At 33.9% G+C, this 72,089-nt stretch overlaps 4 protein-coding genes across 8 annotated transcripts in view; 1 reads left to right on the forward strand and 3 right to left on the reverse strand.

Annotated features, from left to right (window-relative positions):
• Positions 1–3,500: 3,500 nt before the first annotated feature.
• On the reverse strand, positions 3,501–5,178 carry LOC120122651 (NDR1/HIN1-like protein 13). The gene is made up of 2 exons (XM_039141770.1): positions 4,151–5,178; positions 3,501–3,541 (listed from the first exon to the last, which is right to left on the reverse strand). The coding sequence occupies exon 1, from the start codon at positions 4,949–4,951 to the stop codon at positions 4,166–4,168; it is 786 nt and encodes a 261-aa protein (XP_038997701.1). The 5' UTR covers positions 4,952–5,178; the 3' UTR covers positions 3,501–3,541; positions 4,151–4,165.
• An 18,950-nt stretch (positions 5,179–24,128) lies between these two features.
• LOC120122719 (protein SCO1 homolog 2, mitochondrial-like) lies at positions 24,129–55,159 on the reverse strand. The gene is made up of 6 exons (XM_039141833.1): positions 55,050–55,159; positions 27,384–27,517; positions 24,878–25,081; positions 24,703–24,792; positions 24,466–24,598; positions 24,129–24,387 (listed from the first exon to the last, which is right to left on the reverse strand). Exons 1-6 carry the CDS (start codon positions 55,157–55,159, stop codon positions 24,270–24,272), a joined length of 789 nt encoding a protein of 262 aa, XP_038997764.1. The 3' UTR covers positions 24,129–24,269.
• Positions 55,160–64,269: 9,110 nt separating this feature from the next.
• The window catches only part of LOC120122424, a 14,136-nt gene continuing 6,316 nt past the window's right edge, over positions 64,270–72,089 (forward strand). For both annotated transcript variants that reach the window (XM_039141553.1, XM_039141554.1), the window contains exon 1: positions 64,270–65,718. In XM_039141553.1, coding sequence (XP_038997484.1) covers positions 64,332–65,684 — 1,353 coding nt within the window. In that variant the 5' untranslated portion in view covers positions 64,270–64,331 and the 3' untranslated portion in view covers positions 65,685–65,718. The remainder of the gene's footprint in view (positions 65,719–72,089) is intronic.
• On the reverse strand, positions 68,244–71,390 carry LOC120122423 (pentatricopeptide repeat-containing protein At4g32450, mitochondrial-like). Of its 4 annotated transcripts, none has more exons than XR_005516078.1 (3): positions 69,517–71,390; positions 69,097–69,191; positions 68,244–68,616 (listed from the first exon to the last, which is right to left on the reverse strand). XR_005516078.1 is itself a non-coding variant. In XM_039141551.1 (2 exons), exon 1 carries the CDS (start codon positions 71,178–71,180, stop codon positions 69,534–69,536), a length of 1,647 nt encoding a protein of 548 aa, XP_038997482.1. In that variant the 5' UTR covers positions 71,181–71,389; the 3' UTR covers positions 68,244–68,616; positions 69,517–69,533. The 4 variants fall into 4 exon arrangements, 2 of the variants coding, with proteins under 2 accessions (XP_038997482.1, XP_038997483.1); XR_005516077.1 differs by having other exon boundaries at positions 69,074–69,191; XM_039141551.1 differs by lacking the exon at positions 69,097–69,191 and having other exon boundaries at positions 69,517–71,389.

Raw genomic sequence — 72,089 nt, forward strand, 5'->3', positions numbered from 1 at the left:
TTGTGCATAAAAATTGTTTGCCCTATACATATGCCGTGATTAAGCTTAAAACAACGGCTGTAGTGCATTAGGTTTACTTTTCAAAAACAATTCAATACTTTGTACTTCGGAACCGCTACAAAATGAAAGAAAAGTCCAACCATACCTAGGAGAATTGTAGTCTGCAAAACTGTCTGCACAACACCATGAATTTGGGAAAGAATATGACCAGCAGTGAGATGGGAAAAAATGAAACTAATTGCATGAGGAACCTGCAAATGTGGCATATAAATAACTAGATATGAAATCTGCAAGAGTCAGAGAGTTTGGTTCATGAAATCTGAGTACCTAAAACGAAGTAAAAGAGAATCTAATCAAAAGTTGAGATAAAACGTTGCATGGGAAAGCAGGTCACATGGTTTTAACAGGAGATATAAAGAAATTAAGCTTTATCAAATATTCAGCAGATAAGTATTGTAAATCGTGTCAAAGCTGTGGGGGAAAAAGTGCATGGAGATCACATGGTGGGAGTTGGTAAGGGAACATATGATTATTCTATTCACTAAATCAAAATAGTAAAGAGCTAAGCATCAAGTAACCAGCTCAGCCTGTAAAGATCCACAACATGACCCATATATACAGATAAGAGCTCGAACTTTATAGTTAAAAGAAGAAATATTGGTTTGAATTGTGTTTTAGAAAGACAGCTAAAAGAACTTCATTCCTATTAAAATAACAACTGATCACTGACTGGTAAGTGCTAGTGCCCTGCTGACAATCATATAATATTTAATGAAAGACTTTGAATAGGTGTCAGATCAAAAGGGGAAACTTTTTAGAGTTTGAAACTCTAATTTTGCATACAATAAGTGTCAGTTGTCAACCGATCTTGACAATGACCCAACAAAACATAACGGAAACATTTGACAAATACAGGGTTTCCCACCCACACCTGAATATATTAGTATGTATGACTTTACCATACCTTAAAAAGAATCTTTGATATAGTCTTTCAGAGAGCCGTATTCAGACTGTATGGTTTGAGAAAAGGAACCTGGATTTCCAAACATCAAATTCTTTAAATTGAATTGACTGCAGAAAAAACCGTAAGACACCCTTTATCTATAATTGTGTGAACTGACCATAAAGTCAAAAGTATCATCATTTGTTTTGGCTGCATGAAATCACATGGTGCCCGTATAGTATAATAAACAAGTTAACAGCAAGAAACAAGTAGAAGAGAATACTGATCGGGGGGACAGCGAAAAAGTGCCCAAATATTTAGAATGGATCTCAAAGGGAACAATAGACAAATAGTTGGTGGGCAAAATGCCGATGTCCCAGTCGATGTTTAAGTGTCATTTCCAATATTTATCTACTTTAAACCAAACCAAACCAAACACATGCGACAAAAGGTTCATTACTTGTGTTATACTTCATCCGGATCTTTTCTGCAAGCCACACCCCTACCACCGGTCGGAGTCTCTGAAGGAATTCTTTAGTCAATCGAAGTCTTCAGAGTTCCTAAAAGTCTTTGGGATTCTATATCCTCTGGTCGTTACAATCTAGCGACATAATTATTAGCTAACCCACGAATAATAATCATAACTTTAGTCCTGATATCCATATTAAAGGTCAATATATAAGTAGTCATGCATGATTCAAGAAAGGATTTGTATTCTTTTTTCTCTCTTTCGATCTCTATTGCATAATATCTTCTTCGATTCACTTAAATCATCAGTCGTGACTTTTCGCCCAATCAGATGGAGTAAACCATTTACAACCGTCGTAACCACTGTTTTCCCATCAACAACATGCATCTATCAATGGGAAACTTGAAGCAAAGATAGGATCCAACTTTGGGATATTTTGATTTCGAACTCAGTTTCTTAATAAGGATACGTTTTTCTGTTAAAATGTCTTCTCCCCATGGACAAGTTTGAAAGCAAGATGGAGATATGTTACACTTGTTAATATAATGCAATGAATAAAAATGTATGAAATAGTAGTGTTAGGCCCAACTTGAAAGCAACATGGTTTAAAATGAACCATAATGTATAAATATTAATTTTGTGTGTTTTTTATTGTTAAAATTAGCTTGCAAAAGTGCTTTTTGATTCTTGATATGTTGATAATATGTTAGGACCATGATTAGGATGTTTGGTGATGGTCGAAGTATTTAATTTCTATCTTTAAAACATGAAAAATTTATTCTTTTAATTTTTAACCTCGATACTAGATGAACAAATGTCAATATTGGATGAGTTTTATATCAATAGCGGGCCTTTATTATAGATTCTAAGGAGTATTGGTAATATATTGTTATTACCGTACTAAAGTGAGCTACTGGATTATGGTTTTAATATTGGGTAAACGTTAGGTTTGGGTATATTTACATTTTAGTCCAAAATTTTTGCAAGTGCAATTAAATGGTACTTTTAACTTGAAATGACCTAAAATTTTGTCTATGAATTTAAAATTAATTTAATTTGAATTTGGAATTAGATATTTTATATTCAGTACTGAAATTATTTATATTTTTTCAATTTCATCCCTAAAAACCTTGTTTTTGCATTTCATATTGTTCTGAATTCTAATTGAGTTGAGGTTTTGTGTAGAGATATTATATGTGCATTTTAATCCTTTGATACTATTAATTTGTATTTTGGCATGTTTTAGGAGTGTTTGATGTGAAATGATGAAAACGTTCTTATGTATGGAATTGATTATTTTCTTAAATTCAAACACGTCGCCATAGATTTTTTTCTCACACACTAATTGTATTTGCTTCCAATGTATGTTTAAAGATGTTATGTTAATTAAATCTTTGTTTAATCATGTTTAAATAAACTCCTAACATGAATGCATATGTAGGTCACTTAGTGATTAACGTGATATTCAATATTCGAGTCGAATCGTCTCAACATACTATTTGATGTTACATTACACAAAAGAAGTCACTTTGGTGGAATTTGTTTTCTACTAATATATATATATATAGTAAAAATGATATTAAAATATGAGAAATTATATAATTTATATCAATAATGTAAGCTTTTATCATAATTGTAAAGGTTTTATTTTTCTTCAAACCATATGTTATTTTTGTGTCATATTATTTTTTAATGCATTTGAGTAACATAAGTTATTCACTTCACCAAAAAGAACATTCAAATTATTACTAAATGTTATTAATTTGAGTTTAATTAATATAGTTGTTATTGTAATAGTCAGAAAGATGTATGATTTAAGTATGTTACAAAAAAAAGTCATGTCATTTTACTAAAAAAATATACTACAAATCTCCATCCAGGTAAATTCTCTATTTTTTAATAATTTCCCTTAAATTCGAATGAAATTATATGTGATATATCTTGATCCACAGAAAATGCGAAAACTAGGTTTATCTAACAGCTCATATAATCAATACCAACGTAGTAATAACAAGGGATAAAAAAAACTAGTACATTATTCTTGGAAGTTTTTAATAAGGAAAAGTAAAAGTAGAAGAAGATTCAACAAACATTAGCATGGAGAGATCTCAAGAGGTCGTTGGCCGAACCTAAATGCAAAATTTTAACAAGGTCAGAATGTGCACTTAACAAGAAAAGTAAAGCAAACCAAAGCAATGAACCTCTTCACCAAACTCAAGTAATATATATGACATTACAAATTTTTTTTGAATGAAATGAGTACAAATAAAATTTTATGATGGGTAACATCATTAAAATTAGTAATTAATCGAAAAAATTCATATTACAGTGTCCACCCTCAAGAGGTTGTGGATTCACCGTTTTATATATCAGATCTATTTACACTATATCAAACCTTTTTACTTTTATATCTTTTCAGGATCATTAGACGAGTGAAAGTAGGCTGTTGTAATCAATAATAAGAAATGTGAAGATATTTACGAGAAAGAAAAACCACAGATATAATATTAACCGTCTATTTCTACTCATCCAATTATCCTAAAACTATGTCAAATTAAAAGTTTTACTCTGTATATAAGTGGACCTTAATCATTTATATATATATATATATATATATATATATATATATATATATATATATATATATATATATATACAATTTACTAATATAATATGATTCTCAAATCTCAAAGCATTAAACCTATAATAACATATTATATTTATTAAGATTAATTTACCTTGTGCATCAATCTTTAAGACAATTTGGTCTTACACTTTTGGGACAAAATTTTGGTTCCTTGTGCCATGGTGCTCACCCTAAAGTCACAGTTGACATCCAAGTCTTTCTTCCAAAGCTTTAAGATCCAAACGTTAAACTCTAACGGACATTCGAGTTTCAGCTTCAAAGAAATTTGGCGTTTCGTCTTTTTGTCGCTGATGCTCTTCTGAACCATAGTCGGCACCTGTTTCCCTTTCAAGCCTTGGATTTTAATATTGACGTTGCCCGAATCGCCGACGTTTTGTTTGAGGCCGGGAAAGTTTCCGAATCCGAGGGTTTTCGTCCAGAAAATAAGACTCCCGCCGTCTTCATCTGATTTGTATTCGATCCCCATCTTTTCGTTCATATTCTTGGCTTTCAGCGTAACATGATACGTAGGTGGGCTGCCTTGTTTCCGTTGCTTAACATGGAGCTTTGTGACGGAGAAACTGGGGGCTACGGGGGTGAAAATGAAGTGAATCACCGTTAGGGTTCCGCCAACGATAACACATAAGAGGAGAAAAACAATCAGGAACCATATCAAGAAGGTGGAGCAGTTCCATTTGCTTTTCTTGCCTCCGGCCTTAGCCGCCTTGCGGTGGCGTTCGACGATGCCGGCGTTCTCGGGCGGCGGGACGCGGTAGATTTGGTCTTTAGGGACTTGGACGACGTAGGTGGCTAAGGGGTGGCCTGGAGGGGGAGGCAAATTCATGAGATTAGTGGTGGTGTGGGGTGTCGACGACAGCAACCGGGTACCGGCGACGACCCGCTCATCCTCCATGGGAGAGATGGGGTGCGAAAGAAATGGTGGAGGTGACAAAGGTGAGAAAAAACAAGGGTGAGGAGTAATTTAGGGCATGCATGGGAGGAGGTTTTTTCTTTGAAGTTGAGTGGTTGGTTTTACGTTGAGATTGAATGTTTCTATTTGGTAAACACAACGCATTTCTTTCTCTCTTTTTTTTTTTTGGCCAAAAGCTTTTCGTTTGATTCATTTTCTATTTAGGTCGAACAACATGTGCTATTTTTATCTATTCTTTGCTCCTACTTTTTCTATTTTTGTCTTATTCATGATAGAATCAGTCTTTAATTCATCATTCATACTTAATTTTTTCTTTCTTTTTTACTTTGCTCTTATTCCTTATAATATATGTTATTTTTTTCTTTAATTAGTTTTCTTATTTTTGAATAAAAATAAGGAATGATTTTTTCCGGCAAATAAGATTTTATTATAGTATTAAGCTATCAAGACTCGAGTAGATTATCTCATTAAAAATCTCCTTCAACTTAATAGGAGGAAAAAAGTACAATCTATCCTACTGAACAAGAAAAGACATTGAAAATAAACTCCCAACTAATCTGACCACTCTCCTGTGAACGAAACTCTATAAGATTGAAAAATAAAACCAACAAGGAACTACAGTGAAAATATAACACCCATCTAAGATGACCAATCCCCACCAAGATGCAGACCGAACTCCAAACAAAACAACACCATATTCCACTGCAAAGAATAGCCCATAACAAACAGTATCCTTTCGGCACGATCAAAACATGAGAGAATCTAGAAACAACACCAAATAAACATATATTTTCCACCAAGCTTAGAAATAAAATCTTTCTCGATATCCTATGGGAGGCCTTCAAATTCAAAAAAAAAAAATGCAGCAGCAAGCCCACCCCTTAAAACCCCTTCTCCCAAGCGCTTAAAGTCCCCACACCCTGCCAGCTCAATCAATCAACAACTACAACACTCGACCCTACAAAAATTCCAACTGAAAATGCTTGTAACCCAAATTGATAAACACCTCCTGCTCACCCCACTACTTTAGCTACTTTGAAAATGAAAAACTCAACAATCCATATGTTGAAATGTCAATGCATGGGCGGCTGGCAGCATATGGGGCTGCTTTGGGCGGCTGAAAATTGATCCAAGTTAGGCACCAAATTGTTGAAATAATAATTGGTAAAATTATACATTTTAATCATTAAACTTTAGGGTATTTACAAGATTAAGTCCTTAAGATTTAGCTATAAATATCCTATCTCATTTAGCTTCAAAACCATCCCGAAGCATTCTAGCTTTCTTACAATACTAGAGAGAATTTAGAGAGTTTCTTGAGAGTTGTTTTCTCTTTTTTTATCAAGAGAGAATTATCATTGTTTTCTCCTTGGTCGATCGAGAGAAGTTGTAATTCCTATTTTCTCATAGTGAAATTCTTCTACCGTTGCCCGTGGTTTTTACCCTATATTATTCAGGGGTTTTCCACGTAAATTTTGTGTCTCTTTTATCTTTATTTTTATTTTCTCAAATTATCAGTTGTGATTTTGCTCTATCTGATAGCCGTCTTTCGCAACAATTGGTATCCGAGCCAGATTTGAGTGTGTAATATCTTCTTATTGTCTTTGTGGTTGCCACCAAAAGGTGGATCCTCCAACATAAGAAAGTAAGAAGGTATTACCCATTCTTTGACGGTTCTAGAGAACTATTCACGATAGTGAAATAGTGGGAGCTATCCGAAATAGAAGCTATGGCAACGAAATTTGATATTGAAAAGTTCAATGGGAGAAATTTCTCATTGTGGAAATTGAAGATGAAGGCCATCCTGAGGAAATACGGTTGTCTAGCAGCTATCAATGAAAGGCCGGTGGATTTCACAGATGACAACAAATGGATCGAAATGGACGAGAATGCTATGGCAAGCTTTCATCTAGCATTAGCAGATAAAGTATTGTCAAGCATCGAGGAGAAGAAGACAACTAAGGAGATATGAGATCATCTCACCAAATTGTACGAGGCCACATCGTTGCACAATAAAATTTTCTTTAAGAGGAAATTGTACACTCTCCGGATGTCAGAATCTACTTCAGTGACGGAGCACTTAAATACACCTGAACACCTTATTTTCTCAGCTTACATCCTTAAGCTGTAAAATATGAGAACAAGAATATGCTGAACTTCTACTTCGAAGTCTATCGGATTCGTATGATCAACTCATTATCAACTTGACAAACAACAATGTCACCAGTCTAGTCTTCGATGACGTTGCAGTTGCTGTTCTACAAGAAGAAAATCGACGCAAGAACAAAGAAGACAGACAAGTAAATCTGCAACAAGCAGAAGCGTTGACAACGATGAGAGGGAGATCAACGGAACGTGGCCAAAGCAGCAGTCATAAACATGGTAGATTGAAGTCGAGGAGCAAGAAGAATTTAAAGTGCTACCACTGTGAAAAGAATGGTCACTTGAAGAAGGATTGTTGGAGTCTCAATAAAAACTTCAATCCACAAGGCAATACCGCAAACACTTCAGATGATGGAGATACTCTATGCTGTGAAGCGTCAACCACCGTGGAAGGTAGAAAGAAATATGCAGATATATGGCTCATTGATTCAGGAGCAACATATCACATGACCTCAAGAAGAGAATGGTTCCATCATTATGAACCTGTCTCAGGAGGATCTGTGTATAGTTGCAATGATCATGCCTTAGAGATCATTGGCGTGGGAACCATCAAATTGAAGATGTATGATGGAACAATTAAAGTTGTTCGAGATGTGCGGCACATGAAAGGCCTGAAGAAATATTTATTACCCTACGGATTGTTGGATAATAATGCAAGCAAGATTGAAACACGGAAATGAATCATGAAGGTGTTCCGTGGAGCGCTTGTGGTGCTGAAAGGTGAAAAGATAGCTGCAAACTTGTACATGCTGAAGGGAGAGACTTTGGTAGAAGCAGAAGCCTTTATTGCCTCATGTAGTTCAGATTCAACAATACTATGGCATCAGAAACTTAGACACATGTCAGAACAAGGAATGAAAGTCCTTGTGGAGAAAAAGCTACTTCCAGGCTTAACAAATGTATTACTTCCTTTGTGTGAGCATTGCATAACAAGTAAGCAGCACCGGTTGAAATTCAACACATCAAATTCTAGAGGCAAAAGTGTTCTAGAATTGGTTCACTATGATGTATGGCAAGCACCGGTTACATCCCTTGGCGGAGCAAAATACTTTGTCTCATTTATTGATGACTACTCCAAGAGATGTTGGGTGTACCCTATTAAAAAGAAGTCAGATATGTTTTCAACTTTCAAAAACTTCAAAGCGCGGGTGGAACTTGATTCTGGAAATAAGATCAAGTGTTTCAGAACATATAATGGAGGAGAATACACAAGCGAAGAATTTGATGACTTTTGCAGGAAAGAAGGTATCAAAAGACAGTTCATAGTGGCGAACACTCCTCAACAAAATGGAGTGACAGAGCGGATGAACAGAACCTTGTTAGAAAGAACAAGAGCAATGTTGAGGGATGCAGGCCTAGAAAAATCATTCTGGGCAGAAGCAGTCAATACCACCTGTTATTTGGTGAATCGAGTTCCATCAATTGCAATAGAGCTGAAAACACCAATGGAGATGTGGATTGGTAAACCAGCTGATTATTCAAACCTCCATGTATTTGGAAGTATTGTGTACGTGATGTACAACTCCCAAGAAATTTCAAAGCTCGATCCAAAATCCAGGAAATGCAAATTCTTGGGGTATGCTGATGGTGTAAAGGGGTATGCTGATGGTGTAAAGGGGTATCGCTTGTGGGATCCCACTACCCATAAAGTGATCATCAGTAGGGATGTTATCTTTGTAGAGGATAAACTACAAAGAAAAGAAGACGATGATAGCGCTGAAAATTCAGAGACTACACAGATACATGTAGAAAAGGAGGTTGAACAAGGAGATTCTTCTGAAGCGGAACCAGCACATGATGAACAAGAACCAGAGAGTTCTGAAGCTCCAACAACTCGTCAATCAGATCGTGTGAGAAGACGTCCTAATTGTCACTCAGATTATATTATAGAAGGTAATATTGCATACTGTCTTTTAACAAAGGACGGTGAGTTATCAACATACCAGGAGGCAATAAATAGTTCATATGCTTCACTGTGGATGATGGCGATGCAAGAAGAAATTGAAGCCCTTCATAAAAATAATACATGGGACCTTGTGCCACTACCACAAGGAAGGAAGCCAATTGGTATCAAATGGGTTTTCAAAATCAAGCGAAATGGTGACGATCAAGTGGAGAGGTATCGTGCAAGACTGGTGGTCAAAGGATATGCTCAGAAAGAAGGTATTGATTTCAATGAAATTTTTTCTCCTGTGGTTCGACTAACAACAGTTCGAGTAGTCTTGGCAATGTGTGCTACATTGAATTTACATCTGGAACAGCTAGATGTTAAAACAACTTTTCTTCATGGAAATCTTGAAGAAGAGATTTATATGCTCCAGCCTGAAGGTTTTGAAGAAGACGAAAAGAAGAACTTGGTTTACAGGTTGAACAAATCTTTGTACGGTCTAAAGCAGGTGATGAGGTGTTGGTATAAGAGATTTGATTCCTTCATTATGTGCCTTGGATACAACAGACTTAATGCAGACCCTTGTGCTTATTTCAAGAGGTCTGGTGATAACAATTTTGTTATATTGTTGTTGTATGTGGATGACATATTGGTTGCAGGACCCAACAAAGATCATATTGAAGAATTGAAGGCACAACTGGATAGGGAATTTGAAATGAAGGACTTGGGATCAGCAAACAAGATTCTAGGGATACAAATTCACCGAGACAGAAGTAATAGGATGATTTGACTTTCACAAATGAATTACTTGAAGAATATCTTGTCACGATTCAGCATACAAGATTGTAAGCCAATTTCTACCCCTCTTCCTATTAACTTCAAATTATCCTCCAGTATGAGTCCTAGCAGTGAAGAAGAGAGGATGGAGATGTCTCGAGTACTGTATGCATCAACAGTGAGAAGTTTAATGTTCGCTATGATATGCACAAGACCAGACATTGCACAAGCAGTGTGAGTGGTTAGTCGGTACATGGCGAATCCATGCAAAGAGCATTAGAATATTGTAAAGAGGATCCTAAGATACATCAAAGGGACCTCAAATGTTGCATTATGTTACGGAGGATCAAACTTACTTATAAATGGGTATGTCGATTCTGACTATGCAGGGGATTTGGATAAAAGCAAATCTACTACAGGATATGTGTTCAAAGTTGCTGGTGGACCTGTAAGCTGGGTTTCAAAATTGCAGTCAGTTGTGGCTACGTCCACAACAGAGGCAGAATATGTAGCAGCTACACAAGCCAGTAAAGAAGCAATTTGGTTGAAGATGCTATTGGAGGAGCTTGGGCACAATCAAGAGTATGTCTCTCTGTTTTGTGACAGTCAAAGCGCCTTGCATCTAGCAAGGAATCCAACATTTCATTCAAGGACAAAGCACATACGAGTTCAGTACCATTTCATTCTTGAAAAGGTTGAAGAAGGGACAGTAGATATGCAGAAGATTCATACCAAAGACAACATAGCAGATTTCATGACGAAGGCGATCAACGCTGATAAATTTACCTGGTGCTGATCCTCTTGTGGCCTGACGGAAACATAAGCAACATGATGGTACAAGGTAGAAAGAATGATGTGAAGATATGATTGTTCCAATCAAATCTTCAAGTGGGAGATTGTTGAAATGTCAATGCATGGGCGGCTGGCAGTATATGGGGCTGCTTTGGGCGGCTGAAAATTGGTCCAAGTTAGGCACCAAATTGTTGAAATAATAAATGGTAAAATTATACATTTTAATCATTAAACTTTAGGGTATTTACAAGATTAAGTCCTTAAGATTTAGCTATAAATACCCTATCCCATTTAGCTTCAAAACCATCCCAAAGCATTCTAGTTTTCTTCCAATACTAGAGAGAATTTAGAGAGTTTCTTGAGAGTTGTTTTCTCTTTTTTATCAAGAGAGAATTATCATTGTTTTCTCCTTGGTCGATCGAGAGAAGTTGTAATTCCTATTTTCTCATAGTGAAATTCTTCTACCGTTGCCCGTGGTTTTTACCCTATATTATTCAAGGGTTTTTCACGTAAATTTTGTGTCTCTTTTATCTTCATTTTTATTTTCTCAAATTATCAGTTGCGATTTTTCTCTATTCGATAGCCGTCTTCGCAACACCATAGACTCCTGATTTTAGATCAGGATATAACTCATTTTTCTTAACTTGATTAAACCCCACTTCTTCCTTATCGACTCTTAACAACTTACGAATTCTAAGATTTTTTTAACCAGAAAAAAAAACAAAAACCAAGCCTCGAAAAATGTTCAAGGCAAGACTTTCATACCTAAACCTCCTGCTTCCCTGAAGTGCTAAAAAACCCAAAGAAGCACGTTCCGAATCTTCTAATGAAGCAATCTCCCGAATTATTTCTTCTTTCGAACCATTAAAAAGGATCCTAATTATTTTTCCTGATCGTTTGCTCTTATTATACATTTGTCTTTTCGTTGTCTCTCCAAATAATGTTTATTCGGTTATTATGTTAATGTATTTCCACTTTGGATTATTAGGTTGGATTCTAATAGCTGCTCGTAATCACTAAAGATAGGTCACAGTTAAATTGAGATATTTATTTGTCAACGAATCATCATTTTTATATTTTATTTTATTTTTGATGGTGTCTATCCTTCAACTCCAATAACGATGTTTATTTCTACACGTCATTTGTCTGAGTTGTTTGTTTGAATTTTACAATTTTCTTATATAATCCTTTTTATTCTTAAATGTCTAATTTGTGCACTTTGATGGTTTTTAAAGAAATATTTGACTTATATGACTAGTTTACTCTTGTTTTTATCGACTCTTCCTGTAATTGAGTATTTTGTAACTCCCTAAACTTGACTCGTTACAACATTGTACTTATGATGCCACATTCGGGCCCTTTGAGCGACCCAATAGTATGACCATAAAATTTTTCAATGAATAAACCAATATGATGTTTCAAATGATAACAAAATCTATCAATGGAGTTCGATAAAAGCAATTATAGATCTCTAACTTGACATGACATATTACATATTATCCTTGGGGCTAAGGTGCAACTGTCTCAAGGTCGGTTGTATCTTCCGTAACCATTGATCTGTAGCTATTTTATCATCTTCATTCAACCTGTGGTATTCAACAGTCTTATACATTTGAAGTCATGCTATCGAAGACTCTTGAACTACAACTGGATGACGAGGAACAATCAGGATGGGCTGAGCTCTTATAAGTGCTCTTGCTATCCTAAGCATAATATAATTTAGATTCATGAACTATATTGTCTCATCATCACTGACATCTCTAGAAAATTCTATGTTATCTGTATGTGTAACGAATTCATCTGTCAGTGGTCTACAAGAAAAAACATGGCTCCCATTTCAAGCCTCTAGACTACTATCATAATCATATGACATAATAAATTCCTACAAATCAGGAATAAGGGAAAACACCATCATAATTCTAATCTTGAAGGAGTACACTTGAATCTAAAGGCATGTATCTATTGATACTCATCTAAACCAACCAACTAGGACACCAAATGAATTTAAACTTTAATATCATTAAATGTAATACCATAAATATAATACGTTACAATAGTGAACTTATAATGTCATATTCAAACCTTTTAAATGATCCAATAATACAATCATAGAATTTAAAATATAAGATCAACGCCCCAATTTAAATACGCGCAACTGATATTAGAGGACCCGGATTTGGGCACCATAAATATTAGAGACGTGAACGTTTAATATCAAGAGGTTGAGAATTAGTGAACAGATACTGCCTTATACTTACCCCAGATTAATCACACAAAAAAATACAAAACCAAAAATTTTAAAAATATATGACCCGAATCTGATCTCTATTCTACATCACCAACCCAAAACTGTTTGTAACCCGAACAAAAATCAATATCTACGTTCCAAAATATATATTATAGTGGGATTTCAACCACACTGTAGGTTAGGTAATAAATATTAATAATATATAAATATATTATTTATACAGAATATTTCCTACCACCAGAAGTATGTATGAGATAAAATCTAATAATATTTAATCAATTATAAATGAGAAGTAAATTTAAACAAGTGATAAAAGAGAATATTTTCCCTGCTCCCTTAACCTCCAATATTGGAGAATCTTCATTTGATCTTTTCAAATTAAAGAAGACCGGCCCCTTTTCAAGGCACACTCTACATCACATCCTCGTATTTCATTTTTCTTATTTACTGTTAATAGAATATGGTTACGCATTTTCCCTTTTTCTCCTCAAATACAAATTAAAAAATATATGAATTTATATTTAATTTAATTAATTTATATGATCCTAATTATTAGGGACTGTTTCACTGTTCTTAAATTACAACAATATATATATACACACACAAAATAAGAGCTTCCAAAAGTTTGAAGTTTAAATCCAACGGCGACCACAAAGCAGCTGATATTTCCTTTCTTCCTCCTCCATTTCTCTTTCTGTAAGTAACCCTATCTGCCACCCCATTATATCCACCGCATCTCCATATCTAACCTCTCTTTTTTGAAACATGCAAGAAGATGTAGATTGCATTTATTCGATCTACATAAGAACTGGAACCATCATCAAAGGCGTAACCGACTCCATCATCAACCCAACACTCTATGATGTTGTAGACACCTAATTTCGTCCTCGATTAATATTATTTCGATCATACTGCTATAATATATTTATATATTGATTTATCTCATTATAATTGTATTATACAATATGGTACATATCACACATTTTTATTTTTTGTATCAGGCCCAATGTTACAATGTTAAACCCCAAGGCCCAGTTCAAGCAAGCCCGTTAGCTGTCCAACAGAGCACCCAGATACAACAACACAAGCCCAGGAACCCAACTGCACGTGACCCATTTGGAACAACCCGAACCGATCCAGCCAGGGTTTGAACCCTAGCTTTCTTTCCTCCAAACATCGCATGCCTTTATCCCAGCTTGGTCAAATCACCGCTTCTCACGCAACAACCTCGAACCATCCGACGAACATGGAGCATCACCAACAAACAACAAAGAACAATTTCATTAGGACTCTATTTGCACTAAAAATAGTATATTTTTTTTACTATAAATATTATATGTAACACACATTCGAGGGACAATAGATCATGAATATTACCACGATTACACAAAATATTAGGCACAAGTACTCACACACAGAAAAACCACGAAAAATACAAGCAAATCGCAAGTGTATCTAAAGCATTTTTTGTAAAAAAAAAATCGAAGAGCAATACAAGGTAAAGGTTTATACCTTTTTCGTAGTTCGTGGCTTGCATGCGATGTCTTCTTTTTTCCCTTTTTCGAAAGGCCGGTGAACTTTAGGGGATGGTTTTGAGATTTTAAATCTCAGATCTAGCCTCCCCTGAGGCCGCTTTGCAAAAACCACCGTGATTTTCGTAACGAGGGTGGAAAAATCTTTTAGAAAAATCAAAACTTTTTTTTCACTGTCGGGGAGGTAGCGGTGGCCGGTTTCTGGGTTCCTATGAACCTAGACGGCGACGAGTTCTTCAATCTGAAGAACACTTGAGAGAAATATAAGAAACGGGGGCCTTGTGCGGAAAATGAAAAATGGAGTTGTTAAGCCAAAACATTGGCTTTTATATCGACCCGCAAACCCGACTCCTGACCCGCGCGTCGACCAGCCCCACTCTGTTGGATCTGCGTGTTTTCATTCTGTAAGGGAGAAAATTGCAATTTTGGTCCCCCTATTTTGTAAAGCTCTATTTTTCCCATAAATCCCCATTTTGTTTTTGATTCTTTCAAATTGTACCATTTGTTTCGTTTTATTTTAATTTAGTCATTTAATATTATTAATATATATATATATATAGTAGGTTTTATTATTTTTATTCTTTATTTTCTTTTTGGTTTATTTCATTTTCTTTTATTTATCGTTATTATGTTTTTTTAAGTATTTTTATATATTTTTACTTTATTTATTTATCATTATATATATTTTTATTTTTTACTCTTTTTTATATATTTATTTCTTTTCTTTTTCTTACCATTTCCTTTCTTTTTGGTTTTATTTTATCATTATTTTCATTATTATTATATTTTTTCCTCTTTATTTTTTTTTTCTCTCTATATTTATTTTTTTCTTTATATTTATTTTCTTTTTTTCTTTTTTTATGTATTTATGTATTTATTTACTTTTCTTTATCTTTATTTAGTTATTTTATTTATTTATATCTTTTTTATTTTTATTTTTATTTTCATTTTCTTTATTTTTTCTTTATCTTATTTTTCTTTATTTCATTTGTTTTTTTGCTTTGTTTTATTTTCTTTATCTTATTTATTTTCATTACTTTTTTCCTCTAACACGTTCGAGGTTTTTTAAGGGTACGTTTTCAAAACTGTTAAAGGTAAGTAATTTGGATCATATTTTTACCTTTTAATTTAAATTACAACTTTCTTAATTAAAGACAACTGGAAATTACATAGTACCGAAAGGGCAATTCAATGCTGCTAACCCTTCCTTGACTGTAACCGACTCCCGAATCCGACACATCTTTTGTAAGAAGCAGATCATGTAAGAAATAAGGTATTCGATCAACCCATTTGTTTTAAAATAAATGATCGGTGGTGACTCTAATCTGTTTTATTCAAGTCGAAGCCCAATTCCGGGCCCACCCGAAAGACGGTTTTGACAGCTTGGTGACTCTGATGGGACAGGTAAGTGAGTCAGGCTAAGGTAATTTCCGGTTGTCCTTTTAACGAAAAGGGTAAGTTTAAATTTTAAGGTAATTTTTCGATCCTTATTACTTACTTTTGATTACATTTTCAAATAAATAGTTGTACTGACAATTTCTTTCGATGGTTTCAGTTTATAAAACTCTCTTTTTCACCTAAGGATCTAAACTCGAGCTCCAAACCCGTTTTTAAGTAAGGGTGAAAGCGACGTTCTCGTGAGAATTTATTCTACGTATGGGCCTAGCAAGTAACCTTCGGGATTCATATGCCTTATGATTTCGTGTGAATTTATTCTCCGTATAGGCATAAGGAAATGTATCCTCTCGAGTTTAACTTAGTCCACACAAGCTTGTAATGGGCTTAGGACTAAGGGTCTAACAAGCACAAGGGGGCACCAACAAGGATAACTTGGGTACCTTCTTTAGAACCTAAATCGGGAGATTATATGGAATTAGAGCCTACTCTAAAATCTCATTTCAAAACCTAGGGTTTTTTTACCCTAATCATGCAGTTTGTTTTCATTTATTCTTTTACTTTCATCATTTATATTTTTTCTATCTTACTAACTTTGTGCTTTTGTGTTTGTCTTTTTGTCATTTGCATCATTCGAAAGAGAGGTGTTGATCCACCAAAAACATGTTCGTTAAATGTAAATAATTTATATTAATAGACAAAGGGGTTATAATTCAAGAGATGAAAAGCTCAAAAGTCTAGCTATGGTCAGAAAAGACTCGGAATTGACCAGGTTTACACCAAGCACGTCAAAAGTCAACTTTTCCAAAACGAGATTGCGAAAGTTGCAGGGGCAAGACAAGAAAAAGGTTACTGACCAGGAGAGTCCTTTCAAAGACTACGAGAACAAGATGGTGAAACCCTAGCTGAGTTGGATGTCATTGCTGATGAATTCAAGAAACAAGCAAATGAACTTCAGATAGCTCTTAATGATGGAGGGCTTCAATGGAGTTTTCGTTAGGGAGCAGACTCAACAGAGAATGAAAACCGGAGATGCAACCATTCAAGACTTTTTGGAGCAAACAGCTCGTCACTTGCACAGTTTAGCCAGAGAAGCCGGAACTGTTCGACGGAGCATTCAACCGGTGACAGAAAAAAGGTGGAAGATGAATCAACTTGTCATAAGATGTTCGGGGTCTATACCTTTAAGATGTTTTTGTCTCCTAAGACGTAACATTTTTTTCCTCAATAAGGATTATTTATATTAACAGACACATTTTTGGATCAATGCCTCATATATTACATGCATCATGCATTTAGACATATTTTGCATTTTGTTATTTTCATTTCTTTGCATTCGCATTAACTAACAAAAAATGTCTCCTCTAAAGGAATAAATATTGGGTACACCACCTCAAGCATTGGACACACCCTATCCGCATAACACCCGCTTGAAAAAGAAGAAGATGGAAGTAAAAATTGCTCAACTCAAGGAAAATAAGTTGAAGTTACAGAGAGAGCTAGAAGATAAGATAAACCAGAGCAGTCTGAGTACTTTGGATACAATCATGAAAAGCCAAGAGTCATTGGTCAATCAAATTATGGCCAAGTTATCGGGTCTACATCAACCGAGTGCACCTGGGGCAGGTTCGTCCGAGGGGTAGTTATATCACCGACCCCACATGTGGTTATCTTACCCGGAATATTACCCGGATTGCAAGGGGACATATCTGCAGAAAAAGGGAAAGCCTCATCTGTTGCAAAGATACAAACTTCTGCAACCAACCCTGATAATCATACGTATGATTACCATATCCCGGATTTTGACGAGAAAGATAAATCGAAGAAGATGGAGGAAAAAATTCAAATGTTGGAAGACTAGATGAAAGTGGTCAAAGGGGACCATGATTACTACGTAGTAGATGCAATGGAGCTTAGCCTGATCCCAGATTTGGTACTTCCACCGAAGTTCAAAGTCCCCAAATTCAAAAAAAAAATGAAAACAATTACCTCTCGGCCCACATCACGATGTTCTATCGAAAAATGATAGGGTATGTGGGAAATGATCAACTCCTGATTCATTGCTTCCAGGAAAGCTTGTCCGGTTCAGATATCCGATGGTACAATCAGCTGAACCGATCTTATATCAAGACATGGAAAGACTTAGCCAAGTTTTTCTTGGAGCAGTAAAATCACATTAATGACATGAGACCATACCGGGTTATGTTGCAAAGCTTGGAGAAGAAGCATAACGAGAATTTCTGACAATACGCACAGGGATAGAGGGATTTGGTTGTGCAAGTTCATCCACCTTTGGATGAAAATAAAACTAGAAAGCTCTTTGTGTAGACTTTGAGATCCCCTTACTTCGTGCACCTGGTTTCAATCACATCAGGGAGCCTTTCGGACTTAGTTATGGCCGGTGAAATGATCAAGTTGGCCATAAAACAAGGCAAAATAGAGAGAGATGAATCAAGCAAGAATCCTCCCATGAAGAAAGATAGAGAGATCAACAACGTTAACACCTAAAGTGCCAACAAAGGTGTTACGATCTCTGGCACAAAAACCACTGCAGTTGTACCGTCAGGTATTTCTAAACAAAATCAGAGAGAACCTAAAAAGGAAAAGGAAAGGGAACATTTTGACCCTATTCCCATGACCTACAAAGAACTTTACCAACAAATTTTTGACACCTACGTAGTGTCACCATATTTGGTGGAACCAATGAATCCCCCATACCCTAAGTGGTATGATGAGAATGCTCATTGTGAATATCACGGTGGTGTCCCGGGGCACACTATTGAGAATTGTTACGCATTCAAGAGAATCGTGCAGAAGATGCGTGACAAGAACCGGATCGACTTCAACAACTCGGGGGCATCCAAGTGAGGAGAAAGATCATTTCATCATTTGCAACACTTTGTTTGAATTTGTTTTTCATCATTTCTCAAGTTTTATTAAGGACAATTAAATAAATTTATGTCACTTTAAATACGATGAGCAATAAATCAAATTTGCAAACGTGTGATTCTTTGAATATCGAATGAATTAAAAAACTATGTGAATGATTTAAAGTTACGAATCTTTGACAAAGTAACATGATTTAAAAGTGGTAAAACAAGGACTTTGCCCTTACCCAAGAAGATACGCTTAAACACCGTACCCTTCTCTTGCGAATAACCAATATAGCCTTCTCCTCTCGTAAGGGAAAAAAAAAAGAGGCTTGGTATTTAGGTGTGCATAGGTGCGAACAACATTGGGCATCTTTCGCATATGACTTTACTATACTTTTTGTTTAAGACGCTCAGTGATGATCATGATCTTTACAGATGGAATAGTCGAGTAGGTGAATCTAGTCTAGGTCAGTTGCTTAGAAATTGAATTCTAAAGATGAAATTTTTTACTTTCAACAATCACCTAGACTATAATAGGTTCTTCTTGATAATCTTAAGAAATTAAATCCGTAAAAACTGAGCTATTCCACTAAGGCAATTGGTTATAGAGGAAACTCGAAAGCCCTGGCTTTATGAATATATTACGTTCAAACCATGACATTGCTCGGACACTCAGCAATTCGGTGTTTGTTGCACTGCTATTGTCAGGCCGAAGACTTTGTGACGAGACGAACCCTTCACTTAACATAATAAAAGTGATTATAATGTTAAGCTGTTCCTCTAAAGCAATTGGTTAAACGCCCCGACTTTATGGATTCGGCTAGCCAGACAATGGCATATTAAATCAAATTTATCTAAACAAGAAATTTTCGGTAATGATGGACTAAAAGAGTTAAGGAACAACTGTTATAGTCAATTTCACACGAGCACTCAAGAATTTTATTTTTAGACTGATATTTTTGCACTACCTTTGTTAGAGAGGCCTACAAAGCTTGAACAAATGGAGGATTTCAGAGTACGAAAATAGAGGGTCTAGTAATTGATCATGCTAGTTGCGTCATTTTGTCTACATCCAATTAAAATGCCAAGCCAAGAAAAAGGCATGTTGCAATGACCGAGAAAAATGACGTTTTTAGGGTTGAAACTTTAGAAATTATGAAGCCAACCTGGCTCATCAATTCATATATTTTTCAAAGAGCTATAACTGTGAAAGCATTAAAAGAGCTATTGATTCCTTTGATATGCTTTAAACTCATGTTTATGATTTGATTCGATTACAAGCCTGAATTAAGTATCAATGTTTTACAGAATTCTTTTATTTTTTTCCCTCCTAAAATAAGAGAAAGGAGAAAAAAATATTTTCAAACAAGACAGTCTCAAATGTGAAAGGCTGCAACCCAAGAAGAAATGGGGCATGCTCAATTCCAAGGACCAGATTGGCAGACAAAGCACGAGACTCCACTTAGGAAATAAAACAAGAGCTAATTCATATTGCATGCATCTTAGACATACTTAAGAGCATCACATTCATCATTTTTTACACACATAATTTTTTGCAGCTTTCAGAGCCAATTTCAACTTCACAGCGAAGGATATTGGACTCAACAAATAACTTTCCAATTTCATTCAGAGTCAATTTCAACTTCACAGCGAAGGATATTGGACTCAACAAACAACTTTTCAGTTTCATTCAGAGTCAATTTCAACTTCACAACGAATGATATTGGACTCAAAGTGACACCATTTACTCGAGATTGGATTTTAACTTCACAACGAATGATATCCAACTCAAAGCAAATTGGTGAGACTTACTCAAGATTGGATTTCAACTTCACGACGAATGATATCCAACTCAAATCCAATTTTGTGAAACAATACTTGAATTTCAACTTCACGATGAATGATATCCAATTCAAGGCTCAACTTCACAACGAAAGAACCATCCACGATTTCAACTTCACGACGAAGGATATTGTGTTCACCAGCAACATTCATCTTTAGATTGGATTTCAACTTCACGACGAAGGATATCCAATTCAAGGCTCAACTTAACAATGAATGGGCTATCCACGATTTCAACTTCACGACAAAGGATATCGTGTCCACCAGCAACATTCATCTTTAGATTGGATTTCAACTTCACGACGAAGGATATCCAATTCAAGGCTCAACTTCACAACGAAGGGGTCATCCACAATTTTAACTTCACGACGAAGGATATCATGTCCACCAGCAACATTCATCTTTATATTGAATTTCAACTTCACAACGAAGGAAATCCAATTCAAGGCTCAACTTCAGAACGAATGAGTCATCCACAATTTCAACTTCACGACGAAGGATATCGTGTTCACCAGCAACATTCATCTTTAGATTGGATTTCAACTTCACGACGAAGGATATAGTGTCCATCATCAACATTCATCTTTAGATTGGATTTCAACTTCACAACGAAGGATATCCAATTCAAAGATCAACTTCACAACGAATGAGCCATCCACGATTTCAACTTCACAACGAAGGGTATTGTACCCAAAAAGATTAACCCAACTTCACGACGAATGAGTCATCTGTAACACAACAACACCGAAGTCTTCAGGTCAAGTTTCACCTTCATGACGAAGTATCTTGAGCTAGAAGACGATCTAGGAGCTACTTGCCAAAGCTTCGAGTTCGATTTCAACTTCACGACGAAGGATATCGTGCTCAGAATTTCCCAGTTTAACTCAACCTCACGGCGAGGGAGTCATTTCCAAATTTAATTCAAGTTGACATAAGATTTCAACTCTACGACTGAGGACATTCGATAGAGATGAAATTTGTGTCTTTTAATCTTTGCTCTATTTTTGTTATACGATAATGAGCAAAGAGGGGCAGCTGTAGACACCTAATTTCATCATCGATTAATATTATTTTGATCATACTGCTATAATATATTTATATATTGATTTATCTCATTATAATTATATTATACAATATGGTACATATCACACATTTTTATTTCTTGTATTAGGCCCAATGTTACAATGTTAAACCCCAAGGCCCAGTTCAAGCAAGCCCGTCAGCTACCCAACAGAGCACCCAGACCCAACAACACACGCCCAACAACCCAGGAACCCAACTGCATGTGACCCATATGGAACAGCCCGAACCGACCCAGCTAGGGTTTGAAACCCTAGCTTTCTTTCCTCCAAGCGCCGCATGCCTTCATCCCAGCTTGGCCAAACCGTCGTTTCTCACGCAACAACCTCGAACCATCCGACGAACATGGAGCATCACCAATAAACAACAAAGAACAATTTCATTAGGACTCTATTTGTACTGAAAATAATATATTTTTACTATAAATATTGTATGTAACACACATTTGAGGGACAATAGATCACGAATATTACCACGATTACACAAAATAATAGGCACAAGTACTCACGCACAAAAAAACCACGAAAAATACAAGCAAATTGCAAGTGTATCCGAAGCATTTTTGTAAAAAAATCGAAGAGCAATACAAGGTAAAGGTTTATACCTTTTTTGTAGTTCGTAGCTTGCATGTGGTGTCTTCTTTTTTCCTTTTTTTCGAAAGGCCGATGAACTTTAGGGGAAGATTTTGAGATTTTAAATCTCAGATCTAGCCTCTCTTGAGGCCGCTTTGCAAAAACCATCGTGATTTTCGTAACGATGGTGGTAAAATCTTTTAGAAAAATCAAAACTTTTTTTTCGCCGCCGATCAACGGCGACCGGCGAGGTGGCAATGGTCGGTTTCTGGGTTCCTATGAACCTAGACGGCGGCGTGTTGTTCAATCTGAAGAACAATTGAGAGAAATATAAGAAATGGGGGCTTGTGTTGAAAATGAAAAATGGAGTAGTTAAGCCAAAACATTGGCTTTTATATCGACCCGCAAACTCGGCTCCTGACCCGCGCGTCGACTCGCCCCACTCTATTTGATTCGCGTGTTTTCATTCTGTAAGGGGGACATTGCAATTTTGGTCCCCATATTTTGTAAAGCTCTATTTTTTCCCTTAAATCCCCATTTTATTTTTGTTTTTTCTCAAATTATACCATTCATTTTGTTTTATTTTAATTTAGTCATTTAATATTATTAATATATATATATATATATATATATATATATATATTAGTAGGTTTTATTATTTTTATTCTTTCTTTTCTTTTTGGTTTATTTCATTTTCTTTTATTTATCGTTATTATGTTTTTTAAATATTTTTATATATTTTTACTTTATTTATTTATCATTATATATATTTTTAATTTTTACTCTTTTTATATATTTATTTATTTTCTTTTTTTTACCATTTTCTTTCTTTTTGGTTTTATTTTATTATTATTTTCATTATTATTATTATATTTATATATATATATATTCCTCTTTATTTTATTATTTTTTTATTTTTCTCTCTCTATCTTTATTTATTTCTTTATATTTTTTATGTATTTATTTATATATTTACTTTTCGTTATCTTTATTTAGTTATTTTATTTATTTATATCTTTTTTATTTCTTTCATTTTCTTTATTTTTTTTCTTTATCTTATTTTTATTTATTTCATTTGTTATTTTCTTTGTTTTATTTTCTTTATCTTATTTATTTTTATTATTTTTTTTCTCTAACACGTTTTCGGCTTTTTAAGGGTACGTTTTCAAAACCGTTAAAGGTAAGTAATTTGGATCATATTTTTAACTTTAATTTAAATTACAACTTTTTTAATTAAAGACAACTGAAAATTACGTAGTACCGAAAGGGCAGTTCAAGGGTGTTAACCCTTCTTTGACTGTAACCGACTCTTGAATCTAACACATATTTGGTAAGACGCGGATCATGTAAGAAATAAGATATCCGATCAACCCTTTGTTTTAAAATAAATGATCGGTGACGACTATAATCCGTTTTATTTAAGTTGAAATCTAATTCCAGACTCACCCGAAAAACGGTTCCGACAAATGTCATCGGCAGTTATGTCAATATTAGCAACCTGGAAGCATGGGGAGGGTTAATGGGGGCAGGGTATAACTATTTCAAATGAGGAAACTTGGATATTTTCTCAGGTGGAGGGCGTTGCTTGACTGCACCGGTATGTGCCATGAACTTAACATCGGACGGTTCGGGTCCGCACCATGGATGGTACTGTAACTATGTGGAAGTCACCACAACCGGTGTCCATACCCCATGTACCCAGCAGCTATTCACAGTGGAACAATGGTTGGCACTCGATACTGAACCCTTCGACCTCACTATCATTAGGAACTATTGTCCCGCCCAGGCTAGTGCTGATCATCATCATTCTGAAATGTAGATCAAGCACCCTGATGAGGGCTGTAATTAATTTCTCAAATCATAAAATAGCTTTGCAAGCCATCTCGTTGGTCATCCAATATTCATTTCAAAGTTGGCATATCCTCTTCTTATAATTTCAAATCTCAATTCCTCCAGTCAAGTTCAACAACACCCTATTCATTTTGAAATAGAATTGTCCTATGAGAAATCAAACTATATTGGAGAAAAATGGACCTCGAAGAAAGGAAAGATAGGGGTTGGTTTCAATAGTTTCTATGCTATCCCAAGTGTGAGATTAAACATTGCTCAGGTACACCAAAGCAACCAGCATAGCCTTTCTACTCGGCTTTAACTTGATGTTTCTTCATTTCTTCCGATATTTCCTTCGACAGTTGCTCAGAATTATACTCTACTCCAAAGCATCTTACAACCTTCATTTTTGGGTCTATCAAATACCTGAGCATTTAAAACTTTCTGCATCAAATTCTCAACAATAACAGCAATACAAAAGATTGAACAATGTTTGGAACATACATGTTGTGAGAAGACTCAACAAGATAATCATCACCTTCTTCTTCAACCTTTTTGAAGTAAACACGGTATTCTAGTACCATTTGCCTTACAGCACTAACAGGTCCTGTCAATCCCACTATTCTTGGATCAAACTCTGTACTTTGAATGCAAAAGTGGAGGATATATTAGCCAAACATATGTAAATGTACACAAGAGTAGCTTATTATTGTCACATATTCAGTCCCAAGGCATACAAACCGTTGAGGTAAGCACGGAGTTGTGCAGGACCATCACGCTGAGGATCAATTGTCACAAATATAAGTAAAACCTTCAGATTCTCTTTTGACTCTTGATACAAATAAAACAAAAATTGTCAAGAATATTACAAGACTAATAGCTATATATAACACCAAGTCTTTTTAAGGGATTATACCTAATGTATCTATAGCCTTCACCATAATTTGGACTTGATCAGGTCCAATATCAGGAGATGATGTATAGCCAAAGTACAGGCTAACCCAATTTCCAAGAAACTCCCGTTCTTTAACGACCCGTTTTTCTGTATTTACCAAAGTGAATGGGCCACCGATAATTGGAGCTGCTGCAGTATCAGAACTACCAGTATTGTATTCCGTGCCTGCTGAACAGAAACACTAAGCATATTAAAGATAGGACTAGTCATGTTTATGCAGTCCTTCCTTCACTTGGCATTGGACAAAACACCAAAAAGACGCCTGCAAAATTTCAAGGATCTTTAAACCTCAAATTGATGCAACCAGAGGAATATTTTGGATCATGTATGACAAATCACTTGAGCAAACTAAATAAGCAGTAAAAAGTAAAAACTTCTTCCCGGTATATACAATCTTATGTCCACTCTTCTTCACCAGCTTCTCCAAAAAAATCAGGAAACATCCAAATCAGATGTGGCTTTTAACAAACACATTCCTTATCTTAACATGTACCTTTTAATGGTCATCAATACTCTTTTAGGCATTTATTACATCTTGCTGCTTGCATGTCACCTTATTACCTTAATTGTGCCAACCTGAACTACAGCCTTTACAAAAGAAGCAGAAATTATAGTAACACAATTTTGTTTTAGATTGGGGTAAAAATTATAGCCCCAAGCTTTATGGACATATTTCTGTATTATCCAGCCACATTTCCACTGTTTTTAGATATTTTATTGTATGTCAACCAAAGCATAATTCAAAAGAAAAAGATGAGGGAAACACACATGCTTTTTCTACAACCTAATAAGAATCAAACAATAGATTATCTATGCACAAATGCAAGTACACTGTGTCACTTGTTGATTATCTATTCAATTACATATTGCCACAAATAAAATAATACAGAGACAACTTCTGATGCCTGACTTTCGATCGTAGTGACGTAACATGGAATTATCTTGAGAATAAAAATATGGAAGATCTACACCAAAGAATTTCATTACCATAAAATCCTTCTATTTGCTATAGGTCAAAGTCATTCATAGACAAATGTGGTAATGCATAAGAAACATGCAAAAATGTCATCTGAACTATCAGTGATTGCATTTTGGTTCAACTTAGCCCATATTTAGTTAACCTTCCCAACCTCCTAACCATTTAAGAATGTATCATAAAGCGATGAATCTGTTTGAAGAAGTATTGGGCATTTCTCAGAAAACTAGAATATGATGCTATTATGATACTATACAAACAGCAAAAGGACAATAATTGGGACATTTAAGCACAAGCATAATCAAAGAAGCACAATAACATGAATAAATAAATAAGTTGGACCAAAACTGGTAAGTAGAAGATTCGCAACAATATCCAGCACATTTATCTAAAAGAACAAATGCAGAGGAAGTTAATGAAATAAGCTACTTGTAGGTAGTTAAATATGAACCCTAGCAATGAAACTCATGATCAACCGACCATTTACTCAAGCAAATAATTGCTTGGTCTCATCTACTTTAATAGGTTTTACTTCATAGAAATATCAACAATAAACAAATTATGGGACTTCTATACAAGAAAGAAAAGAAAATGTAGAGACCTTGCATATCTGAACAACCTAGTTTCGAACTCCTGGTGAATAACAACCAAGATTCCAACATCTAGGCATGTACACAACAACAATAGAAGATAAACAGGTGCCTCTCTTAATTGCTCTTCTCTCATCATTATAATGCAGAAAAGCTACCAATCCACCAAAGCCTAGTCACATAGGTGGCTGCGCAAAAGAAGGATAAAAATAACTATTAGACCACTTATTCCTACTTCCAATATCCAACAAAAAAGTTCATACACAATATAACAACAATGGAAAGTACATATGAACAAGCAATTTCATGAGCGTACAATAACATAAGCACCCCATGAGCGAGAAGTCTGTGTTTCAACATTCACAACAGGATGACCAGTTGGATTTTTGTAACCGTTCTTTGCTGATTGAGCATAGCCACAAGATTGAATTCTCTTAGATGGATCAAACCTACATATCCATATAAGCATTAGAACCTATAGCTTCACCAATTACACTAAAAATTGCTTCATACCATCTAGAAGACTAAAACTATGAACTAAATGTTTTACATGCAAGGAAAAGAAGTTCAAACGGTAATTGCAACAAACACCCAAATCACCATTCATCGTCAAAATACATGAAATATACAAAAAGACTCGTGGAAGAACAATTGCAGCATCAAAACAATTCAAAAGGTCACAAACTCCGGACTTATATTAATCCAAACTAACATTCAACTAAAAGAGATCGGATATCATGAATTGAACAAGATTCTTCAATGTTGCCTAGAAGAAACTTAAGAGCATAACGATCATAGTTTTCGTTCTTTTTCTGGCATAATACAATTTCAAAAAACGAAAACCCATTTTATTCTAACAGCTAAAAGAAAGAAAAATAGAAGAGAAAGATTAGAGTGTGACCTTGGGAGAAGAGTAGGAGGACGGACGGAGCGGTGCTTGGCGGAAAGGAAAATGAAGCGAGAAATGGGCATATTACAGATTTGGGGAAATATTTAGGAGAATTACTCTTGGGAGCAAATGCCCATCTGTGATTCCTTTTTTATTTTTGCACCCAAAATATGAAGCAGCTACTTCTCTGACCGAAATTTTCTTGCTCACCACCTTTATATATGTAAGAATAAAAACGTTCATATTAAATGATTGAATCTTAGCATATGACATCTTATATTCATCCAAATTTATCAAAAATATTAAAATAAATAAATGTATTTAAATTAGAATTATTACATTTGCTTGTAGAATTTTTTAATACTTTTTACGAACTGTATGTAATTTTGATTAATTTGTTAAAATTAAATTCCCATATACACATTGATAAAATTCAATTCATGGCTATCGTTAATATACTAAGAATAAATTATATATTTAATCACTCAATTATCACTTCAATTTCATTTTGGTCACCTAACTTTTTTTTCCAAAATCATATCTAACATTATATTTTGGTTTTGTTTTGGTCACCGCCGTTAAAAAATAAATATAACTGCTGATGTGGTAATTTTATTTTTTCAATCATGACGTGTCATTACATTATGGTGACATGTCAGCATCATCGTTAATTTTAGGTATGATTTCAAAAATAATAATAACTGAGTGACCAAAACGGAACTAAAGCAATAATTGGGTATATTAAATGTGTAGTTTAGACATATATTAATTATAAGATATAATCACATTTTTACACTCACTTTTAAAAAATATTATTTTAGTTTTAAATTTTGTTTATCTCTTTGATCTTTAATTTTAATTTTATTTTTCTTAAATTATAATTGACATAAAAATTTGTTAACCGATAATTAGTTATAATTATGCTTTTGTCAATACAAGCGTGAACTATTTTTATTATTTTACATGAAAATTTTAAAAATAATAATATTAATAAAAAATAAATATATATATTAAAATCATTAAAAAGGCAAATTTTATTAAGCTATGGGTGTAAAAGAACATATCGTTCGATAAGTTATTCATGAATCATTCGTATAATGTTCATTTATTATGCTAAATAAACGAATATGTACAAAAATTTTATGTTCATTTAATTAACGAGCGAACAAAAATAGGAATGTGTAATGTTTGATTATGTTCATGAACAACACTTATTTATTGACTTGTTTATAAACTAGTTTATCAACTCGTTTATAAGCTCGTTTACTTTGTTCTCCTCTTCCCTTCATTTTTTTACATTTTAAATATTGGCGAATGTAGGAACTAAATTTGAACATAAGGTGAACTTTGGAGTTCAAACTATGAAGCCTAAGGAACTTAAAGACTAGTGGCATAGTTTCACCATTTTTTTGGCTTGCAATTTAAAGGTAAAATGAGAGTGTTGGTTGTCAAATATTAAACAAACATGTTCGTGGTCGTGAATGTTAAACAAATGAACATGTTCTTGAATGTTAAACAAATGAACATGTTCTTGAATGTTAAACAAACGAACATAAACACCTTCAAAAATAAATAAACGAACATGAAAATGATACCGAAAATTTAAACGAACACGAATCAAACATGAACACCTGAAAAATAAATAAACGAATACAAATACAATTTTATTTGTTCAAACTCGGTTCATTTATACCCTTAATATTAGCTTCTCATGTATTTTTTTGTCAATTAATTTAATTTAACAAAAAAAATATGTGTTTTAAAAAAAATGTTATTGACCTTAATTATAATAATAGAAGATGTTGCCAATTTTACTTTTTGTATACATTTTATTTGGCGTAAAATAATGGAGCCAAATTTGTTAAGTTAACTTAAATCTATTTCTTTTATCTGTATTATTCTTTCAATTTCTATTAGCATTTTATTCATTTAAATTCCATCCCGGCCTAATATAATTGAGGAGTTGTGATGTATTTGACGAGGACAATATGTCCAGTTGAAAGGTCGTAAGTTTGGGCTTTACGTTTACCCAACAAGTTTTCTCCTTTAGTTAATTAAAACTTGGGTAAATTATATATTTAGTACCTAGACTATCACTTTTATTCCATTTTAGTACCTACATTTTAGGTTTTTTAAAAGCATACCTGACGTTTAGTTTAAGTTTCAATTTGGTACATCGCCGTTAAAAACTTAATGGCACTAATAACGTGGAATTTACATTGCAATACACGTGGAATACCGAAAAAGGGAAAGTAGTTCCACATTATCGATGCCACTAAGTTTGTAATGACGAGGTACCAAATTGAAACCTAAACTAAACGTTACGTATGATTTTGAAAAAAAATAAAAAATTTAGATGCTACAACGAAACAAAATTAATAATTTAGGTATTAAACATGTAATTTATTCTTAAAACTTTTATTTAAGACTGAAGTATTTGTTTAAGGGATACAAGTCACCTATTTGACTATATGAGCTCTAATTTCTAGTCTTATAAACGGTTGTTGGACTTACCATTGTCACACTAGCCATTCCGTCTCTTGGTACATAACAGGTTGGTAGATAAAATGTGATATGAGAAATAAATAGTAATAATAATTAAAATAGATTATAGTTAAATTGAAGAAAAAAATTATTTGTCAGTAGTCATGGAATTGATAGGCAGAGACGTTGAGGTATGTTTATATAATTTCCTTAAGATAAATTTGTCTGCTCCTATGATGCTGGAGATTGTTGATTGACTGCCTCCCAGAATACAACAACAATATGAGTATAACAATAACTCGACTGAAGTGATTAGTGAAATGTAACATTGTCTTTTTCTATCACTAAAACTGTTTTGAAAATAAAGAATTTTTTTTTTTTTGTGTTTACCTTTTAAGTTCACACAATTTAAATGTAAGATTTACACTAAAAAATATTGAAAATTTTACATAATGGAGAAGTTAATATCCGAGAATCAAGGAAACATTAATGCATTATATTCTCGTCTTGTGAATTAGGTAATAATTACCTAATATAACGTTTGAATTAAGAGACATCAAATTTAATTTAATTTTATCCTTTTAATCAAACAATCACTCACATGAATGAAATTGATAATTTAATCAAAACATTGACTCAATATGATGATAAAATCTATGATTATAGTTTCATAGGCTAGATAACCACCAACCCTTGAATCTTTCTTTATAAAATATATTTATTTTACAAGATAACCATAGATGTGATGTTCTTGAACTATTATGTCGTCTCTGTAAACAATTATATATCTCACACAAATACTTCCATAGAAAGGTTTTCAGTTCTCATGGGTATGTTCAAATGGGTTGTGAACATCTCTTGATTCTGCAAGAATTCGAGAGACTTATCTCACAATAGCTTCCTTGAAGCATTCTTACTTCACTCTCGCTTAGTTGATTTATGTCATTTAAGTCATCGAACACACAACGATCATTAAAAGAATTATTTAACATATCTTACTAATGATTACATTATATAGTCCCAAGTATATATGAGATATCTTAATACCCTCACAATCGCTTTATAATGATTTCCCCTTAGATTGCTTGTGAATTTGGTTAAATTGTTCATAGTGAAAATAATATATGATCTAGTACGGTTGTTGAGATATATTAGACTTCCTATTATTTTTACATATTCCACTTGGTCAACATTTTCATTTTTTAAATAAATGCTAACACATATCTATTAATGTTCTAGTTATACCATAATCATCATTGTTAATTTTTTTCATGAACATTGTCCACGTAGTATAACTGAGTTAATATGAGATCTTCATATGATTTCTTGATTTGGATGTCAAAAATCATATTAGTTAATCTCATATCTTCCGTGTCAAATCTTGAGTTTAATATGTCTTTGGCACACTTTATCATTTCATTGTTGTTTTCAACAATGAGTATGTCATTAACATATAAATATAGGATTATATATCCAATGTCAATAATTTTGACATACACACATTTATAGAACTTATTAATCTTGAAGTCGTTTATCATCATGACACTATAAAAACTTCTTGTGTCATTACTTTAGTGCTTGAGTCCATATAAAAATTTCATTAATCTATAAACTTTCCTTTCTTGATTTGGAACTACATCACCCTCGTGTTGTTCCATGTAAATCTTTTTATCTATATCTCCATTCAAAAAAGTTATTTTAATATCCATTTGATGTACTTTAAGATTCCGCAATATGACAATTACGAGTATTACTTTTATGGAGGTTATTCTTTATACTAAAGAAAAAGTATTAAAGTAGGCTAGGTATTTCTTTTATCGATAACCTTTTGTAACTAGTCTAATCTTGCACTTATCAATTGTTCTGTATGTCTTTATTTTTCATTTGAAAATCTATTAATGATTTAATTCCTAGAGAATGATCCACTAATTCTTATGTATGATCTTACATGATGAAATCTATTTTACTTTTGATATATAACATCTTTCCATAAGGTGCTTTCAGATGAAAATATGATAGAGTTATATGTTTGAGGTTCATCCTCTAACATATAGGTTAGAAAATTTAATCCATAATATTTTTGCATCGTAACTCGTTTACTCATTATTGGCTCAGTTTTAACATTTTGTTGATTGTTCGGACTATCTTTATCGATAATTTCTAAAATTTACTTCTTTGAACTTGAAATAGATTCCTTAATTTTACAAGGAATATATTTTCAAAGAATGACCAATTGTTTGATTCTAGTATCATGTTCTTGTGAATTTAAGGATTCTTTGACTCGTACACAAGAAATTGATATGTGTTTCTATGTTTTTCATAGTCAATAAATGCAATCCATCGTTTTAAGACATATTTCCATTTGCTTTGGTAATGAGGTCATTACCTTCGCAAAACACCCTCACATGTTCATGTAGTTGTAGAAAGGTTTTGTACATTTCCATAACTCATATGGTGTATTGTCCCTTTTCTTATGAGAAACTTTATTTAAAATGTAATTAGCTTATAGAATAGCCCGGTTCACATGTTTTGTAATGACCTAGAGCTTTCGAGTAAACTGTGTTGGATAAATGAACTGCAAAACTACACCGTTAGCATTGACTAAAAATATAAACAGTAATTAAAAGGAACAAATTCGTAAACCGTGTCGTGGTAAAAACCACTGCCTTAGAAATGAATTCGCCCTGATGTGTGTAATCGCTGTAGTAGGCGGATCGTCCCCGAGGTTAACACGGTCGCTGTGAATTCCGTACACCCGAAACCGGAGTGGACTGCTGGTGGTATTGCTCTTCTGATTGGAAAGCACTCAGAGAGAACTCACAGAGAGAATTGTAGAAAACACTTTTGTAAGTGAATTGTGAATGTTTGAGAGTGAGTTGAGAAGTTGAATATAGCTGTTGAGTTAATCGATTGACGGAATTGGCCAAGAGGGGGTGAATTGGCAATTAAAAATTTGGAGGAAGCTTTTGCAGAAAATTGAAAGTAATTGCACAGCGATTTAGAGTGGTTCGACTTTCTCAATCAAAGTCTACGTCCACTACCTTAGCTATCCACACTAAGGATTTTCCAATAAATTCACTAATTTGTTCTTTCTTTTGAGGCCAAAGAGATAACCTTACAACACTCTCAAGAATATACCCCAATTCTTGAGAACACTCTTTCCCAAAGAGAAGATTACAAATTTGCAAACTTACAAGGAAAACCTCTCAAGGTAAGATGTTTGCACAATTCTAGAACAAGAAAAGAACACTCACAAATAATTACAAATGAGCACAAATGGTGTTCTTTGAAATCAAAATGAATATTGAAAGGAAAATTGGCTTGATTTGCACAAACTTGGTGTTTGATGCTTTCTCTCTTGTTTCTCTATATTTTCTTGTTGATCAAGGGCTTCAGAACTTGTTTAAATACACCTTGAATCACTTCTGAACGTTGGGGATGATTAGTGAAGATCATATAGCCGTTTTAGTGTGAAAACAATTAATAAAACAGCTTGGAGCGTGGGGGGAATCGGTACCCCCCTATGGGGAATCGGTTCCCTAAGTGTAAAATTCAAATATTTCGACCGTTATACAAGGGGGGAATCGGTTCCCTCCGAGCATACTGGAATTCTCGGAGCCAAACCATTCATGGGGGAATCGGTACCCCCTTAGGGGGGAATCGGTTCCCTCTGAGCAATCTGGAATTTTTGGCTTTAAAATGGTTCAAAATACTTTGTAAAATTATTTTGAAATTGTTTTAAGATTAAAACTTAATTTTACACTTTGAGTAAGGATTAAAAATGATCTTTGAAAGATTTGGAGTAATGTTTTGATATTCGAATAATTCTATCGAATATACTTAGAAAATCATTTGGAAAATCTTAAAATTCATTTAACTTAATTTGTTATATCGAAATATCAAAATGTTTTCAACAATCTCCCCCTTTTTGATATAACAAAACATTTTAGTAATTTTAAGATTTTGAAATCAAGTTTTGAAATTACTCCCCCTTACTTTAACACTTCTCCCATTTATCATTTAAAAACACTTTAACACTTAACACTTCTCCCCCTTTTTGTTAAATCAAAAAGACATTTTAAAGAATTTAAACAAGGTTTTGAAATCATTTAGCCAATTGATTATATATAATATAAGCTGCTAAGATCACAAGCAAGAGAAACGCTAGCCATTAGTTTCATAATCAATATTCATAATTAATGTGAAATGGAAAAATTATTATATATCTAATCATGAAGTAAATGATGCAATAATGAATAAATTTAATCACACCAAATAGATAATTTCTAACCATTCATGAGTCCAAACAAATTCAAAGTCAATCAATCCACAAATTCAAACATTCCAAAATATTCAAAATGTTAAAACAACAAGTTTGGAGTTCAAAGAAAAACATTGAATCACATATCTAGATCAGGAGGAGTAAAACGAGCTCGCATAGCGGCCATTTCGTTAGTGAGGTCATTAATACGTGCGTTGGTTGCTTCATTATTTGCACGCATTTCCCAAAGAATTTCTAATTGTTGAGCTCCCATTGTGGATAAATGGGACTCTATAGAAGTAAAGTGTGAATCCATAGTAGCGTATCGAAAATCGAATGTCTCCATAAAGGATTGGAAATATGGAGGCATTGGATGCGTTTGTTGTTCTTGCTCTTTGGGCTGCTCAGGTTCATCTTCGGCTTCATCAATGTCTCGCATTAATTGATCAAGCTCGAGATCTTTGTTAGCTTCGGGTGGAGCTTGTGAAGAACTAGCTCCCGGAGTATTTGCAGAAGATTGAACCCATTCACCGGTTTCCTTATCCTTAATCCATCCCGCTCTCATTAAGGAAAGAAGGTTAATTTGTTTCTTAAGGGGGAAAACGACATCTAGACCGACTCTAAGCCCAGCTTTGGAAAACAGATTACTCAAAATGCAACCGTAAACAAGAGATGAACAGAGTTTTTTGTTAGGAACAAGATTTACGGTTTCAACAATTTCAACAAAAAAAATATGAGGTAGGTTGATTTTAATATTGTTTTCGAAAAAATGTAACCACCAAAGATCTAAGGCTCTAAGAGTAGAGTAACGACCTCCGGATGGTCAAAACCACCAAGAAATCATTAGATGAAGAAAACGTTCATGAAGGTCTAGGACACTTGCACTATCCCTTCTTTTATAACGAGATCCTAAAACCTGTTTTTCATTTGAAATCCCATCATTATCTAATCTGAATGTATTGGCTATGTAAGCCGAGTCAATATATAAGAATTGTCCTAGAAGGTAGGAACGAATTCCTATGGGTTCGGTTTTAGTTTGGTTTTTAACACAAACGGTATTAGAATAGAAAATACGAACAAGTTGATGGTAAACGATGGGTTCAAGGTCAAAGAGTTTATCAAATTTCCACTCTTGTAAAAGAGGAAGATATTTAAAATTGATAGCTAACATAGCTTGACGAGAAGGAATACGTTCTTCCCGGATTTTGTAAGAGTCGAAATATTGATAATACCAAAAACGATGATTTCTAGGACCAGGATGATTGAAACACGAATTTTGGATAGTCAAATTAGGATCAATAGGATTAGGATTAGAAATTGGAATAGGTGGAGGATTTGGAGGTGGATTTGGTTGATGGTGTGAACGACTAGATGAAGACCTAGCACGTTTAGGATTGGATATGGTTTAGGAAATCGAAACAGAATTGATAACCTACAATTTAGAAAACACATGTATGCAATTCAATCAATCCCAAAACTCAATTGAGTCCTCAATATTTCAAGGTTCTCTAAATCAATCCTAATGGGCAAAGTTTTTGAAAAACTTTTGAAAAATATGGTTTTGAGAAACAATATATGTATAGTTTTCATAATAACAACATAATTTAATCAAAACACAATACTTTGAAAATTAATAATTTTTTTTTATTTCGAAAATTTAGAAAATTTTGAAAAAAATCTTGTGTTTTTGATGAAATTAGTTGTAATATCTAGTTTCTAATCACTAAATAATCAATGCCCGATCAAAAATTCAACCTAGAACTAATTAAAACTAGTTCTATGTTCATAAATTGATAAAAAGAAGTTTTGAAAAATACCTTGAATGATTTCGGATTTGAGTGAGATTAGATGAAGTTTGCACATTTTTTGATGATTCCAACAGGTTTAGAGGATGATATTTGAAGTGAATTCCGATTAAAAATGTTGATTTGAGGCAAAATGGAGATTTGAGTGCTTAGAGGGTGAGAAACGGCGGAAGGAAGAAAATAGAGGGTTTTTGAGGATTTTAAAGGGTTCTGCCCGTGTATAACCAGAACCCTAGGGGGTATCGATTCCCCTGTGGGGGGAATCGATTCCCTCGGTTCCCTCAAGGGGGGATCGATTCCCTCTGCACCAAAATACTAAAATCTGATTTTAAACACCCAAAATGCTAAATTAATTTCCTCTAGTGGTATTGGCAACTCATATATTGAAAATTAATCATGTTCAAACAATTCAATTAATCTTTAAACGATATTTTAACATAAAATTAATTTTTCATCAAGAATCATAAACTCCCCCTAACTAATGTCAATGAATGCAATCAAAAATTACTATTATAAGCATTTTTCATTTATTATTAAAAGTGCTAAAATTATTTTAAACACTCAGTGAAGATAGATTGGTTAAACCTAATTCTCTCCTAAGTGTCCAAAATCGTTCCTTGTCTAAAGGTTTTGTAAAGATATCCTCTAATTGGTGCAAAGTATCAACAAATTCTAGAACTACATCTTCCTAAACCATAAAGATCTTTTGTCAATTTTAAAACATGATCCGGAAAATTTGAATCTTCAAAACCTGGAGGTTGTTCCACATACACTTCTTCTTTTATAAAACCATTTAAAAATGCACTTTTAACATCCATTTGATATAATTTAAATTCATTGAAACATGCAAATGCTAATAAAATTCTAATTGCTTCCATCCTAGCTACGGGAGCGTATGTTTCATCATAGTCTATGTCCTCTTCTTGAGTATACCCTTGAGCAACAAGTCCAGTCTTGTTTCTCACTATATTACTACTCTCATCAAGCTTATTCCTAAATACCCATCTAGTACCTACAGTAGATTTATTACTAGGCCTTTCAACTAATGTCCATACTTTACTTCTCTCAAATTGATTTAACTCTTCTTGCATAGCCATAATCCAATGTTCATCATTTAATGCTTCTTTAATATTCTTAGGCTCTATGCATGAGATAAATGCAACATAATTACAAATATTTCTAAGAGAAGATCGAGTTGTTACCCCTTTTGATGGATCACCTATAATTTCACCATCCTTGACATAGTTGTACTCTCTTAGATAAGATACTTCCCTTTCTTCAATGGTTGGATTCTCAAGAGGATCATGAGTTTCCTCATTTTTCGTTTCTTCTTTTGATGATGGTTCTCCAACGTCATGTCTAACGTCATTTGTATTTATAACACCTACATCATCATTCACACAAGAATCCTTCCTCGGAAGGGGATTATCATCGAAAACAACATGTATAGACTCTTCTACAACTAAAGTTATTTTATTAAATACACGATAGGCTTTAGAATTTAAGGAATAACCCAGAAAAATTCCTTAATCACTTTTAGCATCAAATTTGCCAAGTTTTTCTTTACCGTTGTTTAAAACAAAACATTTACATCCAAAAGGATGAAAATAACTAATGTTAGGCTTTTTATTTTTGAAAATTTCATATGGAGTTTTCTTTAAAATTGGCCTAATCATTACTCGATTTACAACATAACAAGCGGTATTTGTGGCTTTCGCCCAAAAATATTTTGGCAAATTATTTTCACAAAGCATGGTTCTAGCCATTTCTTCTAAAGTTCGATTTTTCCTCTCAACAACTCCATTTTGTTGAGGGGTTCTAGGTGCTGAAAAATTATGGCTAATACCGTTAGAGTTACAAAATTCAGTAAATCCAAGATTTTCAAATTCAGTTCCATGATCACTCCTAACACTAGTTATAGAGTAACCTTTTTCATTTTGGATTACTTTTTGAAAATGTGATGAATTGTTCTAATGCTTCATCTTTAGTATTTAAAAATAGAACCCAAGTATATCTAGAATAGTCATCTACCAAGACAAATGCATATTGTTTTCCACCCAAGCTAGTAGTTCTAGTTGGCCCAAAAAGATCTAAATGGATCAATTGTAAAACTCTACTAGTTGATACATCATTAATGGATTTAAAAGAAACTCGCTTTTGTTTTCCTTTAGCACAAGCATCACAGATTTTATCATTATCAAATTTAAGCTTAGGCAACCCTCTTAAATAGGTCTCCTTGAATTAACCGTTGCAAAACACTCATACTAGTATGTCCTAGTCTCCTATGCCATAACCAACTATCATGTTCATCCTTAGCAACTAGGCATAAATTAGTCATATCAAAAGAATCTAAATGCACCATGTATATGTTTCCTATTCTATGACCAACAAGCATAATCCTATTAGATGCAATGTCAATGACTTTACAACCATTAATTTCAAATAAGACATTGAGTCCTTTATCGCATAATTGACTAATACTCAATAGATTATGCTTTAATCCATTCACATATAAAACATTTTTAATTTGTATGGAATAGGTATTACCTATTGTACCAATACCTTCAATGTGACCTTTTGAATTGTCTCCAAAAGTCACTTCTCCTCCATTTTTGGCGTTAAGCTCAATGAACCGGCTTTTGTCTCCGGTCATGTGTCTTGAGCATCCACTATCAAGGTACCATGAATTTGAATTTGTTTCCCGTGCCTTGTAGCAATGCTCCTTTCCCTACAAACATAGATTAAATTTTGATTTTTGGTACCCAAATTCTTTTGGGTCCATATTCATTAGTTTCCAAAATCTTAGTCCCCTTAGGTATCCATTTGTGTAGGATATTTTTATTTTTAGTAGTAATGAGTTCTTTAGGAACCCACATACTTCTAACGATTTTTTCCATTAGAGGTTCTTTGGGGACCTCTATGATTGTAGTTTCTAAAACTTTTTCTAACAAAGTTGGATTTTGAATTTCCACCTTTTTCAAAATATTTTGTTCCAACTTTATCAAAAGAAGTTTTAAGATCATCAATTTTCTTTTGATGATCATCATTGATCTTTGAAAGTAAATTTTGCAAATCTAAATTTTTCTTTTCAAACTCTTCTAGTTTGATTTGCAAATCTTTGATTTACTTTCAAGATCGTTGTTGGTTTTGGATATGAGTTTGTTTTCATTTTTTAATTTTGAAACATCATTTTTATATTTTAAAAATAATTTCTCATAATCCAAAGCCAACCCATTATATTCCTCTAATAACTCATCATAGGATAAATCATCAAAATCGGATGAGTTAGAGGTTACCTTAGAATCTTCTCCAAATGCCATCAAGCACAAGTTAGCTACTTCTTGTTCCTCTTCATCAGAACTTTCTTCATCGCTCCATGTAGCCACATGAGCCTTGTGTTTATTCTTTGATTGACCCTTTTTCTTCAATTGTGGGTAATCATATTTGATATGCCCTGGTTTTTTGCATTCGTAGCAAATGATTGGGTCCTTCTCTTTCGGTTCATTTTTGAGGCCTTCATAAGGTCTCATCATTTTTCTGAACCATTTGGCAAACAATGCCATTTCCTCGTCATCGTCATCGTTATTCGAATCACTCTCATCTTTTATGGATTTGAGAGCAACTCCAATGTTTTTCTTCTTCTCCTTCTCCTTTGGTGTCTCGTCAATCTTGTCGAGGTCCACCTCATCTTCGAGCATCATTTCATGAGTGAGGAGTGACCCAATTAGCTCTTCAAGAGTTAAGGACGTTAAGTCCTTAGACTCGATGATTGTCGTCTTCTTTGATTGCCACGATTTTGGGAGGGAGTAGACTAACTTCCTCACAAGCTTTTCATTTGAAATGATCTCTCCATATGATTTGAGACCATTGACAATCATTGAAAATATATCTGTCATAGCTTTGATATCTTCATTTGGTTTCATCCTGAAATTGTCATAGCTATGTGTTAGAATACTAATTTTAGATTTCTTTACCTCATCGGTACCTTCATGAGTGACTTGAAGTTTGTCCCATATTTCTTTGGTGGTTGTACACGATGAAACTCTTCCGTATTCATCTGGTCCAAGAGCACAAAAAATGATATGGATGGCTTTGGAGTTGAGTTGGAACATTATTGTCTCTCCTTCACTCCACAACCTTGGATGAGTGAGAGGTTTGATGTATGCTTCTTCTACAGCATTCCATGCTCCCATGTCACTTGCTTGAATGAAGTACATCCTTCTATTCTTCCAATAGGCATAGTTAGCTCCATTGAAGAAATGAGGCTTGTTGACGGGCATCGAGTCGAGACCGGAGTCGAAGTTTGAAGCGGAGACCATTGATGACTTTGATTATCGATATAACTCTTCCCGAATCGACTCAAGAGGTGATTAAACCTTCAAATGAGTTAGGCTCTGATGCCAATTGTTGAGTTAATCGATTGAAGGAATTGGCCAAGAGGGGGTGAATTGGCAATTAAAAATTTGGTGGAAGCTTTTGCAGAAAATTGAAAGTAATTGCACAGCGATTTAGAGTGGTTCGACTTTCTCAATCAAAGTCTACGTCCACTACCTTAGCTATCCACACTAAGGATTTTCCAACAAATTCACTAATTTGTTCTTTCTTTTGAGGCTAAAGAGATAACCTTACAACACCCTCAAGAATATACCCCAATTCTTGAGAACATTCTTTCCCAAAGAGAAGATTACAAAATTGCAAACTTACAAGGAAAACCTCTCAAGGTAAGATGTTTGCACAATTCTAGAACAAGAAAAGAACACTCACAAATAATTACAAATGAGCACAAATGGTGTTCTTTGAAAGCAAAATGAATATTGAAATGAAAATTGGCTTGATTTGCACAAACTTGGTGTTTGATGCTTTCTCTCTTGTTTCTCTATATTTTCTTGTTGATCAAGGGCTTCAGAACTTGTTTAAATACACCTTAAATCACTTCTGAACGTTGGGGATGATTAGTGAAGATCATATAGCCGTTTTAGTGTGAAAACAATTAATAAAACAGCTTGGAGCGTGGGGGGAACCGGTACCCCTATGGGGAATCGGTTCCCTAAGTGTAAAATTCAAATATTTTGACCGTTATACAAGGGGGGAATCGGTACCCCCTAGGGGGAATCGATTCCCTCCGAGCATACTGGAATTCTCGGAGCCAAACCATTCATGGGGGAATCGGTACCCCCTTAGGGGGAATCGGTTCCCTCTGAGCAATCTGGAATTTTTGGCTTTGAAATGGTTCGAAATACTTTCTAAAATTATTTTGAAATTGTTTTAAGATTAAAACTTAATTTTACACTTTGAGTAAGGATTAAAAATGATCTTTGAAAGATTTGGAGTAATGTTTTGATATTTGAATAATTCTATCGAATATACTTAGAAAATCATTTGGAAAATCTTAAAATTCATTTAACTTAATTTGTTATATCGAAATATCAAAATGTTTTCAACAATAGCCCTCTATTTATAGGCTAGAAATAGGGTTAAAATCGTCCATAAAATTTCAGGATTAAATCTCTTCTTTTGTAACAGCTGAAACGTCTAGATGAACCTGACTCAAAAATAGTCCAGGTTCATTGCATCATTGTTCAGCTGTTATAACTCCCGAAATTATATCATGTAACCCATGGAATTAAATCAAATAACTCCTGTAACTCCTGATATTAACAGCTTGTCTCCTTTGTACAAAGCTGGAAATCAGTCCAGATACATCTTAACGTTTTTGATTTAATTTAGGAAAAGCTTTTTAATTTCTGATAACTCTCATAAACCAGCTGTTATCATTTGAAATTAAACAGTCCTCAGCAGCCTATAAATATCAGTTGAAATCTTTCACATTTTTCCATTTGTTTTTTTCAAAGAGAAATTCCTCAAGAATTTTCTCTAAAAAGATAGTATCCGCGCGGACGTGTCAAAGACACGTATTACCACGACCACGAGTCGTGCCGTGCCGTGCCGAGCCGAGACTAATGCGAAAGTATATACAAAGTGGGAAAGCCAAGCCTTAAATACTATTCCCAATAGTGTTTCCAATACTATGTGGGATTGAGAATTACCAATATTCCCCCACTAATGAGAAAAAAATCGTCTGAAACTCGAAAACAAACTTTCCAGAAGAGCAATAGCGAGATTAGTTGCTTAAACACTAGTGAACATATCTGGAACTAGTACATAGTGATGATGAGAAATCATTCTCTTAGATAAGTGAAACTAGCCTGGAACTTTCTAAGATCAGGGTAAACTCATAACACACAACTAACCCCTTCATCCACCTGAATCCTCGATGTGTAAGATATATATATACAACGTATATATTTAGCCATCTTACCTCAGGATTCTAGTAAGTGTGCTAAAAAATGGCCCAACATTTTTCATAGAAGGCGGCTAACCCTTCTCACTTACATAGGTTATTTCATCAAGTTTATATCACTATAAACCACCCTTTAAAAAGGGATATGAAATAATTAAGAGCTTTAATAATAGCTCAACCTCACAAAGGGTATGGTGACTTTCTTCAAGTTCATTATTAATGAACCACCCAAACTATGGGCTAAGAAGTCATTAAGAATAAATATTCAACCTCATTTATCAGTAAATTCAGTAAGTCCTTCTCACTAGAACCATCCAAATACTTGGATTTGAATTTATTAAGAGTTTAACAAACTCAACCTTTTTGTAGGTAAGTTCATCATTTCCTACCCACTCACTCTGGGTTATGAACTTATTAAGAATAGATATTCAGCCAAAATCGGTAAATTCATCAAGTCTTTCTCACTGAGACCACCCAAATCCTGGGCTATGAATGTATTAAGAGCACTTAAGCTCATTCTAAGCATGCACATTATTCGTCATAGGGATAGGCAGTAGGAATGTGCACTATGAGTCTTTCCATGGTTTCGTTTGACCACATAGAACTTAGATAACTAAGTTGGGTATCCACCATGAATTCCTCAACCAATGGGCTTTAGACCCATCCCTCTCGACGAATCTAGGACCAGCTCCCCACTTAACCCTTTGGTAAGTGGATCTGCTAGGTTCCTTTCTGACTTCACATACTCTAAAAAGAGCACTCCATTCTTTATTAAGTGTCTCATTGACTCATGTCTTATACGAATGTGTCTTTTCTTACCATTGTAAGCTTGGTTCTTAGCTACACATATCGCAGCTTGTGAATCACACAATAATGAAACTGGAGGAGTCGGTCTTCCCCACAACGGAATATCGCTAACAAACTTCTGAGACACTCGGCTTCTTGCCCAGCTAGGTCAAGAACTATAAACTCTGACTCCATAGTAGAACGAGCAATACAAGTCTGCTTTGATGATTTCCACGAGATTGCTGCTCCACCCAAAGTAAACACATACCCGCTCGTAGAGCTTACCTCATCATTATCAGAAACCCAGTTGGCATCACAATATCCTTCCAGTACTGCAAGAAAGCTAACAAACTCAAGTTTTCAATCCAAAGTACCCTTAAGATACTTCAGTAAGTGTTTAAGAGCAATCCAGTGTTCACCACTCGGATTATGAGTATATCTACTCAGTCTACTCACAGCATAAGCAATATCAGGCCGAGTATAGTTCATTAAGAACATTAAGCTTCCGATTAACTTAGCATATTCAGTTTGGGAAACACTACTTCCTTTATTCTTAACTAGATGTATGCTAGGGTCATAAGGAGTTCGAACAGGGACGACATCAAAACTGTCAAATTTCTTTAGCACTTTCTCTATATATATTGTGCTTGACATAAAGAAAATCCCTTCTCATTTTTGGTAACTTTGACTCCTAAGATTACATCTACTTCTCCCAAATCTGTCATCTCAAACTTAGTGGACAATAAATTTTTAACTTTGTTAATGGACTCAATGTTAGAATTGAAAATCAACATGTCATCAACATAAAGACTTATGATAACACATTTAGTGTCAAACATCTTCGAATACACACAAGCATCTGAACCATTCACAACAAAACCAAAACTAAGAATAGTTTTATGAAATTTCTCATTCCACTGTTTAGGAGCCTGCTTAAGTCCATAGAGTGAATTTTTGAGTCTACAGACTTTGCCTTCCATACCAGGTGCTTCAAAACCTAGTGGCTGCTCCATGTAAATATCCTCATCTAGATCTCCATTCAAGAAAGTAGTCTTAACATCCATTTGATGTACCTGCAACTTATGAATAGAGGCTAGTGCAAATAATGCACGAATCGTTGAGATTTTTGTAACGGGAGAATATGTATCAAAGTAGTCTAAACCAAACCTTTGAGTGAACCCTTTGATTACTAATATTGCCTTGTACCGCTGAATCGAACCATCTGGCCTTAATTTCTTCCGGAAGACCCATTTGTTGGAGTTTGGTTTGAATTCGTTAGGCAAGTCAACTAATTCCCAAGTATGATTAGACATTATCGATTCTTGTTCATCATTAACATCGCTTTTCCAAAAACTAGCATCGATAGATCTTATAGCTTCTTCAAAAGTTTTAGGATCCTCATCTAACAAAAAAATTTGAGTTATAGGATCTGAAATGGAGTCTAAATCATTTATCTCAGAAGAAAAGGAAGTAATAAAGTCTGGTCCAAAAGAGGTTTCAACTCTTTGTCTTTTACTTCTTCTAGGCTCGAAATCAATTTGTTCAGAAGACCTAGCAGGATTACTAGAAGAAGTGGATGGAATATATTCTATTTGTGTTTCAATATTCATTCTCGGTTCCTTTAAAGGAAAAGTATTTTCAAAGAAAACAACATCCCTTGACTCACAAATAGAATAATCTTATAAAAGCATGAATCTGTATGCAACACTATTCGTAGCATACCCTATAAACACTGCATCAACAGTTTTAGGTCCGATGGTAGACTTCTTAAAGTCTGGTAAACCCACTTTGGCCAGACACCCCTACACTTTCAGGTATTGTAAATTAGGAGTGTATCCTTTCCACAATTCATATGGGGTAGAATCTAATTTCTTATGAGGAACTCGGTTCAAGATATGAGTTTCCGATAGAATGGATTCCCCCACATGTTATCAGATAACCCTAAACTTATTAGTAAAGAATTCATCATCTCTTTTAAAGTTCTATTTTTCCTTTCGGCTATACCATTCTGTTGAGGAAAATAAGGGGCTGAAGTTTCATGAATTATGCCATTCTTTTCACAAATATCTTTTAAGAAATTAGATCCATATTCACCACCTCTATCAGATCTAACCCGTTTGATTCTCCTATCTAACTGATTTTCTACTTATGCCTTATTAAATAAGAAAGAAGTTTTCAGCTTCATCTTTAGTTCTTAGAAGATAAACTTTTGTATATCTTGAATAATCATCTACAAAAGTTATGTAGTAATGTTTTCCTCCTTTACTTTCAGTGTTTCTAAAATCTGCTAGATCAGTATGAATGAGTTCTAACAGTTCAGTCTTTCTATTAGAAACAGTCTTAAAGTGAGGTCTAGTATGCTTAGCTTCTACACAAATCTCACATTTGTTAAAGCTAGTTGTGTCTAGTTTAGGCAGAACATTTATATTCATTAATTTCTTTAAAGCATGAATATTCACATGTCCTAATCTAGCATGCCATAAATCAATGGATTCAACAATATAAATAGAAGTGGTAGCTTTATTTTTATTAAATTGAGTTTCTATGACAAATAAACCATTGCTTAGAAACCCTTTTCCCCACATAATCACCATTTCAGGAAAGTACAAGTTTATCTGCCTCAAAAACTAACTTAATGCCTGCCTTATTCAAAAGCCCACCACTTATCAAATTTCTACGCAAGGCAGGTACATACAGAACATTATTTAAAGCCAGAGTTTTACCAGAAGTCAGCTTGAGTAAAACCTTGCCTTTGCCTAGCACTTCAGAACTGCTAGAGTTCCCCATGTACACACATTCACCAGTGTTCCCATCCTCGAACTCGGTGAAAAACTCCTTCCTTGCACAGAAATGCTTCGAAGCGCCAGTGTCAACTACCCATTCTGAACTGTTCTCCACCAGATTAACTTCTGAGACCACCGCATCAATGATCTCATCATCTTCTTCTACAACGTGTCTCTGTGGCTTGTTGTTATTCTGGCGGTCTGATCGGTGTTGGCATTGGTAAGATTTGTGGCCAGGTAAACCGTATACATAACACTTGAACGTCTTTCCTTCCAGTTTGGCCTTTCCTGACTTCTTGAAGTTGGTAGCCTTCTGTGGTTTCGTCTTCTTGTCTTGATTCCCACGTTTCATGATCTTCTTAAATTTAGACTCAACCAAGTTAGCTTTAAAAGATAAATTACTCATAGAATTAGTAAGCATGTCTTTTAAACGGTTGGCTTCTTCAATCTTCATATGGCCCATAAGTTCTTCAAGTGAAATGTCTCTCTTCTTATGCTTAAGAGAGTTGCGGTAGTCAGACCATGACTTGGGCAGCTTCTCAATGAGTACATTGGCTTGCAGCACCTCACACATTTGCATCCCTTCAGCGATGATGTCAGCGACTAAGTTCTCATAGTCATGGACTTGATCCATTATTAGTTTGTCGTCTGTCATCTGGAATTTGAGCCATTCGCCAACAACGTACTTCTTGAGGCCCGCATCGTCCGCACCATACTTTTTTTTCGAGAGTGTCTCATATTACCTTGGCACTCCTTTCTCTAAGGAGCATATCAAATAGTTTATTTGACATGTGGTTGAGCAGATATCCTCGCACCGTCTTGTTGTCTTTCTTGTATTTCTCGTAGGTAGCAAGAGCGGCGGCGGCGGTTGCTAAGGCATCATCATTGAGGACCACATCCGCATCATTACCGGCAGCTGGGGTTGGCGGCATGGTAGGTGGTGGCTTGAGCAGCACGCAGTCAAGATCAAGCTGCTCGAAGAATATCAGGATTCTTTGGGACCACCTTCTATAATTCTTTCCATCAATTGCATCGAGCTTGGAAAGATCGGGGATTAGTTTGCTCAAAGGTGTTGTCATGATTGCAGTATATGGAATTCGTTTCTAAATTGTTGGATATATGAACTGCAAAACTACACCGTTAGCATTTACTGGAAATATAAACAGTAATTAAAAGGAACAAATTCGTAAACCGTGTCGTGGTAAAAACCACTGCCTCAGAAACGAATTCGCCCCGATGTGTGTAATCGCTGCAGTAGGCGGATCGTCCCCCGGGATTAACATGGTCGCTCCGAATTCCGTACACCCGAAACTGGAGTGGACTGCTGGTGGTATTGCTCTTCTGATTGGAAAGCACTCAGAGAGAACTCACAGAGAGAATTGTAGAAAACACTTTTGTAAGTGAATTGTGAATGTTTGAGAGTGAGTTGAGAAGCTGAATATAGCCCTCTATTTATAGGCTAGAAATAGGGTTAAAATCGTCCATAAAATTTCAGGATTAAATCTCTTCTTTTGTAACAGCTGAAACGTCTAGATGAACCTGACTAAAAAATAGTTCAGGTTCATTGCATCATTGTTCAGTTGTTATAACTCCCGAAATTATATCATGACCACGACCACGACCACGAGCCGAGCCGAGCCGAGCCGACCTGAGACGAGACGAGACGGATGGACGGCGGCGGCGGTGCGCAAGAGTCCCCCTTGTTCTCTATCACTCAACAAGGAAGTGGGAAAGACAAGCCTTAAATACTACTCCCAATAGTGTTTCCAATACTATGTGGGATTGAGCATTACCAACAAACTGTTCATTTCCTTTAGAGTCTGATTTTTTTTCATTCGAAAATTTTATTTGATCAAGGAGAGTATGGTCGTGCTACTTAATGAATAATATCAAATGGTTCAATATATTCACTACCACAACCACTTCTTATATCTTAATTTTTTTATTAAATTGATTTTTAACTTCCTGATTACAGAGAATAAATTTGTCTATACTTTCCTTTTTACTCTTAAGAAAATATACATAACAATATTTTGTGACATGTTAATAAAAATAATAAAATATTTAGTTTCTTATCTAGTTTGAACAAACTTTAAATCACAAACATCAACTTTAAATCACAAACATCACTATGTATTCGATTAAATAATTTTATACTTCTTTCAATAATATGAAATGAGACCTTGATATTCATGTTCTTAGCTTTTACAAAGATTGCATTAAATTTTCACGTCATTTAATACATATCTCCTTTTCACAAATATTCTTACTTAGACAAGATTAACTCTTAGGATTCAAACACCATCTAGAAGTTGTGCAGAATTAGAAGTGTTCGAGAAATAAAGTTTTGCCATATGTTAGGCACATACAATATATATTGAAACTTGATTTTTGTGTGTGTCAAAAGTCATCTTCAAGATCACAATATTCTTCCTATTGATTTCGTAAATCATTTAGACGAAAGGGTATCTTCTTAATTTTAAATAAATTTTAATATTTTCTTTATATTAAATTTTTAATATGTATATAAATATTAATTAATTCTATGTGTCAGGGGTGTTATTATTTCCATTTGCTTCTTGTATTTTTATATATTTCATTCATTCATGAAAGTATTGTATTGTATATCTTAATTTTTATTAAAATCTAAGATAATTTTTTCCTACTAGAGAATTAACGAGATAGTCTCCTAAATTGTTGGAGTGTGATCCTTGTTAATTGCATATAGAGAGAGATCGTTTTAAGAAAAAATCGAGTGAAAGTGAACGATATTATTTTCAAAAGGAGTTAATCGAGATTTAAAAAAAAATAGAATTTACTCATTTTGAATAAAATTACATTCATAAAAAGATCATATCTTAAATTAAAACTTGAACTTGTAAAATCCACAATCAAGATAACATATAATCAAGGCTTAAATGCACCATTGCCCCCTAAACTATATCATTTTTACCAAGTTACCCCTTAAAGTATTTTGGGGACGTTTTCCCCATAAAGTATAAATCGTTACCTCATTTTCCCCAAACCGTTAACTCCGTCAAAAAAATGTGATTAATTAAATATTTAGTCACTCCACTATTTATGCGGTTCTGTTTGAGTTACCCAACTTTTTTCTTCAAAATCATCACTAAACTTAAATTTTTGTTACATTTTGGTCACCCAATTTGATTTAATTTATTTTTATAATTTTTAATGTATAAGAATTGGTTTATATTATATTTTTTACTCGAAAAATAAATTTATTTTTCAATAATAAGTAATATTATACAAGGAATAATAAATAATATATTACGTTATATATAACACAAATAATAAATAATAAATTGACAACAACAAAAAAAGTTCAAACCAAACCAAAATTTAAGCAAAAAATGGCTATTAAAATTGCATCCAAAGTCCAAAGAAATCCACCCCAAACAAGCTGGAATCGAGGCTTTTACAAGTCTTTCCCATAACAAGATTTAGGTTTTCAAACAATTAAAATAAAAGAGAAAATATTTGAGAAAAAAAAAACAACTAAACCAATAAAAATAAAAATACTTCAAAAGAAGAAAAATTTTTAAATAAAGTTTAAAAACGTCGATCGATGGCAGTGTAGACATTACAAGCTACAATTAAAGTTGGGGAATATAAGGAAGGAATGTCAAGAAATAAATTAGAGAAAAACGATGAGTTTGATTTTATTTAGTTTCATAAAAACCCTCAAAAAATATGTAAATATAAATTTTTTAAAATATAATTAATATAATTTTATTTCAAAATCAAATCTCATAACTTTAAAAAAAATTTGATTTTTATATTTTATACTCCTAATTTTTATATAGTGTTGTTGATGATGTATGCGAGAACGATAAGAAAATAGTTTAGGTGCATGAGACTAGGAGGATGTTACCTCGATCCCTGTTGAGTATGTCTACTTAGACATAACATTCTTTTTACTGGGAGTGGTGCGAATAACCAATTTTCTGGTGCGAAAAAATATTTTTTTTATCATTTCTCCAAAAGTTGCGGGTGATAAGTGGTTATTCGCATGTTGTGCAATTCTAATTTATAATATTTTAAATAATTAATTAATATTTCATTTAATAGAATTTTAATTACATAAAATTTAATATGTTTTTTATTATTTATCTTATAATATTACTTATTTTAAGTTTATGTTCCAAGTAAAAAAATATAATATAAATGAATTCTTATACATTAAAAATTTAAAAAGTAAATTAAATCAAATTGGGCGACCAAAACTTAACAAAAACTTAAGTTTAGTTATGATTTTGAAGAAAATAAAATTGGGTAACTCAAACAGAACCACATAAATAGTAGAGTGACTAAATATATAATTTACACTCATATTTTTTAATGGAGTCAACGGTTTGAGGTAAATGAGGTAACGATTTATACTTGAGGGAGCAAAACGTCCCGAAAAATATTTAAGGGTAACTCAGTAAAAAATGTATAGTTTAGAAGGCAATAGTGCATTTAAGCCTATAATCAACTATGTACCAAATTAGGCATTGTGGGATGTTAATTTTTTCAAAACATAATTGACTCTTGAACCCGTTTTATTTTTTAATCTCTGGTTAATTATATATCTAAAAATTATCTTTTAAAATATTTTTTATTTCTTTTTTATTTTTTTTATAATTATAAGATCATACCTAATCTCAAATAATCAATAATTCTAAATCTTTATTTTTTTTAAATTAAACTTTTAAATAAATCTGAACATCTATACGTTTTTCCTAAAAATAGTCTAAAATCATCAAATTTAAAAACTATTTATATACTTATCAAGGGTTCTCAGTGCTAAAAGATATTTTTATTCTTCTCAAATATATTAAATTTAAATACTTACGCATCATCAATAATTAAAAAACCATTTATACACTTGGTACTAACTTGTTATTTTCGTTGTAGAATCTCTAGGTATTCGAACCCTCTCACTCATAAATATTTAGAGTGCGTTTGGTTCACAGAATATAAGATTATCAGTGATAATGTAAAATTATCAGGGAATAAGATTGCTAAGAATGTTGTATTTTGTGTTTGGTTGGTTTAGCAGGAATGTAAGATTACCGTATTTGGTTAAAGGAATAAAAGATTATTGAAATTTATATTTAATCAAATTGTCATTATTATATATTTGTTTTTTAACAAATTTAAAAATATTTATATATTTTCTTTAAAAAATTTAAATTCATAAATTTATATATATATATATATATATATATATATATATATTTACAAAATTAAAAATATAAAAAGGTTTAATGAAAGGGTAAAATTTTATTTTAATCCCTAAACTTCATATAAAATTTTAATTATAGATTTTTTTTTGTAAATCTAAAAAAATTTAAGGATAAATTTATAATTTAACCTTCGTATAATTTTTATTATTCAGTGATAGAAAAATGATATTTTTGAAAGAAAAAAATTAAGGGCATTTTAATCCAAAACGCCGATAATCCAACAATACCTAAGAAAAGAGAGGTAATGACATACTCGTTAATATACCCCAAATAATCTACTATTGGTAATAAAACATTACCCGGAATGAGATTCCCGACCAACCAAACATGGGAATGTGAATTTCATTTTTATGAGAATCTCACATTCCTTGATCCAAACACCCTCTTACTATTTTTTTAGATCTCAACACTTGTAAAGAGAAACAACAAAAAGAAAATATAATGTCGGTTGACGGTGATCTGACGGTTGCCTTGTACTTTGTTCCATGATTTAATTTTTGCCTGACCCTCCACGTTTTCATGTTTTTAACTCCGAGATGAGATGTAATGTGAAATCTGCCGGGTTGTCATTATTTGCTTTAATGGAAATTCCATTCCAAAGCTTAGTTTTAAGTCGATCATCGATTCTATTGATTCCGTTCCCTCCATGTTTGGTGCTTTTCCTTCTTAATTGTTTCTACCAACCTTCTTGTTTCTACCAACCTTCTTGTTTCATTGTGTTCATCAAACTGTAATTTCTTTATCTTCATTAAGATTATTAATTTCAAAGCAATGTAAAGGCACACATTAATCAAATAAGTGAAGACCTATTAATATCAAAGTTTTCTAATAAAATGCTTGGTCATTCAATCTTTAAAACGATGATTTTACTTAATCAATGCATTAAAATTGTGATGAATTATTACATCTAATACAAATGTATTATGATAAATAATGTATTATGATAAATGATGTATTAACTAACTTTTAATAAATATTTTTTTAATAGTTTAGGGTGTTTATTACGTAACGTATGTTCCGAATCTTTCTTAATTATTGATAATACATACACAACCACAAACATAACTACTTAAACTCAAAAATGTTAGAGAAAAAAAATACTCTCTTCAACCACTGAATTCACTTGATGGATTAAATTTTAATAAATATATTTAAAATTATTAGCGAACCCTATTAGTTTATAAAATTTAGGGTAAAACATTTAAAGAAAATAGATATTAAAGGAAAGGAGCTTAAATACATGGGGTTTGATGGGGCCAAGGACATTAGATCTATCAGCATGTGGAAATATATCTTTAATAAGACAAAGCAGAAAAGTAGCTACTTCTCTACAAATAGCTCTGAATCTCATTCACATTGCTTCTTTCATGTTACCCCCTATTATTTTTAAATAGTGATAATAATAATAAAACTTAAATTTATTGGTTCGATTAATTTGTACTATTATTTTTAAATACAGGTGAGGGTAATTAAGTCAACCATTTCAACTATTGGTCTCCCCTCCTTAATAAATATTACTCCATAAAACAAAAAGCTTCATAATATTCTCATATATCTAGCCAATTAAAAATGATAATATATCAATAAACGGTTGATTTATTGAGATAAGACATTATATTTTTTAAGTAAGATTAGGAGTTCAAATCACGACGTTTACAAATAAAACAAATTAGATTGAAAGGGTCATCATTGCCTCTGTAATATTCGATCTAGATTAATTGATCAATAGATTAAATATCAGTGGTCAGTTAAAAAAATTGATAATCTGGTCAAATTCTTGTTCAATAAAGTCAGTGGTGCAAATTGTAGGTCTGGCAGGACATGCACTCTCCAAATTGAGGGTCTGGTCATGTTTTATTGTTTATCATATTTTTCTTGTTTGTATTATAATTCATATTTTTGACCATATTTTACGTGTTAGTTGATAGTGAAATACTGATAAAAGTATGTGTGAGAAAAGAAGTTGGCGGTGCATGGACTTATTCAAAAGCACTTCATTTGAAGTTTCTTTACAATTGTATAGCGATGGGAGCTTTGTCGACCTTATTCACAAATGAAGAGATCTAATTGAACTTAACTATCTTTTTGTTGAAAATTGTTTTTGAATAATTTAAAGTGATCACAAAATAGCAATTATCTATAATTTTTTTACTCATTAGTAATACATTTTGTAGACTTAACTGTTTGAATATGAAACCTTTAACGAAAATAATATTCATTTTAATTACTGAAATTATTTGAAAAATATAAAAATAAAGAAAAAGGAAAATTGACCAATTGTCTCGATCGGTGAGTCCACGAATTAATATTGCAACTCAATGAGTTCGGCTGAAATCCCGTATCCATGAGCTATTTATTTGTAATATTGCAAACAAAGGTCAACCAAAAAGGTCAAAAACAAACGCTCAATACCACCAACTCGCGAGTTTCTTTACCAAATGAATTCAAAGAAGGGAGGGAAAGCACTTTAGAGATTAAACTAACTCAACTAGTAGAGTCTGTATAATTAGGCAAAATTCACTTTATTATATTTTTATACATATTATTTTTATTATTATAAAAATTATACGTGTATATTAGGATCAAAGATAAACTAAAATGACTAGAATTAAATATAAAAAACTCTATCGACAAGAATACATTATATTTAACCTTTAGATTATTTTTTTCATAAATCTAGGATGATTACAAGATAATATATGTTCAAAGATTCTTAATCATTTAACAATGAACGTTCATTCACTAAGGTGATAGCTTTATATGCTTTTCAATTGTTTCAACTTATGGTTCATGTGTAGTTTCGTCGAGAGATCAAAGAGGTCCAAAGTGATTGGGGTGATGAGTTTCGACCATTCACTAAAGTGATTCAAGAGGAAGGGATATGACACCAACTCATGTGTCTTCACGCGTTCCAAAAAAATTACATTGTTAAACATAAACATCGACGTATCGTTGACACGATCGTTAATTTACTTGCTCAAGCTTCATTATCATTAAAATATTGGTCTTATGTTGTGATCACAGTTGTGTACCTAATTAATAGATATCCTATAGAAGTGCTTCATGGTTCATCTCCATTTAGCAAATTGTTTGGCAAACACCCTCAGTATGAGTATTTACGTGTGTTTGGCTATCGATGTTTCCCTTTTCTTTTTCCTTTTGAATCTCACAAGTTTGTTTTCCGATCACAAGCTTGCACATTCCTTGGGTATAGTGTGCAACATGAGGGTTATCTATGTCTAGCACCTAAGGGACGAATTTATATATCTAGGCATGTGGAAGCCTTTGCTGATGTCCGATTGGATGAGTCATTTAGACGATCGGCGTTTGATATCCGAATTTTGTATTTTTCTTGAAGGTAATCTCATATCATGGGGTTCTAAGCAGCAATGATCAGTCTCTCGATCGACTATTGAGGTTGAATATCGCGTATTAACTGATGTCACAGTTGATGTTGTTTGGCTTCAGGCGTTGCTAACAGATATGAGGATCTCGTGCTCTGGTACACTTATTGTTTAGAGTGATATCACGAGTGCAATAGCAATAAGTGCAAATCTTATTTTACATTCTCGATCTAAGCATGTTGTAGACACCCATTTTCATATGAGATCTTTTTTTATATTATAGTATTATACTATATTATATATATTATTATTTTATATAATATATTATATATATATTATGGTATATATATTATAATATTTATATAGTATATTATATATATATATATATATATATTATTTTATTATATTATATATTATATTATATTATGTAATATATGATATATATTATAGTATTTATATTATATAATATACAATATTTATGTACTCTATTATATAATATATACTATATATTATAATATTATATATATTATAATTATTATGTTATATATTATTATTTTTTAATGCTATTTTTATTTTTCAGGTCCAAGTCCAAAGAGTCCAAAGGTCCATTCGGGTAAAAAAATGAAGCCCAATCGAGTAATGCAAGCATGACCCAGCAAGCAAACCCGGAGGAAGCCCAACCGAGTAAGCAAGCCTCACCAGAAAGCAAGCCCAGTTGGGAAGGAAACATTAGAGTTTCATACTTAACCAAGTGCGCCGCAAGCACAGCAACCATTGGATCACATCAATTGATCTAACGACCCAAAACATATCAGGGGACCCAACGATCATCGTTAAACGATACGTGGAGGCCATACGCCAGTAATGTCACCCGATTTAAGGGAAATACAACCATATTCAGGGGCTATATAAACCCTGCAAAATGAAGCATCAAGATGAAAAGAAAGCATAGAGCAAAGCAATCAAGTAGCAAACATACAAATTAGCAAAACAATCAGATACCCATTGAAAAATCACAAAAAATCAAAGGTTTCATAGAAGATCATCGGGAAAGGGAAGAGATATCATCGAGAAGAAAAGGGTCGCTGGAAAAATGAAAAGGCTTCGTCGGAAAAGGTAAAAAATCAAAACTTAAAACGTATATATACTCTTTTTGGGATCTTTTTAGGAGTTTTGGGTTTCAATTTTGGCTTTGAGGTGGCGAAATGAGCATTTTAGGGTAGGTATAGGTCCTCCGACCACTAGTGGTGGTGGCCGGAGGCGTTTGTCTAGGGCTGGTGGGTGGTCGGTTAGGAGAGAAGAAGGCTTGAGTTGAAATAGTTTGAACGGTTTAGTTTTAGGAGAAGGTTGAAAATGAATGAAAATGATTGAAATTTGAGATTTTTGGGCTATTTAAAGGGGGCCTCTTTATAATTATCAAAATTTTAAATTATTTATGTAGTCCCTAGACTTTTGATGTGTAATTCATTTTGGTCACCTATTGTAATTTTGCCTTTGAATTTTGAATTAATTCAATTTTTATATTTTCCATACTTTGCAAATTGACACTTTAATTTTTTTTATCTTGTTTTGTAGCTTTCATTTAATATTAATTTAACCCCATGAATTTTTAATTTCTTAAAATTTAGTTCTTTGTTATTCTTTTTTTAATTTGGTACCCTGACCTGTTTTTAGTCTTTTGCAGTATATTTTTATTTAACATTAATTTTACATTTTTAGGCTATTTTAAAATTTTCAAAGGTAAGTAATTCAGATCGAACTTTTAAATTTTATTTTTCATAATTACGGCAATCGGGAAATCAAATTGGTACCGAAAGGGCAGTGCAAGGGTACTAATCCTTCCTTAACTGTAATTAATTCCCGAATCTAACTAATTTATGGTAAGTTGTAGATCAGACAAATGGTTAGTTAAGGTGTCTGATCATCTTAATTTGAAATGATCGGTGGTGGTTCCATCATATAAATTTAAGTCGAAACTCGATTCTGGGACCACACGAAGGACGGATACGATAGCTTGGCGACTTCATTACGGACGGTAAGAGAGTTAGGCCAAAAATTATTCCCGTTTGTCTTCATACGCGAATGATGTAAGTTTATATTATAAATTTATAATTTGATCCTTGTTATTTCACTTCAATTGTTCTTTTCAAATAAATAGTTGGACTAATGATTTTCTAATGATTTGAACCTGTTTTAAAAGACATCATTATTCTCAAGTTCTATAGCCGAGCTCCAAACTATTTCTTTTAAGTGGGGGCAAAAGCGATGCCTGATGAGAATTTATTCTCCGTTTAGTCTTAGCAAGTAACATTCGAGATTCATATACATTATGTTTTTGTGTAAATATATTATCCATACAAACATAAAGGAATATATCATCTCCAGTTTAACTCGGTCTATAAGAGCCTGTGATGAGCTTAGGACTGGGGGTCTGACAAGCCCAAGGGGGCACCGACAAGGAAAACTTGAGTACATTTTATTAGAACCAAACTATGATGTTTCAATGAATTAGAACCCACCCCAAAACTTCATTCAAAACTTAAGATACTTGATTTATTTCTTGCTTTATTTTTAATGTTCAAAGCATGCAAATTATAAATATATGCGGTTAGGATTTGTTCAAAAAAACAACATGCGGGATATAAATCATGTCCGGGTAGGTACAAAAAGCATGTGGGGTAAACGTCATGAGGGGTAGAAATTTCTATTTTCATTATTATTTTAATTATTGTTTCTATCTTACTAACTTGTTTCCCTTTATTTTTTATTTTATTTCCTTTTTATCATTTGCATCATTTAAAGAGATGTTGATTCGTAAAGTGTTCGTTAAACACAAATAGTTTGTATTAATTAACAAATGTGTTATAATGCAAGAGATAACGGTTGTGGTCAGAAAAGACTCAAAAGGAAAAGGGAGATAGTCTACAAGATAGCCATGTGTCAGACTTGGCTGGCTACGCTTCCATCAGCCTCAAATATAATGATATTCATGAGTTGCAGAACATTTGGGATAATTGGAAAAATGATAGGAAACAGAGGTTTTACCAGCGATATAACGATATCACACATATTCTCCATATCAAGATAGATAAACCTCTAATTTGAGCCCTAGTGTAATTTTGGAATATTGGGTACATCTGCTTCACTGTCAACCAAGAACACATGGTACCCATAATTGAAGAATACACTACCCTGCTATATTGTGAGGGAATCAGAATGGATCGAGTCTAATCAAATACATTAAAAGCCAGTCATTCAAAAATGGATTGGCAAATGTCATAGGGGTTGATGAAAAATGGGTAATGGATCAAATCCAACACAAAGGGAAGGGAGAAGGAATTGCTTGGATTCACATCCAACAATTAATCAAAAATCATCCTGATGAATGGAAGATGATTGATATTTTCGCATTGGGTATCTATGGATTGGTTATTTTCCTAAAAAATATGGGATACATTGGGGCAGCTGTGGAGGAACTATTCAAACAATTACCTAAAAGAGTAAACCCTGCTCCAGCAATCCTAGCAGAGACTTTCCGCTCATTAAACCACTGTAGAAGGATTGGTGGAGGGCATTTTATTGGATACACATAGCTACTTTAGGTTTGGATTTATAGTCATTTCTGGAAAACTGATGGGATTTCCTACCGGCGGTTCAGTACGACATATTCTCCTTAGGAGGATTTCTTTACACAAATATGACGAGAATGTATCTCAAGGGAAAAGTAGGTAAAGGTATTTACGCACCTACATGACAAAGACATCGTATGGAGAGCCCCTTGGATAACTCATAGTGACATTCTTTACCGATGTGAAGATTCATGAGTAGTAGTGTTACTTGGCATGTGGAGAGGAATTGGATACACTCCGCTCTTAGTGCTCCAGCAGTATGGGGCATGTCAGTTTTTCCCACTCGCACATGAAATATCTAGATCTGAGTTCACATATTATGAGGACAATTACAAGAAGAAATTCAAAGATGTAGCTGAGTCATAAAAGAAAATATTTCGTACTGATGTTGTAGCTACCAAAGACATGCTTACTCCAGACTATATGGAGTAGTGGAAGTTAAGGAAAAATGATACCATTCCCATACTAGATCATGAAGACACATGGACTATTGAGAAACATCTTAAACCAGTTCCCTCTGAGCTGGAGATAGCAAAGAAGGAGTTTGAAGCTGAAATAGAGGATATGAGGCAAAGATTGAAAGAGTTAAAGGTTGAAAAGTTCCAGTGGAAGCTAGATGCCGATACTAAAAAAGATCGAGTAGACATGTTAGAAAAGGAACAGAAGATAGTATGCTATGAGTTGGAAGATCTGAGAAAAGGGTATCAAGAACATGTACAGAAAAAACCAGTTTGAAAATATCTTCAAAATATTAGAAAGATGAAGCCGACAACTCGAAGAGAAAATTTGAAGACAAGATGACAGGGAAGAGCTGAAAAATCAATTAAGGACTTGCCAAAGAAAATTATGAGAAAGTAAACACCAGAACAAGTGACTGAAGACCAAGGTAACTAATCTAAAGAGATCTCTTCAAAGGAAGTAGGAACATGATAGTAAATCTATAAAAAAAGCGTATAGTCAAACTGGAGAGTATTGTGGACAAGTACAAAAAGCAGGCAAACGAACTCCATATAGTTCCCTTTGATGGAGGGTACTAGTGACATTTCTATTGGGAACAATCTCAGCAAAGGGTGAAGGCTAGGGATGTAGTCATTCGGGATTTCTTATAGCAGGTATAGAAAATAGCCCGTCAGTTTTATGGTTTGGCAAGAAAAACTGGGGTGGTTCAGCAAGGTATTCAGCCAGTGACAGATGAAGCAAGAAGACTTATCAATCTAATAGAAGTAGTTCGGGGTCTATAAGATATAACTATAATATACCTCTAAATTGTTTTTGGTCTCTTAGTAATAACACTTTTGTCTCAATGAGGGCTATTTATAATAAAGACACAATTTGGATTAATGCATTGAAAGTTTCATGCATCTTGCATTTTTACATTTCTTGCATTTTCATTTCTTTACATTCAAAATCAACTAACATAAAATGTATTATCGAAAAAAAGAATAAGCACTGGATACACCTCATCCTCACAATACCCGCTTAAAGAAGAAGAAGATGAAAGCTAAGATCGCTCAACTTAAGGAAAACATGCTGAAATTGCAAAGAGAACTTAAGGATAAAATAAGTCAAAATCATCAAAATACTCTCGATTCTATCACTAGGAATTGAGATTCATTGGTTGACCAGATTGTTGCAAGGCTGTCTAGCTTGATTCAGATGAATGCTCATGGGGTAGGGGTTGTATCACCTACTCCGTAACTGGTTATCTCACATAGAATATTACCAAGACTTCAAGGGGACTTGTCTGCTGCAAAAGTACATGTTTTGTAACCAACCCTCAGAATAATATGGAAAATTAGTGTATTATATATTTTGATGAGGATGACAAAGCAAAAAAGATGGAGGAATAGATCAAGTATTTGGAAGACCAAATGAAAATAGTTAAAGGAGATGACAACTATTATGAAGTTGACGCTCTGAAGTTAAGCATGGTTCCGGATTCAATTCTTCCCCCAAGTTTAAAATTCCAGATTTCGAGAAGTTTGATGGGAACAATTATCCCTCAGCTCACATTACCATGTTCTATTGAAAGATGTGAGGATATGTTGGGAATAACCAGCTCTTGATTCTATGTTTCCATGAGAGTCTGGCGGGTTTAGCCATTCGGTGATACAATCAGCTGAATCGTTTCCACATTAGGACAAGGAAAGATCTTGCCAAATCATTCTTGGAACAATACAATCATGTGAATAACATAAGACTAAATCGTGTTATGTTGTAAAGTATGGAGAAAAAACATAACGAAGGTTTCAGATAATATGCAAAGTGATAGAGGGATTTAGCCATGCAGGTTCATCCATATTTGGAAGAAAAATAAATAAGAAGTCTCTTCGTACATACCTTGAAGGCTCATTTCTTCGGGTATTTGGTCGCAATCACGTCTGAGAGTTTTTTTTGATCTGGTTATGGTCGAAGAAATGGTGGAGACGACCATTAAGCAAGGGAAGATAGAAAGGGTTGAGTCAAGTAGAATACCTCCCATGAAGAAAAGAGAATGAGAGATCAACAACGTCATCACTTAGGATGCCGACAAAAGTGTTACGATCTCTAAATCAAAACCAACTACAGTTGTACCGTCAGGTACTTTTAGACAAGATTTGAGGGAACCAAGGAAAGAAAGAGAAAAATGAGCATTTCGATCTTATTCCCATGATATATAAAGAACTTTACCAACATCTTTTCGACACACACGTGGTGTCACCATACCCAGCGGAACCTCTAAAGCCCCGGTACCCAGGTGGTATGATAAAAATACACATTGTGAATATCATGGTGGTGTCCAAGGACATGCTATTGAAAATTGCCTTGTCTTTAAGATGATTGTTCAAAAGATGTTCAACAAGAACTGGATTCATTTCAATAATTCAGAATCACCCAATATTGCACAGAATCTTCTGCCTAATCACCAAGAGACTAGGGTTAATGCAATTATCGGGGAGAAATGCAAGAAGGTCAAGACCAGTGTTTCTGAAGTGAAGTCTCATATAGCTTGGATATGTAAACAAATGGTAAATATGGGGTTTCTTGCATCACATCCTAGCACATCAGAATACAAATGTGGCAATCATTCCTGTTATCACAATAAGGAAAGACATGATGTGCAAGAATATTATGAGTTTAGAGCCTTGATTCAGCTAATGATGGATTGGAAAGAGTTGGAATTTTACAAGGAAAGCAATGAAGTGAATGTTTTTGCAACTAGAGATTCATCCGAAAGGGGATATGGCATGGGTCGCCATTTAATAATTACCCTAAGGAAAAAGTAGTAGATAAGGTACCAGTAAAAGTAGTGATAGTAGCACCAAGACCTTTCCCTTATAAAGACAATAAACATGTGCCTTGGAAATATGATGCCAAGTGAGTTCTACAAAAGATGATATCGATGAAGTGGTGCATTCTATTAGAAATGAGAGGTATTACTCTCAAAAGTCTAACTTACCTCAGAGAACGCTTGAGCCATTTGAAAGAGATGAAATAACAGTTAACAAACCAATAAAAGAAGAAGAAGTTGTGGAGTTCTTGAAGTTTCTAAAACATAGTAAATACAACTTTGTGGAACATCTACATAGCTTTCCAACTCACATCTCAATGGTGGCATTACTGATGAGTTTGGAGGCACACAGGGAGGCATTACTGAAGGTATTGAATCAAAAATTTGTTCCAAATGACATAACAATCAATAAGCTGGACCGACTAGTTAACAACATCCAAGCTGATAATCTTATCTCATTTTTTGATGATGAGATTCCGTCCGGAAGAATGGGTCGGGGCAAAGCATTACACATCATTACTCATTGCAAGGGGCATGACTTTACCAAGTGTACTAATTGATAATGGTTACACCCTAAATGTAATGCCTTTGGTCACTCTTAAAAGGTTACCAATGGATACCTCCCACGTTAGAACATGCTAAAGTGTGGTTCGGGCATTTGATGGGATGAAAAGGGAGGTGCTTGGCAAAATTGAAGTACCATTAACCATTGGGCCTGTCACTTACAATATAGAGTTCCTAGTGATGGCTATTATGCCTTCGTATAACTGCCTTTTAGGAAGGCCATAAATTCATCAAGCTGGGGCAGTACCATTAACACTCCACTAGAAAGTCAAGTTCGTTATTGACATGACTCTTATAATCATCAATGCTGAAGAAGACATAGTGGCAAGCGTGACGACCGACACCTCTTACATTGATGTAGACGAGGAAGCTCTAGAATGTTCGTTTCGCTCATTAGAGTTTGTTAATGCCACATTTGTGGTTGAAAGGGGTAAGATTTCCAAATCCAGACTCTCAGAATACACCAATATGGAAATCAAACAAACCTTGGGAAGATGTGCAATGATAGGAAGAGGTTTCAGAAGTTCTTAGCAATGAATAATTAGTTTTGTTCATCCAATTTCTAAATTGGATCAGTTTGGACTTGGATTCCAACCCATTCACCAACAAAGAAGGAAAAAAAATCCAGAATTCCCAGGAAAGAAGAAGAGCGAGGTTGATAGGAGAAGAGGTTCAATGGGAACCAATGGTTTTTCCTCCTCTTTATGATACATTCAGGTCTGGTGGTTATATGTTTGAGGGAGAAACAATGATGACCTAATATGATTTGGAGAAAGCTCTGAAAGATTTGAGTATCAATTCTATAACAACAGATGGTCCTAAGGAGGTTGACATATTTGGAATCTGTCCGTTATCGCCGGGGTTCTTGCTTAACAACTGGACTGTTGAAGAACTACCTGTGGTTTTCAAATCTCTTTAGATTAATGATCAAACTTCCCCTATTTGCTTATACACGGGGCAATATATGATCTTTTGTAAGGGTAGATAAACTATTTTTATTTATATTTCAATAAAAGATGCAATTTCTTTTCTCGCAAACATCTTTTCCTTTCACTTCTTTTTTCATGTATATATATGTATATAATACATTTGTTTCTACATTTTACGTGGGATATTTTTCTCTCGCATGTATATATATTTTCCCCTCTTTTTCTTTCAGGTATTTGGATGTTAATGATGTGGATAATGTTAACTCTGACCCGAAAATCGATTTTGAGTAGCTCAAGTGTCTTAGGGAAATCGGTGAGTGTGACAATGAAGGTGAGTGCAACTTACATTCCGAATTGTTAAGAATGGTGGAAAAGAAAGACAAGCAAATATTACCCCATGAAGAAAAAATTGAAGTTTTGAATTTAGGGACTGAGAAATGGAAGAAGGAAGTTAAAATCGGCACAACACTCTCGTCTGAAGCAAGACAAAACTTGATAGACTTACTTCAGGAGTACAAAAATGTTTTTGCATGGTCATACCAAGATATGTCTGGATTAGACACATATATGGTAGTTCATAAACTACCGATCAAACCATAATTTAAACCCGTACAACAAAAATTGAGGAGGATAAGGTTTGAAATGCTCCTTACAATAAAAGAAGAAGTTACAAGCAGTTTGATATTGGTTTTCCCAAAGATGCACCATATAAATTATAAAATACATATTTTGATTGGTGTTTTTCACGTGATGCGTCTTTACTAAGGAATGCTATTTCAGTTAATAATATTATGTGATTGTGATTTTGAATAAAAAATTTTAAAAAGTTTTTATTCTAATAATATTACCTACGAGCCAATGACATATCTATGTTATAAGTGGGGAGGGGCAATAGCCCCTTATTGCCCCGAACTTTGATGGTCTAATTATCTATCAAGGTATTAGTAGTTTTGAAACCATTATAATTAAATCATTGTCTTTCCAAAATTTTCTGATGTAACTGTTCCGGGGAAGAAACATGGACTATAGTGTATATTTTCTACACACCTTACATGATTTTGTTTCTGTCTTGTCCATACGTCTTTCCAGAGAAAACTACGTCTTTCTCGAAAAAGTTGAAGAGATACTATGTTTTGATATCTTTCAGAATTGCTTTCAAAACAATTTATTTGAGAAAATAATTTTAGGAAAATTATATTTTTCACTTCATTAAGGTCAACTTTGCCATTTCAACACTACCCTTTTCCTTATGGAGTGTGACTGTGGGAGTGAGGTAATGAAGTCGTAGGCAGCGAGGGGACGGTGCGAAAACCGCGTTAGTAGTAATTAGATAAGTACTACAATATCTTTTCCTTTGATATAATTTTATCACCATATGACTGACCTCATCGGCTTCCCACTTTTCAATTAATGCCTTTCATGTAAATCTACGACTATATAAACTTTGTTTTCTCTTTTATCTCTTTCTTTTTCACTTACTTGGATACTTCAGATCCAATCCCAACCTTAAAACCATTGGATCTTTTCCATCTTTCAAGGCAGACAATTTCAGCAATGGCTCCACTAGTGTACTTCAGTTTCCGTAAGGTATTCTTGCTTTATATTGCTTTCTTCGTGTTGATTTCTCTGCTCTTTTGTGCCTCCATTCATAGCCACGAGCTTCAGACCACTCGGTCTTGGTCTGGTGATGGAAGAAGATTGTTAGAGCTAGATGAAGAAGACGAGCAGCTGTTGTTGAAGAAGAAAAGCTCCAGTTTATCCCCCAAGAAGAACGAAACCATGCTCATCAAATCATCCAACTTATCAACCAAAAACCAAACCAAGCTTATCAAATCATTGAATATATCCACAAAAAACCAAACCAAACTATTGAAATCGCCATCAAATTTGTCGGCGAAGAACCATACCAAGCTTTCGAAAACTACCAATTCAACAAAATCATTATCAAATTTGTCGCTCAGTTCGATTCCCAAGCTCAAGAAACTCAACTCCACAGCATCAAAAGCCACCAATTCCTCCAAGATCACAAAAACCTCGGATCTACTCAAACTAAGCCCTTCCAAGAACAAAACCACCACAAAAACACTGACCGACAGTGCTGCTCAATCTTCAAAAACTCAAAAGAGCTCAATCCAAGGGAAAACAACAACCCAGATTCAGAAACAACAGAGAAAGCAACCCAGTTGGATGGACGAGGAAGATGAATCCGATTTAGTTGCTGAGTTCCGAGATCTCCCGACCAAGTTCCAGGAAAACCTTATCCCAGACCTTGAGAGAATCTCGAAAACCTCAAAAGTTTACATCACGAAATACAACAAAGAGTTCACGAAACAGTTCAAACCATATGTCGGCAACAAACATGCCCCTACGATTGCCACTGTAATCTCTTGTGCTTTCCTTTTACTCCCGTTACTGTTAGTTTCCCTCATCTTTAACCGCATCAAAGCTTACTTTTCACTCCAAAAGATGCTCATTTTCATCCAAATTTACCTCTCGATTTACTTCTCGATCCTCTGCCTTACTTCACTCGTCACTGGTCTCGAGCCATTGAAGTTTTTCTACGCTACTTCGCCCTCGACCTACGTGTGTTTACAGGTCCTTCAAACACTCGGATACGTGCTTTACTTGCTGCTGCTTTTGATGTATCTGATTCTTGTTTTCTCAACCGTGTCGGGTCTCGGATCCAAGATGTTGGGTTTGGGTCAAATTTTCGTCGGGTTCGCCGTCGGGTTGCATTACTACGTGGCGGTGTTTCATAGGGTGGTGTTGCATCAACCGCCCAAGACGAATTGGAAGGTACATGGGATGTACGCCACGTGTTTTCTTGTGATTTGTCTGTTTGCTACAGCTGATAGGAGAAAGAAGGCTTACTTGGAAGAAGGTGGTGAAGAGGGAAAGAAAAATTAATTAATTATTTTCTTGGAGTACATTATTATTATTAGTCGGTCCAAAAATGTCATAATCTCAGCCACTTACAATTGGTGGCAATAATGAACAAAATTGATGTCATAAAGATGGCTGAGAAATATCGGAAGGTAATATATATTCTCTTCATTATCATTTTTCTCCTCTTTCAATTTATATTTTATATTTACATCCACAACTGAAATGTGTCCATTGTAATGCTTTAACTATATTATTTATTATTTCCATTTTCAGAATAATGGTATTTTAATATGTTTAATCAATGAATTGTTATTTATCAGTCTCTTTTAATGTTATATAACAAATCTTAGGTTTTGCTTATAAGTTCAATTTATGGCAAATCTCAAGCTTTTTAGGGATTATGGGACTAAAACTACGGAATCTATTTTTCTAGAATGGAGAGTACATGAATCTATTATTTACATTGTTTTAATTCTGGTAAGAGGTTACCTATTTTATTAAGAGTAAATTGCATTCTTCATCATTCAACTTTTTTATTTTTATATCGGTGAAATTTAAAAAATTTTAGTTGAATGTCTTAATGTTTGAATGACTCTTATTTTGGTCATTTTGTCGTTAAATAATTAATAATGTTGTGATACGGAAATCAACACCAAATCAACATAGTTTAGGATTTTCCAAAAAAAAAATCAAATTTAGACATTGTTTTGATGTAAATAAAAATAATTCATTCCCCTTCTTTCTTTCTTTTTTCTCCTCCTTCCTCCTCTTTTTTCATCATTTTTCTCCTCAACATGAACGAATCCAGATTTCGATCATCAAACCAGCCATTGTTCTGATCATCATCATCCGTCGTTCTGACCACTATCAACCAAGCAAAGAGAAGAGGAAAGAAGGGCTTAACCAAAAAAAACACATAAAAAGGGGATCTCGAGGACCCCATTACAATCCTATTGCCCACCATCTCTGATAACCTTCAACCATTGTTAGAAGTCTCTCTCTATCACCCATGCTACCTCCACCATAATCGCCATCAACCTTCATCTTATTCACTTTAAACACACTTTCTCGAATCACCACACCCATACACACTACCACATTATCCTATATCGAAGTAACCTTCGAAAATCACCGTTTCTCTTAACCAACGCGATTGACAATAAAAAATCTAAATACTCACATCCTGCCATCATAACCTATTACCACCAAGTGAAACCTCACCTCTCAATCACTATAATTTTCAACTCTCCATACGCCCAACACAACTATCATGGTCCCCATCATCATCATCTCATTATCACTCCAAATCTACCAAAACATCACAATTCCTAAATCTAAACAACTCTCAAATTCAACTCTCAACCATTCAATGTTTTCATCATTTAGGGATGACAAATTGACCTAACCCCTATCTTATAAGACATGTTAAATTTTGTGACTTGAAAATTTCATATTAATTTGACTCGAAAATTTTGTAGTACGATCTATTTAGTAAAAAAAATAAAATTATTTAAACTATAAATTCTATTCTCACCTAAAAGTTTCAATCAGATTTTAATGTTTTAATTATAAATATAATATTTATTGAATTTTAAAAATAATTATATAGAATTATGTTTGAATTATATTATTCTTTCGTTATAAATCATAAATAAATATAATATTTATATATTGTAAAAACAAGTTATTCATCATTTTGTTTAATAATAAAGAATTCGATTCTTAAATAAAGATGATTCTTAATTAAAGAATTTATCACATAATTTTTAAAAATAATTTAGAATTGCCTAATCAAAAATAGAGATTAAATGAGAAAAAAAATAATATTAAACCATTAAACTATTATTAAAGGTAGTGGTTAACTTGTAATATAATACAAAAGAAGAATAAAACAAAATCGTTTTACTATTTACAAAATTGCTTAAAAAAATAAATAATAATAAAAAATGCTATTCGTTCACTTAAACTTAATTATCAAGTTGCAATCAATCAAGTCAATGTTAAATTCGCATTTGATACAGGTAAATTAAATTCAAGTTGCCTACAGTTCAAATTGATTTCAATTGGTTTAAGTTGTTTTCAAGTAATGTTGATTTCAATTCAGGCTTATATCAATCCAGCTAAAATTCAAATCGATTTCAATTCAATTGGATTTGTTTTGGGTCAAGTTTATATTATCTTGTCCAAGTCCATATCGAATGTCGATTTGGATAAATCATCTATTCGGATAATTGAGTTCAATTCAAATTTGTCAGGTCTAGCTATGAAAATCCAGGCAACACAAGGCGCTAGCTCTGGAGCTACACTTGCACCTAGCTTCTTGATACATTAAGTTTCGTTATACGCAACTGGTAATTTTCATGATTGATATTCCATATTCTCAGTAGTTATAGCAAGCTATATCAGCATCCATTTCCCCCATTGTTTTGAGTTTTGACATCTTATCATCTAATGTATGGACATGATTGGATGGAGCGGATGGGAAGCAGGTGAAAAAATGCAAGCAAATGTAGGAATCGAATAATTTTGCAATATTTTTCAAGCTCGTGATGTTGGCATAATAATATTATTAAAGAGAAAAAGGATTCCTACAACTGTGTCTATATCTATATCCATATCTTAATCAAAATGTTCATTTACGCTCGTATGAGTTAGTAAGAAAATTACATTACCTGCGTTTATGCTGCTGCTCGAATGAGTTATTTCCTGATTTCGCACACTGCACTTTGCACTCAAACTGAATATAAATGGCAAAATAATAGGCTGCCGGCTTTTGCTGACATTGTCAACTTTGAAAGATGAAACATGTGAATGAATGAACCAACTATGATTGAATGCAAACTAACGACGGTGCTTGTCCGATCAAACCAAGCTGTGTTATCCCAGCCAATTGATGGTGCAGGAACCTATAAACTGCCCCAGTTGTAGAAACTATCTGAACAACACCCATTCCCTGCAAAACATTTCCTCATTTTGTTTTCACATACACCAACAACATTTACTCACAAGATTAAGCATTTTTCTGTCCCAAAAAAAAAATATGATAAATCATTTTGAGTTATAAATATCTCATGGGATTACAACACCCATCAAAGTCAAATTACTCTTTACCTGCTTATATTGCAACACTATTTCTACTATCAATTCTGTTTATACACAACAGGATCGTCTGAAACAACGAATATACAATATAACATATACTAACACCAGAACAAGACAAAAATCCTTCTTTTAATTACTTGAATATGAAAAATGCAGTCAAGACAGCCCACAGACTGGGCAAGATGAATAGTAATTCACTGAAAATAAATGTAAAATTTTGATAGATAAAGAGAGACACACATTAGAAGGAGCATATGCAAATGTAAATTCACTACTTCACAAGGGCAAGATATTGAAAGAGCAATTACAGTGATTAAAGATGTGAAGGTACCAAATTGGCACCAGCTTCCCCTGCGTGGAGAGTAGTCATAGGCCATAAAAGTGAATTTGGCTGTTAGCATATTGAATCCAAAGCATTTGGATGTTCTGCATTAAAGAAGGCTTGTTTATATCTCAAATGAAGTACACCTAGTTGCAGGTATAAGTCATAAACAAGTAGAAGAAAAATTTATAACTAGATAGGTTATTTATATCTTCTCTAATAAATTACTATCTTATAGATTACTCACTTCAGATGCTACTAAATTCTTTTTAATTCAAAAAGTAAAACAGATTGTTGAGATGAATGATACTTCAAGTGCTATTTTGATTTATATCTTCTCTAATAACTATCTTATAGATTACACACTTCAGATGCTACTAAATTCTTTTTCATTCAAAACGTAAAACAGATTGTTAAGATAAATGATACCTCAAGTTCTATTTTAATCACCAATAATCTCGACAAGAACATATCCCTTCACTGAAATGATGAAACCTCTTAGCATCTCGCATTATGATCATTCTGCCAACAATCTTTGACATGATCTTAAATGCAGCATGGCAATCACCACAAACACGAAGATTCTTTATTATACGAACCTGTCCACGAGCTGGAGTAGTGAGGAGACCATTAGCAAGAGCAAGCCTCTCACTATGAGCAAGAAGAGCTTCTTCCTTACTTTCCTGATCTATATCATGCAAAACAAATTTCGTTTCTGGAACATAACCAGCTTCTTTCATCTGTTCTTTCAAACTTCTCAGCAGTGCATAGATTCTATCATTCTCAGGATGTGATGTATCTCCTGCACGATACTCATTGACCCTGCTTCTGACTTCAAGAGGACTTTGATTTGCCAATTTCTTCTTCTCATTATGTTGAAGATCCAAATCTTTCAAAGGTATAAGGCCTGCTTTTGATTGTTCATTCAAGCGGGAGGGATCTAGTACCTCCACAAGCTCAGCACAACGATCCCCAAGTTCCAAGTACCCATGAACTCTGCAGAGATTCATTAAAGTTTCCCAAACATCAGCACTGGGCTCAAATGGGATCTTCTCAATGAATTCCAATGCTTCATCCAGATGCCCTGTACTCCCCAGCATGTCAACAATGCTTACATAATGCTCCATGGATGGGACAATGCCATAATCACTGCTCATTGACGAAAAGTGGAGCATTCCCTCATTAATATCGCCCACAACACCACAAGCATAAAACACAGCAACAAACATTTTGGCATCTGGTTTCAAGCCTGCCTGCTTAAACTGATAAAACAGGTCAAGGGCATCCTCCCCTATCCCATTCCTAGCAAGCCATGTGATCATAATATCCCAAGATGTTAGATTGCGCTTCGGCATCTTGTCAAACACATCAAATGCATCAACAGTCGAACCACATTTCATGTACATCTCTAAAATCTTATTATAGATGCTTATCTTGAGAGGTGAAAGTGATCCTAAGAGGTATTCATGAACAGTTTTCGCTTCTGGTAAAGCTTTCACTTCTCCACATGCCTTCATTATGCGTAAAATTTGGGTCAAATCCACATGAACACCTTGCTGTCTCATCGACCCCAAAACTTCTAATGCTTCTTTAACATTCCTTTTATTGCAAAATTCCTCCAGCATCTCAATCGTAGCATTATTTGAGCTAGTTTCAGAAATCTCAGTTAACCCTTCCTTAGAGTCGGAAATAGCAGATACTTGACCATAAAAATTAACGTTACTTGTTACTTGTCCATAAGAAAAAGTGTTATTTGTCACTTGACCATAAGAAGTAAACTTATAGATATCTTGTGGATTTTTCCGGTACCGAGTCCCCCCATAATCACCCGTAGGGCATACTTCAAAACCTTGGTTTGTGTTTAAGGCGTGCCCATTTTGTTTCTGCTCATAGCCTAGTGAACTTGGGGTATCATACGGAGGATTCTCAAACTGACGGGTGCTATGAGGGCTAACATAATCCCACCTTTCAGCCGCAGTGCTGAGAAACTTCTTGAAATGTGTGACTGAACGAGGGAAACGTCCTGAAGAACATACCTTAGATAAAGCGGTGAGATAGTTTATGTTCAAAACTGAAAAACTCTTGCAGGACATTGATGCTTGCTGCTTCCAAGTTTCGCGGCTGAGAGAACAGTGAGTGCTGGATTGTAGCGGCTACTGGATGAGAACCCAGTGTCCGCCGTCTCAGGTGAGAGCTGAGATGGATGCACGGTGACTGGGTGAGGTGGGAGAGTCGACTGTTGTCCGTCGAGAAGGAGAAAGTGAGGCACTTTGGGTTTTTTGTTTCAGGAAATTAGGGTTGAAGATAATAAGTTTTACTCTATTTCTTTTAATTTTTATTTTAAATTGCTTTTATTAGATACTTAATTTTTTTTAGAGTAAACTACCTATCGGTCACTAAACTATTATCAAAATTTTCACTTTAGTCATTAAATTATTTTGACAAAATTGTCACTAATTTATTTTTCATTTTGATCATTAATTGTTAAGATTTTGATAAAACTTAAAAGAAACGATAACATGGTCTAATTTAATATCGGATTCAGTCTTCAAAATTTTTACCCTCTATTAGTTTAGTTCTAATTAAAAATAACTATATAAATATTTTAAAAAATTATCAATTGATTTATTTTCATATTTTTTTTGTTCTTCTCTAAACCTGGATTTTGGTAGAGATCATTACCGTCTTCATGCTAGCCACCATTAACAACTACCTAAAAATTTATAAGTAATTACTTTTTTATTTCTTGAACATTAATTTAGTGTTTATTTTATTAGAAAATGGGCCAAACTTCACAAATATAACTTTGAATCCATCGACCTACAATCTCAAAATCCAACTATCAAAACAATAAGAAATCTCCATCGTGCCTCCTTTTTGGTACATCGAACACTTCCACCTTGGGATTTGTGAAATGACGCTTCAAACCCTCTAAACTTGAGTTAGGGCATAAATTACCTTGTTGTTTTGCAACACATAAAACCCCCCAACAATCTTTTTTT

The sequence above is a fragment of the Hibiscus syriacus genome, unplaced genomic scaffold (genome assembly GCF_006381635.1).
Source record: "Hibiscus syriacus cultivar Baekdansim isolate YM2019G1 unplaced genomic scaffold, ASM638163v2 tig00110387_pilon, whole genome shotgun sequence".
Classification (NCBI taxonomy): domain Eukaryota; kingdom Viridiplantae; phylum Streptophyta; class Magnoliopsida; order Malvales; family Malvaceae; genus Hibiscus; species Hibiscus syriacus.

Excerpts from the sequence above, each read along its gene's own strand:
- LOC120122651 (XM_039141770.1), bottom strand. The coding sequence starts at position 4,951 with ATGGAGGATGAGCGGGTCGTCGCCGGTACCCGGTTGCTGTCGTCGACA.
- LOC120122719 (XM_039141833.1), bottom strand. The coding sequence starts at position 55,159 with ATGGTTGCTGTGCTTGCGGCGCACTTGGTTAAGTATGAAACTCTAATG. Across the intron at positions 27,518-55,049 it reads CTCGGTTGGGCTTCCTCCGG|GAATCACAGATGGGCATTTG; the intron begins GTTTGCTTGCTG and ends AAAATAAAAAAG. Across the intron at positions 25,082-27,383 it reads CCTCCTACTCTTCTCCCAAG|GCACGGAATACAATACTGGT; the intron begins GTCACACTCTAA and ends TCTGTTCAGCAG.
- LOC120122423 (XM_039141551.1), bottom strand. The coding sequence starts at position 71,180 with ATGTCCTGCAAGAGTTTTTCAGTTTTGAACATAAACTATCTCACCGCT.